At 39.6% G+C, this 72,089-nt stretch overlaps 1 protein-coding gene across 1 annotated transcript; it reads left to right on the top strand.

The window, feature by feature from the left end:
• The first annotated feature begins 26,709 nt into the window (after nt 1-26,709).
• Nucleotides 26,710-46,206, top strand: cdc42ep3 (CDC42 effector protein 3). Its single transcript, NM_001045727.1, has 2 exons — nt 26,710-27,133; nt 44,423-46,206. Exon 2 carries the CDS (start codon nt 44,641-44,643, stop codon nt 45,403-45,405), a length of 765 nt encoding a protein of 254 aa, NP_001039192.1. The 5' UTR covers nt 26,710-27,133; nt 44,423-44,640; the 3' UTR covers nt 45,406-46,206.
• The last annotated feature ends 25,883 nt before the right edge of the window (nt 46,207-72,089 follow it).

The following is a 72,089-nucleotide window of genomic DNA, read 5'->3' on the forward strand; positions in this document are numbered from 1 at the left end:
GTTTTTTTCGTAATGATTGGTAATTTTGCGATTTTTTCGGCGTCTTTACGATTTTTGCGTAAAAACGCGAGTTTTTCGGCGTCTTTACGATTTTTGTGTAAAAACGCGAGTTTTTCGTAGCCGTTACGAAAGTTGCGCAAAGTCGCGATTTTTTCGTAGCGTTAAAACTTGCGCGAAAAGTCGCGCCTTTTAAGTTTTAACGCTACGAAAAAGGCGCGACTTTGCGCGCAAGTGTTAACACTACGAAAAAATCGTGACTTTGCGCAACTTTCATAATGGCTACAAAAAACTCGCGTTTTTACGCAAAAATCGTAAAGACGCCGAAAAACTCGCGTTTTTACGCAAAAATCGTAAAGACGCCGAAAAAAATCGCAAAAAATGCGAAAAAGTCGCAAAATGTTCGTTTCCAATCGGAATTTTTCCAATTCGGATTCGAAATCGTGTCTTAGTAAATCAGCCCCTAAGTCTGTGACCCTGACAACCAGGCAACAATTTTATCTGCATTTACTTCTACAACATGTCACTTCACACGTCACTACTACACACCTGGCAAGTGAATTTAGCGATTTCCCCCTAGCTCAACATAACTGCAAATTCCAGGTGCAATTATTTGTTAAAGTCTCCAGGCTTCTAGATTAAAACAAAATAAAAAGAATGGTTCGATAAGGGACATGATGGCAAAGCAGAGTTTTACAAATACTGTACACAGTTTTATATTCATATTAAAAATAATGGAAAATTATTTACTGGATTCAGAAAACATCTGACTTTTTAAAAAAATGTATGGGATCTGTAATCCAGAAGGCTCTTAAATACAGCAATGAAATCTCACATTGCATCCCATTTAAACAAACCATCTCCTGTTGGGTTTTGTAATATTTTAATGTTTATTAGAAATCGCAAGGCACAGTGCTGTTCTTTTTCAAAAGACCCATTATCCAAAAAGGCCCCATATGCCATCCCAGTATTTACAACAATGGATCAACTAATAGAAAATATTGTGGCTTATATTATTTTAGCCAATATAACCCATTAAAAATCATTTAACATGTCAAGGCTGATTTACTTATTTTCCAATCGGGTCTTAATTTTCTAACTGGTTGGGCAACTACAACTTGGTAATTTAGCTCCTGTACAAGTAACTGTGTCTTTTTTTTAAATAAATATACCCACAGCCCACTGCCAGACACTTGGGGCTAGATTCAGCAACAGAGATGAGATGGAGTGGATGACCCCCACTCTAACATGATTGGCGCAGGCACAGACTGTCTTCTACATGCACCAATCAGCAAGTAGAAAGGGTTTGTCATGGTTCATTGCCTAGGCCAGCACTGGAACGAAATACAGCCCTGTCTGAGATCCAAGTTAATCCATGTGTTTAAAGCTGTCGGGATGGTTGCTCAGAGAGTGACTATATGTTTCAACGAGTGCAAATACAAATGAATGGGGAGCAATTCTGGGTTTTTGTTCCCTACCGATGGAGTTACTAATCACTTGGTATTGCTATGTGTGCCTTTGCCCTTAAGTATCTCCAGGGATAACGTCAGGGAATTGTGCCCTATATTAAAGATACAATATGGGTGAAAGCTGCCATTTAATATCAATATTTAATTATATCATGGTTTTTCCGAAGGTTGCTTTGGCCCTCACACTGCGTTTCTGGTTGGAAGTTTCCCCATAAAAAGAAACCACTGGAAGCAAACAGTTCAGGGAATTGGCATCCCATAAGCCAGATACACACAGTCATTATAATATCATAAAGCTTCATTTCTGTTATAAAATTGAAACATGATTATCTATCTTTTATTTATCTTTTATCTAAGGAAAGAATAGAATCTGTTTTATGCAAACACAAAATAATGTTCTTGTTATTTCTTGCTAATAAACATGTTTACAAAACTGACTGCTGATTCTTACATTAACCTTCCACACCATGAATGTAGCCCACCCCATCTGTTATGCATTAAAAGGGCACATATGCTTGCACAGGCTATTCATTATGTATGACCTTCTTGTTTAGCCAGAGGCCAAGTAAAATACAGCCTAAAAATCATTAGTGCACCTTTAACATTCTACATGGCTGAAGAGGAGATTTGTCTCCAGTTAGGTATTACATTACTTAAAATAATATAAAAATAATCATTTGCAATCAAATACACAAGTGGCTCATTTATCAGCAGCACCAATCACCTCAACTGATTCAGAACGAATCAGTGGCTTCTGTATTACCTTTAAATGTAAAACCTCACACTTCGCTGGACAAATCACAACTCCCTTCAACTCCTGGTACAGCATCTATTACATAGGAATCTTTTTCTCAGATGGACCCATGCTGTACTAGAGGAGAAAGGGTTATCCACACTGAATCACAAACATCTTTAAAATCTGATCTTTAAAATATCTTAGGTGCCAGTGGTCTCTTTATTTTATGGATGCTACACAGTCTCTTAGGAGGTACTGTTCAGATGGTACAATCATCAATCACTTTATAGATACTTCAGACAATGTAATTTGTCATTGCTAGGGGCTTATTTACCTTAGCAACCAGGCAATTGTTTTGACAAGAGACAGGAATATGAATAGAGGAGGGACCGAATCAGAAGATAAGTAATAAAAAGTAACAATGACAATAAAACTGTAGCCTCACGGAACAATATTTTTGACTACCAGGGTCAGTGACCCCCAATTGAACACTAAAAATAAGTAAAGAGGAAGGCAAATAATTCTTAAACTATAAAAAATAAACAATGAAGACCAGCTGCAAAGTTGCTACGATAACATATTATGTTAAGCGTTAACTTAAAGGTGAATGTAAAGACGTTACACAGACATTAGTGTTGCCAACAACCCATATAGTACTAAGTTAAAGGTGAACTAGTCCCCAGCTCTAGTGGATTCTCACAGTGGTGCCTTGCATTGATGCAAAACTTGGTACTTTTATTAGTGCAAACACTCCTAGAGCAAGCTATTACAGGTCTTTCCCAACACTGACTCCACCTTGGACAGGGATGCTGCTGCTATGAGGTGATATGCTCCCCCACTGGACTCTCTCCAGCACAGGAAAGGTAAGCACTGTGGCTGAGGATGGGGGGGGGGGGGGGTGGCAGAGGACATAAACAAGCAGCCCTTGGGACACATATAAAAGCTTTTCTATTCATGCCTGTAAGTGAATATTGCTTCCCTAAATACCATAGTTTGGGGAATCAGTCTACAAGCATGACTCCCGTCCTGGCTCTCTGAAACATTTCAGGGTTGCTATGGTGCAATCTGGCACACTTTATAATGTGCAAACATCCGAACATTTACACCAAGCGTGCAGAAACATTTCCTAATTAGGCACTAGCCAACTTTTTATTATGTAAGAATAATAAATGTACTGATAGAAAGTTGTCTTTCTGAAGTTGTTCTTTTGGCAGGAATGCACAGCCAAGCTCCTTGTACAGGAAAACAATTGACATACTTATAATAACTGATCTAGCTGCCTTGCTTTCCCAAGTCTTTTTAGTTCTAAATGTGTTTAGGCAAAGTGTCATGGCAGGTAAACGCATAAGAAAAATGTGAGAAGCAAGAAGAATTTTGCATCCTGCTGAGCGGCAGAACAAAGGTCACTTCCAAAAGGCTCTGCCATTTAATGAAATACTTGCGCAGTATGTGCCTGTTAAGTGAAGGCACGCACAATATCTGTGGTGGTGCTATGTCATATAGATAAACCCAAGAGATCTATTATTTCATTTCACTAAACAGTCTTATCTATAGAAGAACATAAGACACTCTTTAATAACCCTGTCTACACAGAGGTCACTGTCTAGTTTTCAACAGAGCTATTGAATTAAATAGCTATTGTAATTACAGTATTTTCCAACAGAAAATTGCAGACCTGTGGTATAAAATAAATGTATGTTTACCTGTACATAAATGGCTAATGGAATGGTCAATAGGATATCACTTATGAGGACTCATTTATGAGCCTAACCGGACACATTGTGCAGTGTGCAGCATGTTTTGTACCCACAATGCAGTGTTTTTACCCACAATTCCAGTATAATAGTGGTTCTGTCATACCTGGTGCAATTGCATTAAAATGCATTTAACTGAGCTTGCACTTTGATACAAATTGGATGCAGTTGTTGTGAATATATGGTATTTAAATTTTGTCACGTCCGGAGCTTAGATTCAAAATGATGTCTGTGCCAAATTCTTTAGATGAAAGTCACTGTAGTGATTGAAGGAGGCCACTGTTGGAACCCTGCAGGCCTGGACTAGGGTTCAAAATAAGCCCTGGCATTACACAGAGGCCCAAACAGCCCCCCACCTGCCCACTAAATAGTGACTATCTATGGCATCTTACAGCAGCCCCTCTGGTATTTGCCAGAATCCACAGATTGCCAGTCTGGGCCTGGAACCATGGAGCTACCACCTTTGGAGGTGGAGTTAACTCTGGAGTTTCCCTGCATTAATAGGCATGCTGTGTGCAATTCACATAATAGAGAAGGAGGCCTGCCTAGGGCCGAGATGAGATTAGGCAGTGTCCCCTCCCCCGTGTGGATGTGGATTGGAGCAGTTTCGGCTCAGCCCCCCCCCTCCCTCGGGTGGGGGATAGAACAATAGTAAGGGGCCTGACGGCGGGAAAAGAAGGGGCGGGACGGGGGCTGAGCAGTGGGCGGGCAAGGGAGGAAAGGGCTTTTTAAAGGGGAAAAGCAATACCTGCAAACAGATAACTTGTTTTTCTTTCTCCCACCCTCCCAGCCCAGGTGTAAAGAAATATAAGAAAGAAGGTGCTCCAGGGTCCTGCGGACCGATCGCCTGGAAGGGGTCAGGAAGGAATTTTTCATCAGGCTGCTAATTGGCTGAAGGCACCTGATTTTTTCGCCTTCCTCTGGAGTACCATTATCTGTGTAGGTCATGTTGGTGCTCCCATGGCACAGCTGCGGCTCCAAGTATGAGGCAGCAGAGCGGCTCCAGGAAAACGGTGGTTTCTCAGTGAAGTGCAGGCCTACCCTTGGGTAGTCACGAGTGTGGAGCAGACTTTGACTGCACGGTCTTGTCTGAGTCACGCGAGAGGCTGGGTTAGCGCCATTATTGCACATGATGGGGAGCAGGAGGATGGGCTACAGATTGGTCGGTCGGCAGAGGGCGCTCTGCCTGATGATCCCTGCTCCCAAAAAATAGCTGTTTGCTATGGTATGGGCAGCGGGCCCATGGTTTTTATGCTAAGATAGGAGCCGCAGCTGGTGGTCAGGGTGCACCTAGTCTTTTAAGATTTTGTTAAATAAAGAAATGTGACCTCCACAGATTTTGCCAACATAAGAAGCCTCCGTGTCATTTTTGGTTAGACAGCAGAGGGGGTAGGGGGATCCTTTGCCTAAGCGAGGGATGGACCAAGTGGTGCTAAGTACAACAATGCAGAAGTGCAAGGAGCAGCTTTTCCTTCTAAATGAGTCCTTGTGTGTACTTTATTTAGTTATGGTATGGTAATTATTCAATTTGCAAATAATACAGATAATTTAATCCTCCCTCAGCTACACTGTAACTGGCCCAGTTTATTAAAAACTCTTTATCATGGGGGGCATGGCTATGAAGCTGAACCAGTAGGATGCATAGAGAAGAGTTCTGTCCCGAGAACTACGCTCTGCACTAATACAAGTGGCTGCTCTTATCACTGAAAATGCAAATCTCACCTTCCTGATGGCTCCAGTCCTTAAGAAGGATATTAATGAGCTGGAGAGAGTGCAGAGACTGCAACTAAACTGGTTAAGGGGATGGAAGATTTAAACTATGAGGTGAGACTGTTGAGGTTGGGGTTGTTTTCTCTGGAAAAGTGGCGCTTGCGAGGGGACATGATTACTCTGTACAAGTACATTAGAGGGGATTATAGGCAGATGGGGATGTTCTTTTTTCCCATAAAAACGATCAGCGCACCAGAGGTCACCCCTTTAGATTAGAGGAACGGAGCTTCCATTTGAAGCAGCGTAGGTGGTTTTTCACAGTGAGGGCAGTGAGGTTGTAGAATGCCCTTCCTAGTGATGTGGTAATGGCAGATTGTGTTAATGCCTTTAAGAGGGGCCTAGATGAGTTCTTGAACAATCAGAATATCCAAGGCTATTGTGATACTAATATCTACAGTTAGTATTAGTGGTTGTATTTATAGTTTATGTATGTGAGTGTATAGATTGGTAGGTGTGGGTTAGGTGTGCTGGGTTTACTTGGATGGGTTGAACTTGACGGCCACTGGTCTTTTTTCAACCCTATGTAACTATGTAACTATGTAACTATGTCTCCCAAACTGGCAAAGAAAGTCTCACAGATGGAACTCAAAACTTTTTTGATGAAAAACAAGCTGCCTAATGGCAGCATGCAAGCAAATATGGATGGTGCACAAACTTCAGAGAAGAATCTTTTGGTACAGCTTACTGAGGGATCTAAACCAGAATGCCTCTCAGATGGTGAGTCTTCATCCGCACCTATCACTGAAAAAACTATGCGACTGCTGTTAACAGAAATTAAGACTCTTCAGTTAGATATCAGTAGCACTTGTCAGTTCTTAGAACTAAGCATGAGTACATATCTTAGAAACCAAAACAGAGGACATCTCTAACTCATACAACACTCACTTCATTATTCACATTCTGAGCAAATACGTTTAATAAAGGGAAAATTGGCAAACTTAGAGGAACGTGCACAGAGAAACAATCTTAGGATAAGACACATTCCAGAGGAAGTTAAACAAGACCAATTGCTAACCTATGTGCAGACCTTCTTACACTCTTGTCTGGCACAGTTTACTGAGCTGACAGAATACATAGGCTACTGAAGCCAAAAAGTACAGCAGCAGACGCAGAGATACTATAGTCAGGGTCCATTTCTACATTACTAAGGAACTTTTACTCCAAGTTTTTAGTGTGGAAAGAAACATTTCAGAGCAATACACTAATATCCATATTTTTGCAGATCTATCAGCTGATACTATAGCTTTAAGGAGAGAGTTCTCTAAAATAACAGAAATGCTACAGAAACATGGTATTCTGTATCATTGAGGCTTTCTAGTATGCTTAATTATTCATAGAAATGGGGCCTTTAAAGATTTTCAAAAACCAGAAGAAGAACTGCTTTACGTGACTGGAATCTACACTCTGATTAATCGATATGCCCCAAATACACAGCAAGTCAGCTTTATTAACAAAGTTCTTAAAGGGGACCTGTCACCCTAAGAAATAATTTGAAATTCTTTTCTATTGTTATTTGTTAAGCAAAATAAACTTCACTTACACTATATAAATGATATAAAAGATATATAAATCTTATTTCCTTCAGTCCTGGACTTACACAATCACATCAAATAGGCAGGTGCCATTGTGTGGACACTGTTATTAAGGCAAGGTTTGTATCACCCCAAAATCTTGTGTATGTGCCAGAAAGGGGGACCAGTTGCCCAGGCCCATGCACTGGCTACACAATTAGATGGTGAGAAGGGAGGGGGAAAGTGAGAGTAGAATTGAAAGTTAAAGTACTTTTCTGCCACAAATCTATGCCACAAATCAACAAAAATTACAACCAACTGAGGAGCTAGCCCAAAATGTAGCTGCTCTAAAAAAAGAAATTAATATTCTAAATATAGAAAAAAGTGCTTACCAGATCATGTTACTGAAAGAGTTAAACTATACTGAGGATAACAAAGGTAAAGGAAGTTAGAATTTCTGATAGAATTCTCACTATTAAAATTCAGAGTTATATAACCTTAGGAATAACCCATCTATTGTGCAACCCATAAAACCTAAAATTGCTAAATTTTTATTTAAGATAACCCTCCCTTTATTTATAACAGAACAAATCGAGGCTCTCAACTCCCCAATTACCTCAAAAGAGATGGCATCTACTATAAAATTAGGTAAAAACAACAAGGCTCCAGGACCTGACGGGTTTTCTAATTATTTGTACAAAACCTTTTCACCCACTGTAACACCAATTTTAATCTTTTTAATTAGTTATGGCTTCATCAAAATCCTAGACCTGACTATCTTAAAACTCTATAGAAACCCATCGACCTGTATTAGGACTACTGGACAAACTACTTCCTTTTTTTCTTTATCAAATGGCACCTGTCAAGGTTGCCCCTTGTCACCACAAATGTTTGTACTTTTTTCAGAAACTATTAGATGTCATCCACATATCAATATTTGCCAATTACATTATTTTATCTCCTACTAAACCATCTCTTTCACTTCCAACTGTATTTTATGTTCTCAACCAAATTTCTGAAATCTCATATTATAAAATTAACACAACCTATATCCTATATGGAAACCTCAAAACATTCTAAACCAATTAAAATTTACCAGACTACTGATAGCTCAACAGTAGAAAAGCGACTCTATCCCAACAATGGCAAAACAAACCTTCTCACCCTTACAGAAAATTCTACAACTCCAGGAACAAGAACTCTTTAAGCAAACACCATAATAAATTGTCATTATACACACTTTACAGAACTGATCACAATGGGTATTCCACATCCCCATCATATTCTTTGCTTTTCCTGTATTTCTGTTTTCTTTTTCCTCTATTTTTTTTATCCCAGCGTTACTGACACCTTGTCATCATTTGTCTCCTTTTCTATTACTCTTTGCTAATATTAAATTTTATTCTCCTGTTTTCCCTTTCTTTTTAAGGTGGCTTAATCAAAGCCATGTCACAACACGATATTAGTGCAATGCATTTAATTTTATGTATCATTTATTTTTAGTTTTGTGAAAAATTTAAAAATATCAATAAAGTAATTAAAAACTCTTTATTATATCTATATATACCAATTTAGTAACTATGAAGGCACCATTTGCACATATTTCCTTCTATATGTAGGAAATATGGATTAGAAATAACTTTGGCCACTGTTCATGCTTCTTGTTGATCTATTGAAGATTAAGGCAAGTTGCCCCTAAATTTACCATCAGTAGATAAAGCAATGAGTGATATTCTATGTTCAAATACCAAACTTATAGAAAAGCCCCATATAAAGTAGCTGACAGTACTGATTTCAAAGGAATAACAAGAAAGACAAGAGGCCCTGCTGCTCAGTGCCCTGGAGAGAAGATGCTTACAATTTGTGGAATGTTTTCTTACAGGTCCACTCTTTTGCACAATCAGATCTAATTCTTTTCCAAATAGTTTGTCAGAAGCCCCTGAATACTCAATTTCTAGAAATAATCAATGAAAAAATAATATTCATAAAAAGATTTGATTTGCATCTGTATTTACCCTATGTTTTCTTACCCATGCTCCATTAATGTTACAAGCCAACCAAGAGGCTTTTGTAGATTTTAAGAGTAGATTGGATAAATTGTGTGTTATGTGGTTTAATATATTCCATCTATTTTATGGTGGGTTATTATATTTTGTTCTTATTAATGATTCTGTGAGTGTCCGGCCCCTCCCCCATCACCATATAGTTACAGCAGAAGTGCTAAAACAGAACTTGCACAAATTGTATGTAATGTCACTGTGATTTATGGAATCTGTGTTAGAAGACCACAAATTCTCAGGTGTGAATTTTTATGTGAACAATTTCTTTTCTCTTGCTGCCTTTTTTCCTTTTTTTAAGTATGTAAAATTAAAAGGAGTGTAATTTAACTTAGGCATAAACTAATAGAGGAGTCATTTACAATGACCCCAGATGCAAGAGCTAGAATACTAAGAGGCATATTTAAGAAAAATTTCAGGTCTGGGTTTTTGCTGCACTTTTGCCAGATGAAAAGGCAGGTGGTAAGTACAGGTCTCCTTTCCACCCTGCCAATACCATTAATCCCTAACTTGTGCATCAAATTAATGTTCAAATTAGGGGACAGGTAGGGGAGAGTGCCTTCATGCTTCCCCCACCCCCTCATGAATACAGCGCTGATGGCAGGGCAGGTGCAAAGTGCAAAAGAAATAGAGGTTTTTGTGCACTTTGTTCCCCATCAGTAAATGACCCCCTACAATGTTTGCAAACATAATAAATATGTATAATAATAATGCTAAAGTATCCCAAATGGTATTCACAATAATACTCTCCGATAGGAAAAAAATCAAACCAGAAAAACATTTAGGAATTAGGAGGAAAAAAGAATAACAATTTCTATAGACAATCCTGCTTCAAATGCAAAATATCAAATAAACATTTGTCGACAAAGATCATAGCAATATTAAGGCACCTTTATGTTAAGTGTCATATCAGATTTAATGGGGGTAACCATCAAAAAGCCTAAATAATTGTTGCATTACACACAAGAATGTACATTGCCCAGTGGTGTATACATGCATTACGTGCATTATATTCAATGCTTTGCAGTGTTAGAGTTTAATAGATTATTCTGCATTGTTACATGGTTTCAGTGTAGAAAAGCTAAACAACGCATTTTCGTGCTAAAACCTTTTTAGCCTTAGGAAACAGCAAAAGGGAATGAATTCCTTGCTTCCTTACTGATCAAATCTACTTGAAACCTCTAGGGACACTTTTTGTCGTTTTTGGCTTTTGTTAATCTTCATACACTGGTTGACGGGATGAAACAGTCCCTGGAGTATTTTTCCTATTGACCTTGAATATATTTGCTGATAGTAATCAGATCCCTTAGAAGGAGTCACTTTAAAGGAACTGAGCATTCTAAATAGATGGGGTTTTTTTGTTACGGAAAAAATTGACTTTGGCTCCAGATATCATTGTGTACGTTATCAAACTGTATTTCTCTTAGCTGAATAAATCAAGAGTTAACATGGCAGAGCAGCTTGAAAAGAAAGTGCTGATGTTTTGGACATCTTTTTAGTGAATTGTACATGTTCTATTTGTCATTGAAACACTAAGCAAATCTCACATCTCTTGTTCATTGTTTAAAGGTGGCCATACACGTGGCGATCCGACGATGTTTCGTACGACCATCGGTCGCACGAAACATCGTAAGATCCGCCACACACCATTCAGGGCTGAATCGGCAGGTAAGGAGGTAGAAACAATAGGATTTCTACCTCCTTCTGCCGATTCGCCTTCTATGGCGCCCGATCAAAATTTTCAAACTTGTCCGATCGGCGAGTCGTCCGATATCGGCAGCTTCCTGCGATATCGGTCGACTCGCCGACATGCCATACACGCACCGATTATCGTACGAAACGAGGTTTCGTACGATAATATCGGTGCGTGTATGGCCACCTTAAGTCACTGTATTGTTTATAATTTTTTTCTTATCCTTGTGCAGGCAGCATGCTTCTTTATCATCCGTATACAGGTAGCATGCCTTGCTATAGGCATGTTGTTTTTATGTATACAACGCTGACATGTTTCTCAGTGTTTTACAGAGTTTCATACATTCACACACTAAAGTCAGTTTTCACAGGAGCCAATAACTTGCCTGTATGTTTTTGGAGAATGGGAAGAAATCAAGGTGAGAGGAAACTCATACAAGCGCAGGGAAAATATACAAACTCCTGACAGATAGGATACGCCATGCAAATAAGTAGAAGAGCCATACACAGTGGTGTAATTATAGAGGAAGCAGACACCACGGTTGCAGTGGGGTCCGGTGGACAGGGGGGCCCAGACCGCAGTGTTTATGTGGGCATAAAATTATTATATTTTACAGTTCACAATACTAAAATCCCAAAGAAATAAGGTATTCAGGGTTAAAAACAGAAAGCCCCTCTTTAATGGATGGAGGCATAAAATCACTATATTTTACAGTTCACAATACTAAAATCCCAAAGAAATACGGTATTCAGAGATACACATAGGAGTGCCACCTCTGCCAGCTTTTTTTGCCAGGTAGGGGGTGGATGGTGACCATGAGGGTTGTGATGTTACTGGGGCAGAGAAGAGGCGGGGCAGTGATGTCACTGGGCGGGGATATGACACATCAATCTCAGTGAGTCTTACCCCATTTTCCTAATTTGGAAACCCTTCCAAAAACAGACAGGTGGCAACCCTAGATACACATCTATTAAGATATTCATTGGTATGTGTATATTAATATATATTTTCTGTTTGAGAGCATATTTAAAACTTGCAGCATAAAAACAAGCCTCAAATATAAAACACAGTGCAAAGTTAAGAAACAGAAAACCCCTCTTGCACGGATGGGTTGATGTAAAGCTTGTGTGTAGACCAAATGAAATAAATCTGCAATATAAACTCATTAAAAACTCTGTACCATTTCTTAACTAGAAGCCCATGTATTTTGCATCTTATCCCCTATTCCCCTGACATCAACTCTGCTTACAGCTCCTGTAAACCTACACAGCCAGCTGTGGTGTCTCTCTGTCCTGATGTGAAAAAAAAGCAGAGAACTGCATTGCCATGTGATTTTTTTACAACAACATCTCTTATAGTGCTTTCCTATCTTCGTGCTATAAATAAACACTGGGTTTAAATTTTGATTTTACATCCCCAATAATTCTCATCCACATATTTGTAAGTTAACAGGATTCTAATGACTGCTGTTGTATTATCTTATGCTTGCCACATGCAATCTGCTTATGTGGACATCTCACCTCAACCCTCTTCCATCCACAATTCCTCAGTGCACCCCTGTCCATTCGTGTATGGTGCAGCATGGTAAAGATGATAAGTGCTCATGGGAATGGAATAGGTGTAGGAACAGAGATCTAGGAATGAAATATATATAGTAGGGATGCACCAAATCCAGGTTTCGGTTCGGTATTCGGCCAAGATTCAGCCTTTTTCAGCAGGATTCGGATTCGGCTGAATCCGCAGTCCTAGCCAAACCAAATTCGAATCCAAAAAATCTGACAAAAATGACTTGTCATGTAAACACGGACGTTGGAAATTTTTCTTCATGAGTACAGCACATGGCGACATTTAACCCTTTCAAACCCATTCAGATTCAGTTAGGTATTTGTCCGAATCCTTTACGAAGGATTCAGGGGTTCGGCAGAATCCAAAAAACTGGATTTGGTGCATCCCTAATACAGGTATATAGCCAAAATATAGACCCATGAGCCAAACAACCAAAGCTTTAGGCTTGACACACTGTAAGTTACACTGCAGGAATGGACAATCATAATGTGAGTTTCATGGGTTAACTGTGTCTCTCTGGCCAGGAATGGTATGTCTGTAGATGGGGGTGGCAAAATTATACCTGGAAGTGTATTAAATGTACCTCATGTGGTCAGCTTGCTTATCTTTTTTATCTTTTTGGTGCATGCCTATAAAAAGATCACACTCTAAGGGGCTGATTTACTAACCCACGAATCCGACCCGAATTGGAAAAGTTTCGACTTGAAAACGAACATTTTGCAACTTTTTCGTATGTTTTGCGATTTTTTCGGATTCTGTACGAATTTTTCGTTACCAATACGATTTTTGCGTAAAAACGCGAGTTTTTCGTATCCATTACGAAAGTTGCGTAAAAAGTTGCGCATTTTGCGTAGCGTTAAAACTTACGCGAAAAGTTGCGCATTTTTCGTAGCGTTAAAACTTAACGCTACGAAAAATGCGCAACTTTTCGCGTAAGTTTTAACGCTACGCAAAATGCGCAACTTTTTACGCAACTTTCGTAATGGATAGGAAAACTCGCGTTTTTACGCAAAAATCGTATTGGATCCGAAAAAATCGCAAAACATACGAAAAAATCGCAAAGTACCGATCATTACGAAAAAAACGCAATCGGACTCCATTCGACCCGTTCGTGGGTAAGTAAATCAGCCCCTAAGTAGTGGGATTTTAATTTTAAAACTGCCTTTGAAATGTTGAACTGTGTATCCACTGTGGTTCTGCCACAATTCTGCCAATTTGAGTGTTTCAATTCCCCTTTCTACATCCTGCGGAATGTTTTATAGGCAGCAATTCTAGTGTTTGGCTGAAACCCCATTGCAACTGGAAATAGAAATTAGAATATCAAAGCCTAGAGGAGTCAAAAACATCTTTTTCCACTTCAATGAGGAAACTTTTGTTTGGTGGTAACATTTGGTAAATATATTTTGGCTGCATTTTCAAGAGTCAACACATTTGGTTTTAAACTTGTTATGTATTAAAGTGTTGGCAGCAGCATACACATTTTCCAGACGTATTTCATACTGAGTACAAATTAAAACATTATTTTGTCCAGTTCCTGTTTATTTTGGGTTTACATATTTTTTTCTAGATTTTTTTTAAAGCAAATTAGTAGTTATTACAAGACCTTTACCCTTTATCCTTCCCATTATCACAACCCACATGTTATCGTTTAATAGAGAACCCTAAAAATGAATATGGCTAGAAATGGCATGTTTTATATACTGAACTTACTGCACTAACCTATAGGTTCAGAATCTCTATAGCATTAATGATCCAGGTCTTTGCAGTTTTTCCCTGGAGCTCCCCATCTTTGAATTTGTTAGTAGTGTCAGTGCACATGCTCAGTGGGCTCTGGGTAGCTGTTAAGAAGCTAAGCTTGGGGGTTGTCACAAATTATCAAGCTGAAAATGAGACAGGCCTTTCACATAAGCTGATGCTACAGGACTAATTATTAAATACTCATGTTAATTGAACTGGTTTCTGAGCTGCCATGTAATGAGAATTTAAATAAATTATTAATAATCAGCCTTATATTGTGACATTTATATTCTATATATACAGTATATTGTGTCGGCCCCTAAGCTCAGTAACCAGCAGCAGCACAGAACATGGGCAGTGATTCAGCAGAAAAGAAGATGGGGAGCTACTGGGGCATCTTTGGGGGCACAGATCTTCCTGCTAAAGGGCTGTGGTTGCCCAAAACATAATGGGCGACTAATCTTCCCGATATGCCATCCCACCAGCTAAAATGTAACTCACCGGTGGGATGGCAATCGCGTCACCGCGTATGCCATTCGTACGGCGATTTACATTTTCGCCTGTGGGATGGCATTTCAAGGAGATTAGTCGCCCGCGACAAGAGAGATTTGTCGCACAGTTTAGATAAGCTTTAGGGTAATGCCCCACAAGGAGATTAGTTGCCGCAATAAATCTCTGCCACCACAGGTGACTAATCTTCCCGAAAATTCTTTCCTCTGGCAATAAAGGGAATCACCAGTGGAAAGGGCTATGCATCGTTTTGGCTTTCCAAAGTCATGTAAAGTTTCCCTCTGCAGGCAACTTTGTGCGAAAACCGAAGCAATGCAAATCCCTTTATTGCCGGTGGAAAGGCTTTTCAAGCAGGTTATTTAACCGTGGTAGAAGAGATTTATCATGGGATACTAATCTCCCCGTGGGACATTACCCTTAGTTGTTATTTAAAAATCATGTTTATCATAAATAAATGCACATAAAGGTCCAAAACCAAGAAAGCAAGAGAAATGTTATTCCTTTGCATTCCCAGTTCCTCCCACAAGGATATTGCATGCATACAAGTTAATTTCTCCTATTTGCTTACAAGTAAAGAACGGGCTCATGTTTGTAATACCACAATCATTGCCCCAGCAACATAGTGTGCTATTTAGGCACTGGTCATTACAGACCCACAATAAACACAAACAGTCGAATGATATCTGCATGCCAGAAAGGACTTATTAAGGATTTTTTTTTTTTTTTGCAGTTAAATGGATTCAATAAGGTGGTGCTAGAATACATAAATTCTAGGTATTCCAACTGTACCCTAAACATTTTGTTTACTCACAGTAAGTTCAGAGAGAATAAGTAGTGGTCAGGAAAATGAGGATATAAGGATATCTTGCTTACATGCAACTGACTCATTAATTCATGACAACCATCCAAATATTTAGTTTGAGTCAGAAATTGCAGTTGTCCTGCTGATTTATACAACTCTGTTGTGTTTAACTGGACTAATGCTATGGCATACAACATACACTTTTCCATTACACGTGAAATAATCATATGCATTACATGGAGGTAATACATGAATTAATCTACTTCAATTAGTTTGAGTTATTTCCATTAAGAGTTTTCTTTCAAGGCCATGATGAGTGGATGCTGAGATATTTAGACTAATGCACTTTGTACTACGGGGCACAGATTGTTATCCTCCAGCATGGAGCCCAAACCCTTGCTCTCCCCACATAAATACTGTAACATAAGGGTGCATTCACTCACCTAGACACTGTGGGGCATGAGATAGGATCAATATGGACCTGAAACGTTACTGTACTGGTCTATGCCAATTAAATAAATAAAAACATTTCACTTATAGGAAGATTAGAGTTTGGAGTGCTGTCCAGAATCCAAAAACTGTGGGGCTCATTTACCAACACTGGGCAAATTTGCCAGGTGTTGGTAAATCAGTGATTGGATTTGGTAAGCAATCAGTGATTGGATTTTTCAGCCAGCTGTTGGTAGAACAATGTATGCATTTGATTGGTTGCTATGGGTTACTGTCCATGAGTACATTTGCCCCTTCAGTGTTCAGTGCAATTTCAAATACAATTTTGTGTTAATGTGTGCTTTAGCACCTGATTTGCAATGTAAGGCAGGAAGAAACTATACGGAAGTGCAAAGAGCGCATTTTAATGCAAGTACCTTTAATGAAAGTGGTTTTAGCCTCAAGTAACTGCAGGGAAAAGAACAAGTTGCCCCCTGCATTTGAGGTTGTAAATGAGCCCTATAGTCCTGCAGTCCTGTTTTGCAGTGTGCGACTCTCTTATTTTAATATATGAACTATTTGTATTTTTTATTATTGTACCAAGCTCATGGAGCCAACCTAGATAATCAACTTTACTAAATGGTTTCTTGCCATCTACGTCCTGGAAGTGAGAAAATAGATGTGTTAAAAATATCCCTGAATGTCAAATAAATGATAGCTTTGAATATAGCACTGTAACATTATGGCTTTTTATAGTATTTGCCACAGTTCAACTGTAATCTCTAGATATGTATTTTAAGAATGTGGACATTAAAATAACATTTGGTCACATTGCACTGAAACCCATTATTTAAATGGACAGCCTATGATACTAGTGGGCACATGTGTAATTGTATGCCAGATTCAAGGAGATAGCTAGGTCATGCATTTAAATGGTTCTATTTTCCGACAAAATAAATAGTTCAGCTATAGAGGCTTGTGTATGCACCTTTCCAACCAATGTCTGTGCGAAAATTCATTGGTCAAGATCCGCATCGACTTGTTGACCCGGGTGCCAATATGATCTGGGCTGGTAAAATATAAGCCAGGTGGCAACCCTGTGTTTAGGTAAGTGTGATAGCTTTAGAGAAAGAGTGTGTAAGATAGATTTTGCATGTGTGTGTCACAGTATGTGACAGCATAGTAGACAGTCTGTGAGCTCAGTGAGAATAAAAGCCGCCAGCCTGTGTGCAAGTATTTATATGTGAGACAGTCCATGTGTATGTGGGATGAGCAATCCATTGGTGAGATTACAGACCAGCTTCATCTAAGTTAAACATCAGTTTTTTTCAGTTTAATTCTTGGGAACTCTATGATACTGTATGTGAGGAATACTGTCTTGAAGCATAATATTTGTAACTGGATAGAGAACTGGCTGAAGGATAGATTACAAAGAGTGGTGGTAAATGGAACATTTTCTAATTGGGAGAGTATTGTTAGTGGAGTACCACAGGGGTCAGTCCTTGGTCCTTTGCTATTTAACTTGTTTATTAATGACCTGGAAGAGGGCATAGAGAGTACTGTTTCTGTTTTTGCTGATGATACTAAATTATACAAAACTATAAGTTCCGTGCAGGAAGCTGCCACTTTGCAGAGCAATTTGACAAAATTGTAAAACTGGGCAGTGAAATGGAAAATGAGGTTCAGTGTTGAAAAGTGCAAAGTTATCCACTTTGGTAGAAATAGCACAAATGCAAGTTATAAACTAGGGGGCAGATTTATTAAGACACTAATTTGAATCCCGAATGGGAAAAATTCGGATTGGATACGATAATTCCTGAAGATCGCAAATATCACGAATATGCTTACGAAAAAATCGCATTAGTCACGATAATATCATATTGGCGATCCGAAAGTCACAAAATTTTCATATCTGAACGATCGTAAAATGCAGGAAAACCTTTCCGACTTTGATCCTTCTGTGCATGATTTGGAAGCCTCCCATAGGAATCAATGGCACTCTGCAACTCCAACCTGGCCCAAGGAAAGTCATGATACCGAAGCTTGAATAAATCCCAAACCTTCGTACCCGTTGCGACAATACGATTTTGTCACTTTTTTTACGCACAGTACAAAAAAATTGCGTTAAAATACGCAAGGAATGAAAAAGTCGCAGAAAACACGAACGGTCCAATCGAACAAACGATCGGACCGTTCATGGATTGATAAATCTCTCCTTAGATGTGTGTTGGGGGTATCCTTAATTTTTGTAGATAACAAGTTGTCTAATTCCAGGGAATGTCATTCGGTGGCTACTAAAGCAAATAAAGTGCTTTCTTGTATAAAAAAGGGCAGTGACTCAAGGGATGAAAACAAAATTTTGCCTCTTTATAGGTCCCTGGTAAGGCCTCACCTTGAGTATGCAGTGCAGTTTTGGGCTCCAGTCCTTAAGAAGGATATTAATGAGCTGGAGAAAGTGCAGAGACATGCAACTAAACTGGTAAAGGGGATGGAAGATTAACTATGAGGTTAGGCTGACAATATAAGCAAATCTTACGCCTTATTATCATCCCATCTTTCCATAATGTCACTTCTAATTTGAGTTCTAGTTCCTTAGTTGCTTGTAGGCAGTGGATAAAGCATTACCAGGTCGAGTAATCAGTCCATGCCGATAAAAATGCCTCCCTAGAGGGGTCTGAAGCACTGGCAGGGGGGTCCTGCCTCAAGGCTTGCTGGGAAAATATTTTCGGATAATGTCTGTTTTCCTTGCTTTCCTTTGAAGCCTAGCTTGAAGGTCATTAAGGGTAAAATTTGGTGTACAGACCTATTTTTTGTCCTACATATCGGTGGAACAATGTCTAAATGGTTAACACAGTGATTATTTTCTTTTACATGTAAGCTTGTTATGAGCTATGGGGGGGTAAAATTGTTCTCAGCAAGCCAATTTTTGCCTTTTATGTACACAACAGTCAATGCAGATCCACACTAGTAACAGTGCGTTTAAATATAGTACATCTGGGTTACACTTTCAAACTAAACAAGAGTATATTATCCTCTACGGCTGTAGTCTGATTTCAACAAAAACAAAAAAAAACTGCATATTTCCCAAAAAGGTATAAGGTCAGTAACACATTGGGTGGATGAGAGTAGATTGGCCTTCGCCAATGGAGAAGAGCTTGATCTGCTCTTGTCACCTCTTGTTGTGTACAGCATTGGCCTGTCAGTGTGCATTGGCCTGTAAGAAGACTTTGGCCTTTGTCCACTGGCATAACTGTGTGTGCTGTGTGTACCACTGGCCCAATTATTGTTGAACTTGGAATTAAGAGAAGGGAAGTAACCAGCCATGGCCCACCCTTCAATTTTGGCTTGGAACCCTGTGAATTTTAGTTACAGTGAAGGATGATGTTTCAAGATGAGCAATGTAAAATGATTACATAACAAAAGCAAAGTATAATGTGTTGTACTGGCTGTCCTACCCACACATTTCTTTGTGCTGAACACTAGGATACTTTGCAAAACAAGAATGGGTTCATGTAAGTATATTCTGTTCTCTGTAATGATGGGCTGCCTGCAGTGATTGCTAAGTATATTGTAATTAGAACAAAGTTACAATGAAGCACATTGGAAAAAATTCTCCAGTGTTAAATGACTTGTATTAATGGATTTCTTCATTGTATTGGCCCAGTTTCTCACCTGCAATTTGTGCAATACATTTCATCTCTATTGCTGATCCAATGATTGAATTAAAACTGCAAAAGCCAAACAAATAAAATATAAAGCATAGGTTAAGTTTGTACAGTGGCAACCAGCAACACAACTCGTATCTGTAAATATCTGATGCAATGCAGGGAAGGTCTACTGTGAAATAAGACACTGTACCATGACAGAAATTGCAACTGGTATAAGAATGTCAGGTTACAATGTATACAGCTGTAATACCACGCATGGACGTCATACTGTCTTACCGAGACCAAGAACTTAATCAGAAATTATTTAGCCTATAAATAAACAGAAGGGTGTATAGTGCTTAACTGAAAAGCAAATTGATTTCAGATGTGTTTTTAAGGGATGGGAAAATAATGGCACTGGTATAGAATGTGCAGGTTTATAAACCACTTAAGATCTGTAAAACGATAAAGCAAGCTGATCATTAGAGAGTAGCAGGAATGGAAATTGTATGTTTCTAATGACTACTATAAAATAATCTTTTCAGTAATGAACAAGTCATCACAATCTCTTTAGGTAGGTAATTGCGTATCTGGAAGTCTTCTTGCCAACTGCACTATCCAAGGAGTTAAAATGACATAATCCAATTCTGTGTATGGATCTTGCATGTTTTTTAACATGTTAAAACACAAAGAGTGAATTAGAAGGGTTATTTGCAAAGCTGACAGAAGTGTGCAAAGTGCAAAAAAAGGCTGCATCCAGATTGCCGCAGGTCTCCACTCCATTTCAGAGCACAGAGACTGCGTAAGGGGACAAGCGGGGGAAAGCCACATAGGTCTGGACTGGGATTGAAAATAGGCACTGGCATTCCAAGTACACAGAGGCTCAAACAGACCTCAACCAGCCCAGTAAATCCTGACTGTCTATGGCATTTTATAGGAGCCCCTCTGGCATTTGCCAGAATCCACAGATTGCCTGACTGGGCCTAAACCACATCGTTGTTCAACCTCCCACCCCTACCTGTTCCCTAACTTGTGTGTCTTTCAGACAGGGCTCAGACAAGGACTGGGCTCTGCTGCACCTCTTGATGCTGCTCTCAGCATTCCCTGGTGCACAAGTGCTTGGTAAGTGAGCATTAAAGTGAACCTGTCACCCAGACATAAAAAGCTGTATAATAAAAGTCCTTTTCAAATTATATATAAAACCAAAATTATTTTTTCTATGAACACATTCAAACCCATTATAAATGCAGTTAAAGATCCCAGCTATCACTCATACACTGCCTGCCCTGCCTCTATGCCTTAGGCCTAGAGGCGGGGCAGACAGTTACTTAAACTTTCCATTCAGCATTTACATTCCCCCTACCTTTTCACCATCTAATTGTGTAGCCAATGCATGGGCAAGGGCATCTGGTCCCCCATTCTGACACATACACAAGATTTTGGGATGATACAAAGCTTGCCTTAATAACAGTGCCCACAAAATGGCAGCTGCCTGCTTGTTGTGATTGTATATTTCCAAGACTGAAGGAAACAAGCTTTATATCATTTATAAAGTATGTGAAGTTAGTAGAAATTGGAATTATTTCTTAGGGTGACAGGTCCCCTTTAAGGGTCTCTCAAAACCCTTAATGCTCAAAAGTAAAGAGGGTCAGTGGCCACACTACAATCCCAATAACCTTTCCAATTTGTTGTACTGGAGAAAAAGTAGAGCATAATAATGTTCCATGTAAGTATATGGCCAACTAGTATATGATCTGATATGCTAATTAATAGTTAAAGAAGTAGCATGTGTGCCATTTAAGCTACTGTTATTCTTATATTGTACTAATAAATGTATAATTGCTAACTGCTCTATGTTTCTCTGGTGCCAAGAGAAATATTTTTTTGCATGGTGTGTGAGCTCAGAAGCAGAGTGTGTAGTGTGCATTGCCTGCTGTGTATAGCTATCTTCTGGAACGACTGCTTAGCACATCATGTCTGAGCCTTAATCCTTAGGTGCAAGAAAATCTCTGCACTGCTAAATCCCTGCTCAAGGAACGCTTCAATTATCCGTGACTAGGAAAAGGTAGTAGTTATAGGGCCCTTTCCACAACATGATAAACCTGGAAAATAGCCCACTGTTTACAAATTCTGTGTGCATAGGGTTCATTTGTGATTGTGCTGCAATGTACAAAATTCAGATGCACAATGCAGTGGTTTTACCAGAATTCCCACATAATAGCGGGAGAAGTATTATCTGCTGCAATTTATTGATGCAAATTAGTGTTCATTTTTGCTGCGACATTTAACCCTTAAAAAACTCATTTGCATATGCTAATTAGGATTCGGTTCGTTATCCAGCCAAATCCTTTACAAAGGATTGGGCAGATATTAAAAAAGTGGATTCGGTGCATCCCTAACTAGTATCACTTGACACAAGTCAGTTACAGTTATGCACCCAACCTGGACAACAATACCAGGCCTTGGGTTTTTCTAGGATTCCATTTTATCCTTGCACACAATTGCACCCAATTTAACAGAGGGCTGTGACAGAGCAGCGACTCTAAACAATTTGTATGTTTGGATGCAAATACTGTTGTGAACAGTGTCAAAGTTTGCAATTATAAATATTACCCTCATGTCTGGTCCTATAGACCTTAAGTAGGTGGGTAATTTACAGGAATTTATAGAAAGTGAACATCTGCAGTTAATCCCAACGATTGGTGGAATGGGCCCTAAGTTCCAAGACGGTCTCACATACCGGTCTCGCAGGCCTGGACTGGGATTCCAAATAGCCCCTGCCATTCCAAGTACACAAAGGCCTAAACAGGGCCCCCACCAGCCCACTAAATTGTGACTGGCATCTTACTGCAATCCCTCTGGCATTTGCCAGAATCCACAGATTGCCAGTCCAGGCCTGGGAAGGACATTCTTGCCCAGACATAAACATGAGGATATTAAGGCAGCACAATACCAATAACTGTGTAAAAAAATATACAATGCAGTGGTGCAAGATTACTTAAGGTAAGATGAAGGCAAGGGGGGGGCGGAGCGGAGATCCCCCAAAGACTGTGTCTTTGCATGCTATACCTTCTTTCTCAATGACCTCACACAGTCAATTCCACATGATTGGGCAAGTCTCAGGCATTAAAGTTTGGGTTACAGGCTCTGCAGACACAGGACTGTGATTGAAACATGGTGTCTGTAAATAACTAAGTATACATTTTGCAAGCTAAGGATTTCAAATTATATTTGTGTGCAGTCTAATTACTATGTATCCTAAAAGGAAATAGAGAGGTCTCAGTGAGGGGCTTATCAGAGCTCAGGATATCTAAAGTTGGCCATAAATAGTAAGATATAGTTGTTGGCTTCAGCACATGGAGCAATGGCCTGTTGCATTTGGCCATGCATATCTAAAGAAGTACAGCCAACTTTTATCTTGGACATTTCCCTTTGATTATCAGACTTCCTGGCACTGATCCTTCTGGCAGACACTAAGGAAGTTGGCCATTCTGAGCCCAACTCTTATGCACAATACTCGATTCTGACATCTTTTCCTGGGAAAGTTACAGTAACATTGCTTGGGGCACACAAACCAAGGTGCTAAGATGCACAAGTGAAATTGTCACTAACAACCAGTCAAGTCTTTGCTTTCACTTTCTAACACATAGTAGACTGTTTAAAAGTAACTACTCAATGGCTGCTATTGGCAACACAGTGGTACAACTAAGCACTTTATAACCAGCCACATTGTGATTGGGCAAGTGGAAAATGTATTTGGCTGATGAATATATTGTCCTTGCATGCAATTTGTGTTGAGACAAGAGAGCTCAGGACCCTGCATGTCCCAACCAATAAGATGTGTCAGTATACATGTGAGAAAGTTCTTCTTGGAGTTTTTGATGATTATTTACACCCCTGCACACACTTTCTGAATAAACATAGAATTAACTGGTTTTGGATACCAGTACAGTGTGCATACATGCTGCTTAGTCAAGGAATGATGAGCAATCTCTACAAAGTAAAGGTGGCCATACACGTTAAGGTTCACTCGTTTGGCGCGGTCTTTCTCCTGATACGCCCACCTAAGGTGGACAATATCAAGCTAATTTGATCAAATTATCAAATAACGAGTTTAGGAACCATTGGAGCAAGGATGGCATCAATAAGCTGTTGCAGCCCCAATCTGACGGGAAAATCAAACCTGAAGAATTTAAATTGGCAGCTTAAATCAGCCTGTGTATGGCCACCTTAAGGTGGAATATACCCCTGCAGTACCACTGAAAAATTTTATAATAATACCTACATTTCCTTGCAGTGTTTTCTTCTGCCTGCCCATATGTACCAAAAAATGTCTGACATGTTGCAGTAAAGTAGACACCTACAGTTGTGTATATGATGAAATTTATGGCAGTTCATGGGTACCGTTTAAGTGCCCTTTTCACTATCACCTAAATACATTTTAAAATACTCTAATATACCTTCTTTGTAATTAGGATCAATATCCTATATATTCCACACATACAGTAGAGTAGCAGGCTGCTGGGCAGTGAGGTTGCCATGCTGGATGATTACCACACAGACAGTAGAGTAGCAGGCTGCTGAGCAGTGAGGTTGCCATACTGGATGATTACCACACAGACAGTAGAGAGTAGCAGGCTGCTGGGCAGTGAGGTTGCCATGCTGGATGATTACCACACAGACAGTAGAGTAGCAGGCTGCTGAGCAGTGAGGTTGCCATACTGGATGATTACCACACAGACAGTAGAGAGTAGCAGGCTGCTGAGCAGTGAGTTTGCCATGCTGGATGATTACCACACAGACAGTAGAGAGTAGCAGGCTGCTGAGCAGTGAGGTTGCCATGCTGGATGATTACCACACAGACAGTAGAGAGTAGCAGGCTGCTGGGCAGTGAGGTTGCCATATTGGATGATTACCCCACAGACAGTAGAGAGTAGCAGGCTGCTGAGCAGTAAGGTTGCCATACTGGATGATTACCACACAGACAGTAGAGTAGCAGGCTGCTGAGCAGTGAGGTTGCCATACTGGATGATTACCACACAGACAGTAGAGAGTAGCAGGCTGCTGAGCAGTGAGGTTGCCATGCTGGATGATTACCACACAGACAGTTGAGAGTAGCAGGCTGCTGAGCAGTGAGGTTGCCATACTGGATGATTACCACACAGACAGTAGAGAGTAGCAGGCTGCTGAGCAGTGAGGTTGCCATACTGGATGATTACCACACAGACAGTAGAGAGTAGCAGGCTGCTGAGCAGTGAGTTTGCCATGCTGGATGATTACCACACAGACAGTAGAGAGTAGCAGGCTGCTGAGCAGTGAGGTTGCCATGCTGGATGATTACCACACAGACAGTAGAGAGTAGCAGGCTGCTGGGCAGTGAGGTTGCCATATTGGATGATTACCCCACAGACAGTAGAGAGTAGCAGGCTGCTGAGCAGTAAGGTTGCCATACTGGATGATTACCACACAGACAGTAGAGTAGCAGGCTGCTGAGCAGTGAGGTTGCCATACTGGATGATTACCACACAGACAGTAGAGAGTAGCAGGCTGCTGAGCAGTGAGGTTGCCATGCTGGATGATTACCACACAGACAGTTGAGAGTAGCAGGCTGCTGAGCAGTGAGGTTGCCATACTGGATGATTACCACACAGACAGTAGAGAGTAGCAGGCTGCTGAGCAGTGAGGTTGCCATACTGGATGATTACCACACAGACAGTAGAGAGTAGCAGGCTGCTGAGCAGTGAGGTTGCCATGCTGGATGATTACCACACAGACAGTAGAGAGTAGCAGGCTGCTGAGCAGTGAGGTTGCCATGCTGGATGATTACCACACAGACAGTAGAGAGTAGCAGGCTGCTGAGCAGTGAGGTTGCCATACTGTATGATTACCAGACACACAGTAGAGAGTAGCAGGCTGCTGAGCAGTGAGGTTGCCATACTGGATGATTACCAGACACACAGTAGAGAGTAGCAGGCTGCTGAGCAGTGAGGTTGCCATACTGGATGATTACCAAACAGACAGTAGAGAGTAGCAGGCTGCCGAGCAGTGAGGTTGCCATACTGGATGATTACCACACAGACAGTAGCCAGTAGCAGGCTGCTGAGCAGTGAGGTTGCCATACAGGATGATAACCACACAGACAGTAGAGAGTAGCAGGCTGCTGGGCAGTGAGGTTGCCATACTGGATGATTACCACACAGACAGTAGAGTAGCAGGCTGCTGAGCAGTGAGGTTGCCATACTGGATGATTACCACACACACAGTAGAGAGTAGCAGGCTGCTGGGCAGTGAGGTTGCCATACTGTATGATTACCACACAGACAGTAGAGAGTAGCAGGCTGCTGAGCAGTGAGGTTGCCATGCTGGATGATTACCACACAGACAGTAGCCAGTAGCAGGCTGCTGAGCAGTGAGGTTGCCATACTGGATGATTACCACACAGACAGTAGAGTAGCAGGCTGCTGAGCAGTGAGGTTGCCATACTGGATGATTACCACACAGACAGTTGAGAGTAGCAGGCTGCTGGGCAGTGAGGTTGCCATACTGGATGATTACCACACAGACAGTAGAGTAGCAGGCTGCTGAGCAGTGAGGTTGCCATACTGGATGATTACCACACACACAGTAGAGAGTAGCAGGCTGCTGGGCAGTGAGGTTGCCATACTGTATGATTACCACACAGACAGTAGAGAGTAGCAGGCTGCTGGGCAGTGAGGTTGCCATACTGTATGATTACCACACAGACAGTAGAGAGTAGCAGGCTGCTGGGCAGTGAGGTTGCCATACTGAATGATTACCACACAGACAGTAGAGAGTAGCAGGCTGCTGAGCAGTGAGGTTGCCATGCTGGATGATTACCACACACACAGTAGAGAGTAGCAGGCTGCTGAGCAGTGAGGTTGCCATGCTGGATGATTACCAGAGAATGTAGCCACTAGCTGCTATGGCCCCGCCCCTATCCCACAGCCGAGCCACTGACTAAAGCAGCCAGAGCCGGGAGAGCTTCATTAGCTGCTTTTCCACTGCAGCAGCGAGCGATTCATTCACAACCGGCATCTAATTCAGATTCCTTCCACTCCGACTGCCTGCGCTGCCACCCTTTTGCCTTAAACAGCCCCCATAGTGCCGAATACAGAGAACTTTGCAGGGTGAATGGGCAAATGCGGACCCTGCTTTCTTTTCTGACAGACCAAGGAGGCATCTGGTAGCCGGGTCTGGGCGACTGAAGGACTGGCACAGGTGTAAATGGTGCCGCGTCTCGGCTGGTGTAGAAGGGAGGTGTCTGGGAGCAGCTGCCCTTGTTCTGCTCCTTTTAACGCTGGGGTCTCTTTAATCGCTGCCAGACAGAAGGAAGCTGCCGGCAAACTGAGCGATCCATCCCCACATTGTATTGGGAGAATCGGGATCGGGGAAGCGATCTGAGCTGAGAGAGAAGCATTTCCCTGGCACAGAGCGGTAAGTCAGTAGGCTTGGTCGCTGGCATCGTTCATATACCCCCTATTGAATACCAATCAATCTCATATTGGAATTATGTAGAATGATGATATCTGTAATATAGGGCTCTGCACAGTCACACTGCTTCTCTGGGCTGCCCTAATCATACAGCAATGGAACCATAGTACCGAAAAAAATAATTAAACCCCCTGGGAATCCGGTGTTCCATTAAGAGAATGGGTGCTGGATTTATTGCCCTCCTAGATTTCTGGGGAAAACAGTATTTACCTCATATATGGCTGCATTTGAGACATATATGCCTAAAATGAATAAAATATACACTATATAAATGTAAATGTAAAATGAATAAAATATACACTATAGGTATCTATCATCTCAAGCTCCTATAGGTTGTAAAGGGTTAAGTCTGTGGTACTCAGGAGTCAGACCTGCACTTTAACTGTGATGGTTCTTTGTGACCTGGGGCAAGTCACTTAATCTCTGTATGTCTCAGCCCACCCCCCTCCTTAAAAATAGATAAATACATCAGATTGTAACCTATTAGTGACTGGGATCTACTGAACAGTTCTGCATTAACTTAAATATGGCATCTAAACTGTGTATAAATGAAGGGTAATAAATAATAATACATGGGATTTAAGGCACCTATAGGTCTGCCAGACAAGGGTTAAGACAAGGGTGGGCTAGGGGTCTGTGCCTGCATGACCCTGAAGATGTGGCTGATATGTTAAAGCATTCATGTATTGCATATGTGCCCCCTGTTTGAGTAGAGAGTCAGGACAGAAATAGCACGTTGTTGGCAGAATGTCAGCTAATCTGTGCTACTGGCCAGTTCACTTATGAGCACAATTATATTTTGTCATCAGTGAAATCTAATTACTAGGATTTTGAATGAAACCAATAGCTGAACAGGATTTAATGAAATATAACATAAAAAAAAAGATAGAGTGGTGCAAGGTCAGAAGAGTGAAGGACAGCAGGTCTTTGATTCGTGAGTAATGCATGTAATGCCACTGTTGCCCAACCTTATGTTGCTGTTAAAGTACAACTCCCAGCACTGTCCAACAGCCCGACATGGAAATTGTAGTTAAGACCATAGGTTAGACTCTTGCCATGGGCCCCACCACTAAAGGCAGCGCTGATGGAGATGTCCTTATTATCCATGCACTTAGTACTTTATTCTAACCATATGGACAGAGGCCAAGCATGTCATGTTTGAGATGCTAGCAGAGGAATGTGTACAGATATGCATGCTCCTCATTCCAGCCCAGCGACTCGTCTGTTTCTCTAATAACTACATGGGTGTCTGATTGCAGCTCAGCATAAAAGCCTTTGTTTAATGAATGTGGGTGTGTGTTGCTCTATTATATTTCCACTGAACAAACAATATTTCTCCTGCTTGTGTGAAAATTAATTACACATCTTTAATTGCTGTGGAAGACATTCATTAATAACGTGCATAGCGAATCAACCCTGTGGATGCTTACATTATGGTTTTATAGTGCAGAATTAATGCGCTTAATTATTTCTTCATTGTAGGCACAGAGATATAGGTGTGCCCTGATTGCGGTGATATGAATATTATTCACCAGTTCAACCCAATACAGGGAGGACAGTGGCTGCTATTTCAGAAATGTCTCCTAGCAGGGCAATTTGCCTGTGCCTGCCCATTATTAGAATACTTTGTGTTTTATGGACTGAGAATTAGGGACGAGTCATTAGTGAGACATGTTGATTATATTATGTGTAACCACCTTAGGGTGAAAGACATGGATTTGTGACTACTGTTTCCTACGGGGGACAACTGGATTCTCCTAAAGTATTGCACAGCTGCTCAGTTATCATCAGAAAACATAGCTGTCTATGGAGGTAATATGGATGTCCTACTTCAGCAGAAATGTCAGAATGTATCAACCCCCCATATTAGACAACTGACGCAACATTTTTTGTGCTACAAAATGCCACCCCTTCCAGTGCCCCCCTAACTAATACCTAAGAGCCAAAAGCAATTTCATTGCTGCTCTGCAGGCCTCAAGGGAGGGTGGGGGATGAGTGGGACTTGCGAACAGTCACTTTTTGCAGTTTTCTGCTATACTAACCTGATTGGCCAGTTACTTGATGATCAGTTAGCCAATTAGGTTGTTGACTGACATGGATTTTGCAGCTGCATGATTTTAACCCTTACAGCTTGGGCAGGTCTGAAAGCATGACTGGCACACTAATTGCATAATACTTGGCAGAACTGCTTCAGCCAATTCCAGATGTGTATAGAAGGAACCAATAGGCAACAAGTCCATATATATATATATATATATATATATGCCAATCCATGGAAAAGTAGTGACATCAAAATGCTCACATATCTCCTTGTGTGCCCTTAGACTTAGAAGGAAGTGTATGGAGAGATGGTAGGAAGTGAGTATATATTTTATTGCACGTAGCAGGATATGTCTGTGTGCATGCTCAGGATTCTGCAGGAAGAATAGGAATTCTTACAGCTGTGTGTGTATTGGTACATTGTGGGGCCTTGGTGATGTATTAGTGTAATTCATTTTTGTAATGTATATGAATTTTTGGTGACTGACCATTTTTTTACTCTAATAAAAACAAATTTCTAGGCTACAGAATAAGGCCTCAATTAGTCAACCATCAGATAGAAAAAAAGTTGCTGGGCTGTCAGAGGCTCAAGTGCTCACACTCAATTCCCTCCTGCCAACATGTCACAGTACAAGTGGCACTTCCAAGCTGTGTGGTTGGATATCAGTTGAACAAACCGGTAGTTGTATATTGTATATGTGACTAGTTCTTAATTCTACTGAAATTATTGCCAAGGGAGGTTACTACAATGCCACTGGGTGGAGAAAGCCACCACCTCGGGCAAACAGAGCAAAAACACTGCAACAGCCAGACAACTTTCTGCTCTCTCATACTTATTGGTAGGTTTCAGTGTTCTATAAAGGCTCAGCCAGACAAATATATCAGTGTAGAATACAGAATTATGTGTCTTGCTTTATCCCTTTTGGAAAAGGGCCAAACATGTGTGCCGTTAAAACAGTCTGGCAGCAGCTAGCAAGTATACAGTAACCTAGGATGCAAGGGAAATAAATGCATTCAGATTATACTAAGAGATAGAAAGAAATACTATTTGCCGTCGGTTTTGTGTTATATGCTATAAAAGGGCCTTTGAATACCCGCTTAAGGGTATGTGCCACTGAGTACATGTTCCCAAATCACTTGGGGGCTTTTTTACATGTTATGTTGACATATGGTGATGCCACTTTTCCAAAGCCCCACAGTTTTTGTCTTGGTTCTGTGCCAACATAGCTGCTTTACAGCATAGAACAAACCACATATCAAATATGTAACGTCTTATTCAGCAAATATACTGCCATTCAAACCAGAACCCAAAGTCATGGTGCAGTTGAAACAAATCCTTCTGGTTTGCCCAATATTTACAGTTCTACCCAAGGCTGGACCTTTGTAGTGTAAATCAGACCTGTGTTTGTTGTTAAGTCTTTAGGGAGCCTTTAACTGTTGCTGCTCCTCAGGTATTATGCCATTTATTGTAGTCAGTCTAATCCTGATCCTATAAATCAAATGAAGAATATATGTCTACGTTGCTTTTTAGCTGTATATATGATAAGTAGGGGTTACAAACCTTTTTTCCTTGCTAAATTTTTATTTTTCTGCTCTATTAATGAAATTGGCATCAAACATAATTTGTAGTGGTAAAATACTGGACAGGTGGTCACCCTAATTCTGGAGTGCACTGGCTAGCCTGTAAGCCTATAGGAATAAAAAGAACAGAATGTTTTATTTATGTATGTACTGTGTACTTTGTATGTACCCTGTCCCTATCAATGGGAAAATAACACAGGCATATTAAGACATGGCCTTTGATGTGTCTGTATTGCTGTATCAAGCTTACAAGACATCATTATATTTATGGACAGCCAACTATGAAATCATTTTTTAACAAACATTTTGTTTAATGCAGATACAACAGGATTTCCTAAAGGATGTTGTTTAAATAAAACAGCATCCTGAAGGAATGCTGAGAAGGGAAGGCAAAGCTGACGCACCTAACCAGGCTATTGTCACTGCTCTTACTTATACATCCTTCCTGATGTAAAATGCGCCGTGCAGTGCTCATGTTTTCTATGTGTTTCCATGTATTGTGAAATTGGAAAGTGGTGTTGAATGTTACATATGAAACATTTTGGACCAAAGGATGTCACTGATGGCAAATTGTAGTGCATTAGGGAACAAGAGTATAAATTCCCCTTTTGGTGTCCCCTTGCGGTGTTTCCTACATTTCTAAAATACACTGTTGGAATGCGGAATGCTGAAAGCCACATATAAATACAAAGTGGACAGGCCTTTGACTCAGGAATATTTGTGTTTGATATGGCCAGCAACCCTTATGTTTGTCACCCCTGCACTTGAGTGTCACTTTAAGGTCATGAATTCGAGAAATCTTTCCTTCATCACAGGTGGCAGATTGGCCATCATGGTTTGATGGATATGCAGGGCTGCAGAATAGGTTGCTGTAATGTACACTAATGATACCAATAATAATATTCACTTATGACCAAATAAAGATCTAGGCTAGTGTTGCCTTCAGTTAACCAATAAAGGACATGCACAGCTCTTCTGCAGGTGCATTTCTATACTGATTTTTTTTCAAAAGAGAAAAAAATAACAAATATTCTCTTTGATTATTTTTTTCTCGCTGATTGGGCATGCAGGCAACAGTTGTTTACCAGCTAAAATTCCCTATCCCAAAAATTCTGGAGTACCAAGTTGTTTGTACTTTTAGTTCTGCTCAAGAGAAGAAAAACAAGACACCTTCTCATTGGATTAAATAATGAATACATTTACAGGTATGGGACCTGTTATTCAGAATGCTCATAATTCAGATCCTTAAGTCTACTAAATAATCATTTAAACAGTAATTAACCCACTAGGATTGTTTTGGCTTCAATAAGGATTACCTATAGTTTAGCTGGGATTAAGTACAAGCTACTGTCTATTTATAGCATAGAAAATGAAATCATTTTCAAAAATGTACTTCTCCGTGATTTGGAACTTTCTGGATAATGGGTTTCTGGATTACAGCTCCCATAGCTGTATTGTATTTTATGATTAAGTGCAAAAAGGAAATAATTTATTAAAAATGTAAATTATTTGATTATAATAAAGTCTTTAGGGGATAGCTTTCCTCTTTTTCTTCTACATAAGGGGTTTCTGGATAACAAATCCCATACCTGTACTGAGATTTTAGCTAAGGATAAGAAGATATAGATTGGGCGTGCAGGCAGGAGAAATAATGAAAGAAAGAATAATGTAATTTCATGTATCTCAAAAATGTGAAGTAACAAGTTTATAATTAGCCTTCATCTGGCAATTGATAACATTCTTATTAGTCATATGCTATACTTGCAAAGCACCTCACCTAATTCTTCTGTGACAATTGCATTCCCAGTTAGTTTTATTAATTTTTTTTTTTTTTTTTTTAAATGGCTGTAAGTGTGTAAATACTGTTTTTTAAAGGAGGAAGGTAATTTCACAATTTCATCCCCACTCATAAATAATTGGTTGTTAAATGTAGAGATGGGGACTTCACTTCTGCTATCATATACAGTATGTTATCCAAGGCACGCTGTCATTAAGAAGAGAGGCAGGAAGAGAACATTCAAGGGTATTAATGAAAGATAATCTTACTGCATTCCATGCCATACAAAGAGCATATTCTTTTTTTTTTATTTGAACCCAACTCTAAGCTTTCTAGAGACTTTCTATTCCGATTATTATACAATTAACACTCTAGAGAAAAAGAACAATAAAGGCACTCTGTGCTGTAAAAAAATGATACCTTTTCACTAGGTTAAATAATGATGATTAAGCTGGAACTATGGAGATGTCAGTCTGACCATAAAGTATAGCAGATGGCATTAATGACTGCAAATGATCTCTCTTCCAACAAGTCAGGCTTAACATGTTGCTTATAACTTTATGGTAGGCCCACACCTGGCATTTGTTAGCATTTCAAACCCAAAGAGTGAAGGAACAAGGTAAATCATTCCATGTAGTGATACTATATATGGAGATTTTACTGGTTGTGCTGCAGATCAAACACACTATAACATGTCCTGGCTGCATATTGCCTATTTTCTGTTTTTTGGGGGGTTTTTGTTATAGGTTTGCTCATAAATGACATTTGGACCACATTTTGTAGTATTTTACAAACTACATTATATATCAAAAGAATTGCATTCCTGCAGAATATTGTGGCTGTTTTTCAGCTCCATGGGAACAGCTAAGCTAAACTGCTGGGAGAATGCTGTGATTGGTTGCACTGCAATAAATGTAGCATCAGTGGTTGCCTGTGTCACATTTAGCAAATTTAAATAAAATATCTGATTACTTTTTATGATGAGGGCAGTGATGCCTTTAAGAGCGGCTTGGATGATTTTGCGAACAAGCATAATATCCAAGGCTATTGTGATACAAAATCTGTAATAAAGAAATTAATAATAAAAAAAATAGTATAGATAGGTGTATATATAGTTTATATATGTGAATGTACAAATAGGTCACTTGGGTTCCTTTAGGGAGGTTGAACTTGTAGGACTTTTCAACCCAATTTAAATACATAACTATGAATGAACAGGGTCAAACATTTTATTTATATTACTTGACAGCCTTACCCTAGGCACAAGGAGATAAAAGATAAACAGTCAAAGGGATAAACCCCAGGCCACCATGACTCAGAGTCTAGCAACTTAACCAGTGAGCCAACCTTTCCCTACTCTTGACAGAGATAAAATTTAAAATTTAGCTCTAGTTGAATGACCTACAAGAATAACATTTTTATAATATGATACTCTGCAGATGTCAATATCTTCCTATCCCTAGAGTGGGAGTTTGGTTTTTAAATATGTACTAGTACTTCAAGCTTGACCCAATTAGAAAATGTGATCCATCATGCTACCAGTGTGTTCTAATTTGGGGGCAGGTGTCATTTTTATTATAATGTCTGTTTCCATGTTCTGTAATGACATGAATGGCAAAACGCTTGCCAAACAAGCCGATCTGTTGGCCATAGTCAATGATCTGATCATATAGTTGGGCCTATAAAGGGCCATTGTAAGAGGGCTGTATTAATGTGAGAATGTAATCCTCATCTGAAAGCATCTTCAAACCTGCCCAATAGATTTATTTTGTCAGATATTTTTGGACATCAGGAAAGGCTCATACACGGGCGCATAAGCTAGTGAATAATCCACAGCTTAAATCTGTTATGTATGGTGACTTTTAGGGGTAATTTTAAAAAGTAGCAAAGTAAACTTTAAAAAGTAGCAAAGTTTGTTCCAGGTCTAGTAACCCATAGTAACCAATAAAATGTGTATTTCTAAAAAAAAAAAACAAATACGCCAAAATGTCAACTGAAGAAAGAGTAGGAGTATACAGGTTATGAAATATTCAGGAAGAGGGAAGCTATGATAAAAGATGGCTGATAGCAGAGTAGTTAGTTAAAGCACACTTCACTGGGGCCCGATAATCTCTGGCACAAAGGTACTGCTTCATTTAGGGTTGGATTCCATTTTTTTGCTTTTTTCCACCACTTCTGGCTTTGCCCTAGGAATGCTGAGTGGCTTCTTCTTAGATGAGGTTTAGATACTTGTTATCTAAATACTACAGGATTTCCTGCTGCTCTTCATGTTCCACATATGCTTGCTATTTCCCATACTATGTATGTAAGTTAATACTTTGTTTGTTTGTTACCCTACAATGATACATGGCAATCTTAACTAGTCTCGCCACTTCTGTCTGGTGTAAATGACATATCTGTTGACATATCTAATGCCTAAAACTGATATTACAACTAAAATATATGTCTCTCTATTCAGCATCTGCATAATAAAATATCTTAATATAGAAACAACAAATATATATGTAATATTACCCATATATACAGCTCAGCCACTGATCACTTTCATTTGTCCATGTCATAATAACGTGTAAGATTTAAAGATGGGAATAAGATGGGACAATTGTTGCGTGTCCCTATTTTGCAACTTGCAGAGTTAGTGTATCATGTATCACATTGCATTGATCTGGCCTTTTGCCTCTGGGCGGAATGATCATATAGCGTGAGAAGGTGGAAATAGGAACACACAAGGATTTGTGGACAAGTGTGGCTGCTCATAGGGATGCACGCACATCAAGAAGTGAGATTCAATGTGGCCTGATGTGAAGAAACAGAGATCCAACATTTCAGGCAACTAACCCTCCCTCTGTCAATGGTGCTTTGTGGTAACTGAAGCCAGGTATAAAGAGTCCCTTTCCATTTAGACACTGCCGCATCTATCCATTTAGTGGTGGATAGGATTGATTGTGATTGCTTGGATATGGGCATCTGTTTAGTACAATTGTGTAGGGGTATTTTACATGAAAGGTGTGTGGTTGCTTAAAAAAGAACTAAAACCTAAAAATGAATATGGCTGGAAAATTTGTATATTATATTATGAACCTAGTATACCAGCAGAGAGTATCAGCAGTAATAACACTAATGATATAGCCCTTCATATTTGTTCACAGCAGCTTGCCATCTTTGATCTTGTTAGGCCAGCGTCAGTGTTAGTGTCAGTGACTCTGCACAAGCTCAGTATGCTCTGGGCAGCTGTTGAGAAGTTAAGCTAATGGATCTTTGGAAATCAGAAAATCATTAATAAGGCTGGCTTGTCATAGATTTAGTATACTGTAAGTCATCACTAAACAGCTTCCCTAAACATCAGCAAATAGTAATGCTGTGAAAAATAAGATGGGGACCTATTGGGGGCATCTTCTGAGGCACAAATGCTCACTGCTTAAGGTCTTTGGTCCCCTGGGTAAAAAAGAAGACCAAAACTAAATATGCAGCACTTCTTTCTTTAGATGTAGTGTAGACTAAAGCAACAACCCTGAACCCAAACCACTGGCTGGTAAGCATCCTATTACTCACAATTTTAGTGATGGCCATACAGCAGGAATTTATGTTTAAAAACCTAGCAGCTTAGGAACTATTTATTCTGGAAAATACGAGTGAAGGGTACAGCCAATCCAAAACTGCTGAGGTACACCTTAGCGACACAATATGTACACTACACTAAAAAACATTGATATGAAAACCCCCTTTTTTACTCGGTTATTATTTGTCTTGGGTTTACTTTTTACGTTTTCAGAAAGCATTTTTTCACTTTATCATCTTTAGAATGTAAATTTAGCCCATGCCTGAAAAGGAATGAGAATGCAAGCAACGAATACAAAATGTTATCTTTTTTAGAACATGCACACTAGATTTGCTTTTATCTCTAGAAATACTGATTCATTGCTCCAGACCTTTCCTTGGCCAGACATTGTGCAATAGGTGTTCATACATCTGGGCTTTGGCAGGCAGCATTTTGCTTGCAATCTATCGGAGTAGGTGGGGTGTGCATTTAAAGTAATACTTTAGGTAAATGTACCATTTAAGAAAAACAGTTGTGCTAAAGTTTTGTTTTGAGCATTTTTTCCACAATTTAATCTGGACATACACAGACAGACCTGCTTGTTTGGGCAAGGTCAACAGTTGAGCAGATCTTTGCCTGATTTGGCCAATGTTGATATCATATAGGGACACATGGATATCTGTGGGCAGAGGCCAGCTATTGATATTGGTTGGCAGACTGATTGACAGACACCATAAACATGCCTATTAAAGTGGCCTATATGTTGCCAAGTCTGGAGGGGCAGAGTAGGCAGCTTTTGTGTGTATAGCCAGCTTTAAAGACATTCCATAAAACATGTGCCATTACCCCAATACAGCGTATTCTCGCTTGCTATTAGTAAGTGGCTTGGGCAGCCTGACTGGGTTTCAGCTAATTGATAAAAGCTGGGATATGAGTTAAAGGATACACAAGGACAATACACAGGATTTAACTTACAGGCTAAAGTCGACTTTATATTGACTTGCATTTACCTTTTTTTGTTTAGAGATTTAATACTAAATTAATTGCTGGGACTCACACCAAATATCATAGTTTCCAGAAGCAGGCATGCTAAATAATGACCCCCTCCAAACTGGGCCTTTAGAGCTGCCTATGCAAATGACTATGCTCCCCATCTGTGCCCCTCCATCTCTTCATCTGAACCAAACAGATGCCAGCAAATGTATTCGAATTGCGCTTACAGTAGAACATTGGTGATTGATAAGAGCCTTATGCTCACATTAACCCCCTCCCCCTTAGTAATTTCTAATGCAACTGTTAGATGTGCGCACTTTAGCTTTCTCCATTTGTAACCAATTGACTGACTTTTTGGGGTGCGGAAAAAAAACATTACATTAGTGGGAACCAAATCACTGTATGTATGTTTGCTTTAAACACTAACCCCCCATATGTAATAAAAGAAACTAAGTTTGCCCAGGTGCAGTAACCCATAGCAACCAATAAGATATTAGCTTTTAAACAGCTGCATGCTGATTGGTTTCTTTGGGTAACTGCTCCTGGGCAAACTTTGCCCAGGAGCAGGACATAACCCCAGGAGTTAAAGGTATTTGATTTGGTATCAGAGGCCTATTACTTTCTAGTGATAAAACCATTGGAGCAGATTACACTATCTCTTCTAATCACAATGGGTGTTTTCCTGTCACACCTCTCTTGTAAATACCTTCAATCCTATTAGGTTTGCAGGTTTGTATGCCATTTCTGTGCCCTCCAGGAGGATGAAATAGAATCCAGCAAGTGTAGTGCTTTCTGGTGAACAAATAAGTGATGAGTTTGATCACTGAGCAGTAATCCCTTCCACTTAAATTCATTATGGGATTTATTCACTAAAGTGTGTTGCAGAGAGGATACAAATTTTAGGCACATTCCTCCAAAGGTTTAGCACTTATTTTTAATTTATCAACCCCTCTGTATGCAATAGAAGGAGAGAGTATACTGTACATACCTCCATTAGCATCTCCCCACTCTTACTCACTCTTACTCATAAATTACAGCATGAATGGTACAAGCTTAACAGGGTTTATATACACATGACTAAGTGAGCTGAGCTGATAAAACAAGCCAGGCCTGTGTGGTGGGTCATGGCACTGCACCCGAGTGCTGCAAATTCCATTGTTGATCAACACATTTAATAGTATGTTATTTTAATCTATTTAGAGAGAACATTTTTTGCAAGAATTTGTTTCTTCTAAGCCATTGACCTCCCTATCACCTATCCTGTGTGTGCAACATGGTGGCTCAGTGGTTACCACTTCTACCTTGAAGTGCTGGGACACAGCCCATAAGGAGTTTGTAGGGGTCATTTACTCCAAGCAAAAAAGCAAACTGAGTGTATCGAGGGTCTGTAGTGAGCACAGGGAAGCTCTCTCCTCACTGTCTGCCATAGAGCCATACAGGACTCCTTTGCAGTCTATCCTGCCAATTCTCCCTTACCTGCAGGTCTGAATTGCACACACAAGTTAGGGTGAGGGTGGGGGGACACCTCCATTAATTTCTCCTCCCACCCCATATGAGTACTGTTCTGCTGAATGCAGGCAGCACTGTATTCATGGAACACATACACTGTTCATTACTCTTTATTGTGAAGCGCAGAGACCTGTGGTAATTCAGGCTAGTGCAGGGCAGGGTTGCATTTTGTTGCGATCCTTGCACTTTGCACCCTGGCCCGAACTTAGTAAATGACCCCTAGTATGTTTTCAATGCAGCAAGGGTTTGCTCTCATTTATATATTGTAAGCTCTTTTGGACAGGGCCCTTTTTATCTCTTCCATTGGTTATGAGTTGTATTTTTATATGTAATCTGCATACTCAGCATTTATAGCCATTTATTGTACTGTCTGTGGAATACATTGTTGTTTCTTCAATACACATTATTAATTGTAAGAATAATACTCCAAAACCATACAGGCAGGTTAATTGGCTTTTGGTGTAATTGACACTTGAGTGTGGAAATGTATTCATTGCTTAGCACAGAGCACAGCAGCCGAGGGGGAGCAGGTGCTTAGGAAATGAACACTAAGGGACGTGCACTTGCACCACTTAGACCCCTAATAAGTGTGGGGGCATGGTGCACCAAAACATAATTTATTGGTGGCTTACTGCAACACTTTTGCTGATCTTATTTAAATATACCTTAAAGGACAAGGAAAGAGTATGAAAGAGTTAATGTTGTTGATGTCAATCTAAAGCCATAGCAATGCCATCTGCCCTTGCCATTCCACTCTGTATAAACCCTGTTTTCAGTACAGTCCCTGCAATTTCTGCAAAGCCGCTAACTTCGGTAACCAAAATTCCCACGATGCATCTCGTTTTTGTCAAGACCAAGACCGTCAGTAATGCGCAGAATGGTGAGGGATCTCGCGACGCATGCACATTACATAACTTCAGGAGCGCGCCTACTGCTTCAGGAGAATGACAGCAGCTAGTAAAGTCGGCAAGTCATTATTACTGGGTCCAGCCTTGAGCCAATCGATGCGTCTATTACTGCAGCTCCCGCCTCGTACAATCTAGCACGTAAGATTCACATATATGCTCGGGTCTAGGGGAAGGCACAAATTGACATGCACATTTTGTTGGTGGGCACCATGTCAGTGAACTCATTCACATGAAGATAGCAGCCATGACTAAGGGAGACAGATGATATGTTTAAAACTGCGCTACTCGAGACAAAAGCTGTATTTTTTTAAAAAAAGGTAAACAATCAGGTACAAAGGACCTCTTTCATATAGTAATAAATTGATTAGCAGCCTTACCTTGTTATTTAAAGGGGTTGTTCACCTCTAAATTAACTATTAGTATGCTGTAAAGATTGCTATTTTGGGACAATTTCCAATTGGTCTTCATTTTTTATTCAGCAGCACTGTAGTTATCTGGTTGCTATGGTCTAAATTATTTTAGCAACCAGGCATTTGTTTGAATGAAAGACTGGAATATACATAGGAGATGGCCTTTAGAAAGAAAAGTTATACAGAGTAACCTCCATTTAAAAGCTGAGAGCAAGGCAAATAATTCAAAAATTTAGAGTCGGCCATTCTATAACATACTAAAAGTTAATTTAAAGGTGAGCCACCCCTTTTATAAAGAAAAATGATAATGAGTTCAAAGCTCATAATAATGAGTTCATAAGGATCATGGCAAGATGAATCAGGGAAAAGGCACCTTCTTTAAACCCGGCGTGTCGTTTGTGCAGCCAAACACATCCTGGGGGAAGGAAGCTATTTGGCGGTACTTTTAATTATGTCATGCAAAGGGGAAAGGATGGCAAATAGGGGCACTGGTCATTTCCTGCCTTCTGCAAAGTCTTTAGAAGTGTCATGTCCGTTCCCTATTATTCACATGCAGAGGAGGTCTGTGAGGTGGCAGTTGTCACCCTGTAAATACATGCGAGGTAACATTTCTTTGTGCTCCTTTTGGAGCAGTGAAAAGCAAACAGACCCTCAGCATTCGCTTTGTATGGCCAGGGCTTAAAAACAGAAGGGACAGTTTAGGAGCTTTTCTGCCACAAATTGAAAGCTAGCCCCTGACATTCGCTCTAAAGGATATCAAAAGTGGACAGGCATGACCCAATTCAATATATGCAAAGTATTTTATATTTAAAATATAAAGCCGGGCAGTTAAATAGAAATTACATCCTCACCTACAGAAGATTAATGCTGCAATGAAATATTTGTTTTAATTACCCAATGCTGGTTAAGTGATTCAGACAATAAAATGCTTTTAATAACTGCAGTTGGCAAATGCACCATAGCTTATAGCAGTTACGGGAAGAAATATGTAGCGGTATCTGGCAAGCACGCATCATTGTATCACTGCAAGGAAGTGACTCATGAACAGATTTCTTCTTCACAGTCAATGGCAGTGACAATGAATGGGTTCCTCATTGTTCTATTCTAGAAAGTGAAATCTCATTATTATATGGGGACAATAATCGGGTTCATTCTGTGACTCCATATAGTGAAAGATATCTTAATTTACAATCACTTTGTGGGTTAGTGATACAAGATTCCCCAGCATTTGGTATGTTGTATATGGGCAGAGTAATTGTATCAACATGGAATGAAAGACAACATATTTTTTTCACAAATCTCATCTAGTCACCAGATGGCTCATTTTAAATCAAAACATGGCAGGATTGCCCCTAGATATAAGGGGATACAGAAGGCACTCTTGCCTCAGTTGAAGCTGGGAAGTGATTGGATGAGAACCTGTCCTGTTAGATATACTAATACTTTTTTGTACCACCTTGCTTTCTGCTCCATGTTGACCAGGAACTGGAAGGAGGTAGAAGCTGTAATTCTAAAACGACCACCCAATTGGTTGTGTTAAAATAGATTTTAGCACAGTGATCCTAATTCCAGGCAAACCCCGTGTTTTTTTAAAACTTTATTTAAAGAATCTGTGTGTTCTTGTAAGTGATGCAAAGTTTTGGACTTTCACTAAGGCTCTTCTGCAGTCAGTGTCACATGATGATATTGCTTTCTCCAGTATCCTGTAAATGTATGTTTGGTGAATTGTCCTTAAAAAAAAACATTAAAATGCCTCATTATGAAATGGAGAGGGATTAATAAGGGTAAGAGAAATATCTCATTTTATGGAACGAATAATTCATTCTGAGCATGCATAGAGATATTCATTAGCTTGATTTCTGTTTTCTACATATGCTTTCTGCCTGCAGAAACTGCCAAGGGAAAAAACAATCCTCAGTCCTCAAGTTCTATTAGTGATAAATGAGGGTTTTTAAAGGGATATATCACATTTCCAAAGGTTTTGTTTTCATGGATATCCTTAATGCCAAAACCTAGACCTACATATAGACCTACAGTATGTAAGCTTCATATCAAAGCAGTTCTGGCTGGCTCCTGTGATGTATCTTCAGGATTGATGAAAAAGGTCTGGTTTGAAAACAAAAAGGTAGCAGAAAGAAAATCTCTGGTTTCAATTTAAATCTCTTGTCTTTATTAAAACAATTAAGAAATACATTTTTCTCTTAATACTGACTTCAGGGTCCAAGGAAATGCATCTTCTCACATCCCCGAGCATCTGATTCTCATTGTTCAAACCCATGCAGGTCTTCCATTAAAGTGAAGGAAGATTCAGATGTCAGCTCATAGTTAAATTGTCTGTTAATATTCGGCTGGAATTGTTTTTCAAATACTTTTTTAAGGCTTTCTTGGTACTCAAACATGGAACTATGTGATGTAAACACTAAAGGGACAGTTAGCACTAATACACTGATAGATTGTGTTTCCTAACAGGGGCTATGATTTACAACATCCTTGTAATCCATTAGGAACTATTGGCTTTGGCTTCGGTGAGACTTGTTCTTTGACATGGTGAAATTCTTTCTTTTTGAAAATGCTTTCTATTGTTAGAAACTAGCCAGACATCTGATATTTAATTGTTGCCAGAAGTATCCATAGCAGAGAGTGTGTTTCTGTAACCCTTCCTTCTGTTTAGTTTGCTTCATACAGAGGCTCAATGGATGAGCAGGATGGTGGCACTTTGGATAGGCATTTACAGCTGGGGAATTAAAGTGGGCATAGACCAGTGTGTGGGGACTGGATGTTCTCTGTCTCTGGGGGCTTTATCCCACAGTCTAAACACAATACAGTATGGAAAGGTTGGCTTTGATTGAAATAGCCTTAAGGGCAGATAAATTAAAAATGTGAGATTAGAGCTGTTTATCTTACTTTCACCCATTGATACATGCACTTTTAAAAATCCCATAGGATTAGAGTGGGTGCTTTTTTGTGGTGAGCTCTAATTTCACATTTTGATAAATCTGCCTTCAAGTGTATTGTGCGCCTAGGGAATGGAAATTAGAATGTAAGTTTCAATGGGACAGGGACTGATATGATCATAAAACAAGCTTTGTAATATTATAGTAAATTAACATTTAATGTATCTCACTTATTCTTTAAAGCATATTTCATGTGCATATACCATTGCAAATACTGTGGAAGTGAATAAGGGATGCAGCAAATCCAGGTGATACAGGGAATCCAGGATTCGCCCAAATAAGAGCGTTTTTTGCAGGATTTGGATTTGGACAAATCTTAAGCTGAACCACCTCCCAACCCTTAGGGGCAGATTTACTAATCCACGAACGGGACAAAAGCGTCCGAACACGTTTTTTTTCGTAATTATCGGTATTTTTGCGACTTTTTCGCCGCTGTCATGACTTTTTCGTATGTCCCGCGATTTTATCGTATATTTTCCACAACTTTTTAGTTGCCATCGTGAAAAAATCAGATTGGTTTTTTCCGCCGTTTACAATTGCTCAATACGAAAAAATCACGTAGACGACGAAAAAGTCGAGCAAAATACGATAAAGTCGTGATGGCGATGAAAAAATCGCACAAAATACGAAAAAAACGCGACGGTGACGAAAAAATTTTCGTTTCCAATCCGATTTTTTCCCATTTGTGGATTAGTAAATGTGCCCCTTAGTCTTGACATCAAAGCTTTAGACAACTGAATGCAACAATCTTTTGTTAATAATTGATGCAATTTTTTACTTTTCTCAAATCTGAGCTTGCAAATTGGGGTTTAGATTTGGTTTGTTATCCTGCTGAATCTATGAAGAATTTGGTATTCACCTGGATACCAGATGCTCTACAATACTGGCTAGGAAAGGGTTAAATTATGATTTATTATGGAGTAGCTGAGTCTGTGCTTTAGTTGCGGGACTTAATGTCATTTCTGAGATTTCTGGATAAATGTTTTCTAATTAATAAATCCCATGCCTGTGCTATGATTTACTCTATCATATTAATGAATACTTTAATCTAGACCACCAGATAAATGTCTCCTTGTTGATAACAGTATAAATACTTTCAGTGTAAAAGGAAAATAAATGAAAACTGAGACCTGACTTATTTTTGTTGTTGTAATGTATTTTCCTTGTAATACACCGCCTGTGCAATTTTCCTTGTTGATATTAACAGTGCCCAGCTCTTATTAATATCTGTGAAGCATTAAGGAGACCAAAAAAAAATAATGTCTTAGACATTGCCAATAAAAATGTGCTCAGTGAGTTGTAAATAAGGGGCACAGGCATAAAAATATAGGAAAGTCACAGAAAGGCCACAGTGGCCTTGTGAATCTGGTCACTTTTATGCTGTTTAATGGAGGGAAACCACATCACAAAGCGAATCTGTAGACTGGAACTGTCAGCACCATAACTGATTGTTGTGTGAAAACAAGAATGAATGAGCCATGAAAAAACTGGTTAATGATAACTTGCTTTCTTTCCTCTCCAGGTTTGCGGAAAGAAGCGAAACTTTATGGATGTGCTGCCTGCAGACGAAGTACGAGCTTGCACTTGCCACTAAGTGAGTTTCAGCCAACGTGTTGGGAGAAGTTTTTCTGCGTGACTTTAAGAGCAAACCAGAGGCTGGGATAGTAAAGTGAATGATGTAATCTAACAGAGATATAAAGCTGATTTTATTCAACATCTACACGTTTAATACCTTTCAAGATGCCAGCGAAGACACCCATTTATCTTAAAACTGCCAACAGCAAAAAGGGGAAAAAATTCAAACTAAGGGATATATTGTCCCCTGACCTGATCAGCCCACCTTTAGGGGATTTCCGTCACACAATACACATTGGGAAAGATGGGCAACATGATGTGTTTGGTGACATTTCTTTCCTTCAAGGAAATTTTGAGTTGTTGCCTGGCAACCAAGGGAAACCCAGAAACGGACATTATCATGGACACGGTGAATTTCTGAGGGCAAACAGCACGTGTGAGTCTGTGTTTTCTGAGACATCCTCGCCTGTACTTAAAAATGCAATTTCTCTCCCTACAATTGGAGGATCGCAGGCCTTGGTTCTGCCTTTATTATCCACAGTGACTTTCAACTCTAAAAGGGATTCCTTTAGCCCTTCAAGGTTACCCCGGCTGAGCTGTGAGCCTGTGCTAGAGGAAAAACTACTTGAGCAGAGCCAACCATATGAAAATGGACACCAGTTTGATCATGAGTGGAAAGTAAGCAATTCAGCTTCGTGTTCTACAAATGGAAGGTCAAGCCATTCTTCCAGCCTCTCAGAACCATATAATGACTGGCAAGCTAGTGACTTGTTTGAAGATAGCCATATTGCATGTGAAATAGAGAGCCCAGACATGAAGCCAGAAGAGCCTCTTTCTGACCTGGCAAGTTCACTCCTCACCCTCCAACTTGACCTTGGCCCATCTTTGTTGGATGAGGTGCTTCATGTAATGGACAAAGGCAAGGCTTAGACAATCAGGCCTTCCACACCTTACAGACATGGTACATATATAAAGTCTGTTACCCATAGATTTGAATAATTCAAATATTTTATTGTTTACATATCTGCACCGCCGTATTTCTTTCATCATCAGTATATATACTAAAGATTTCCTTTTCAATCTTGGTATTTGTGAGACACTTTAGATACTTGTCTACTCTTTCATAGTTTTTTTTTATGTACGGAAAGAATGAACTCTGAAGAAGAAATGTATAGTAATATATTCCTTTGTTTGCAAGAAGGGAAGAGAATGTAGACAGATAAATATATAGACCCATGGTCCTCTCACTGTTGTTGAATTACAGCACTAAGTATCATTACTTATACATTACGTGTGCCATATCATCAGCTTCTGCTGCATGCATCAGAAAGTCTTTGGATGGACCAGGAATCACCATGCTGCCATGTTACAGCTCACAGAGTTTGCCTGGAGCCCCATAGACTTTATGTCCTGGTCCCAGTATATATATTTTAGCCATTAAAGTTCTGCTACGCAGCACATAACTAAATTATTTTCATTTAAATATCCTTTATGTGCCTTTGTATTTTTACAACAAAGCTTGTATTTTATAGATATCCCATCACCATTTTTTTATCGCTTTCACATTTTTCATCGCAGGTTCAATGTATATTTTTGTGACAGTTTGAGAAAATATGTATTATACTTTTTTTCTTATCTATGTCCTACAGATGTATGAGGCAATATATGTTTCATATGTAAGCAAAGCACTGGTTTCTCATATTGTTAAATAAAATAATTGATGCTAAAGCATCTGCTTCAACAGGTTTGTTTTCCTACTAGTATTTATGGGTTTGTGCAAGAAGAAGAGGAATGAAACAATCTTTCTTGCATTCAGGAAGTACAAGTGTGGATTATATAGAATATTTGGGAGCTGGAGTTTTCTTAATGTGGAACACTAGGCCACTAGAAACATAGGAATACTATACCTCTAGAATCAATACTTAAATAATAGTTTACATCAAATATTGCCTTTTTACATCTTTTCCCTTGAGCCACCATTTAGTGATGGGCTGTGTGCTCCCTCTGAGACCACCTGACAGGAAATAATGCAGCTGTAACTGCATTTTGGGAGCAAAAGACATAACTTTGCCCATTAATTGGCTGATGTAAAATGGCAATTTTCTATTTAGAATAACTCAATTGCAAGTATATTTTTATGAAAATGTTTTATTTAGCTGAAGCAGGCTTTAACATATGAGCTGTTATGTTTATAGAGACCTACATTGTTCAGGGGTATAGTATGTGCGTTGGCCTCCCGCCATTCGTCCTTCATCATTCAGGCACATAGTTTAGGGAGTGCTTTGTGTCCACCAGAGCTACGCACTGCACCTTGAACTGGATTTTTTTTATGAAGCATGAGGTGCTGAGTGCAACCAGAGAGTACTCTTTAAAAAGGGACTTGCTTTTGGGCCCCTTAGTGCTTCTGCACATGCATCAGTGGTTTTATTAAATGATCCCTAGCTCTCAAGAAAATCATCATCATCATCATTTTTATAGCCCTAGCACTAAGTTTCTGTATAATAAAACCCATCCACTTGTAGATATTATCCTGCCACTTCAGAATGAAGGCATTTACTGTTTATTGTTTGCTTGAAGTATGGCTCTAATATATTTGGGAAATGTAAGAATAAGTACATAAATAAATGTATTTGAACAGTTAAAGATAAAACCCTCAATGTTGTTTTATATCTATCTATGACTCTTGCCATATTTTCACACACTTTGTTACAATAATTTTAGCTACAAAAGTCCTGTGGTTGCACCTCATATGGGCAGCCACAAATCACTTACTCCCATATTACATTAGACTGCATTGTATACCAAAAAAATTACTTCTGCCTTTATATTCTTTGAGCTTAAGTTGCTGTAGCATATTTACCAGATTTTTTTATTTTCCAATATTTTATGCCATTTTTTTTTCTGGTTCCGTGAAAATAAAATTGGTTTATATTGATATATATATATATAGCTTTGTAACTATTAAAACGCTTTTTGCCATTCTTCAAACTCTATAAGCACAGTTGCTAAAACACTGACACTTTAATATCTATGACATAAGAAGTATTGTTCATTAGGCAAACTGGAGATGCATGTACAGCCTATTTACTCAAGAGAAAAACACAAACTTTGAACATTTTCACTTACTTTCCTGGGAAGAAATGTATTGTTTTTGCAAGAGGTTTCTCTCCATGTTGTTATGTCCATACACCTTCTGTCACAGTTTGTCCTTTCCCCGTGTTTAATGGCCTGAGCATAAATCCCCACTCACCTGTCTTTATAATAGTTATGCATTAACACCGCTTTTTGGTGATTTCCATGTTTTTAGCGCTGTTTGTGCTCATAAGTGATAGGGAAAATGCTTACAGCTTGTAATGACTTTAAGCTTTTTTAGTTAATCTAATGGAAACAGTTAATTGGCTCAGGGTATTTGACTCTGATTAAAACATTCTCTATAAATGTTCACATGCACAGCTACAGTAACTCTGTAAGCAGTGAAATATACTCCCAACTACAACTGAAAACAGAAAAATAAAACTTTAAAAAAAAAAAAATCACAACTATAGGGCTCATTGATGACTGCTACATGCAGTTGCTTTTGTCAAAGCAACTTTGCACTTCCATGCACTTCCACATAATTCATATAAAGAATTTGGGCATATATGTCTGAAATGACAAAAATCATGGGGGAAAGCACTGTATTGTGGTTAAAAAAACATGCTGAAATTGCATGCGCACACTGCACAATACACAGGTTTTCTAACATAAATGAGCCCTTATATGCATGACTTAGCTTCCTGACACTGCTCTATACAGCAGCTCTTCACATTATTGAGGGGGCTAAAGTGCAGTAACCCACCAATGAGCACAATTCTCATCACTAATTTCCAGTCTGAGAATCAATTTACTGTAGATGCAGTCAGGAGCACAATATGGTGGTAGAAAAGTGCTAGTAAACATAATACTGTAGTTTTCCTTAAAAAAAAACATGTAGCTGATTTTAGAAAACAATATTCAATATGGAGCACTTTCAATATAGTGTTCCTGGGTTGTTCCGAACAACTGAATGTGCCAAAGGTGTTCCTGGGTTGCTCCATACAACTGAATGTGCCAAAGGTGGTCACAGTTCACTTTCCTTTTTTAGCAGATTTCGGAGCCAAAACACATAATTAAGCATTGCAGTGCCGAAATCTGCTCCATATACCTGCACCCAGGCAGACACAATGGCTCTGGGTGCAGGCACAAGTTCAGGCTAATGCCAGTGTCTGCCAATAGCCCATAATTATAAAGGTATGGTCACTTGTTCCAAGGGTGCACACTCCTTAAAACGTGTGTAGTGCCAATGTACAAAGTACATGATGCATTGCTCCAGGGGAGCCCTGGCATTAACTCATGAAAAAATAACACAAAGGCTGCCTAGATTCAGCTACAGTTACTCAGGGTACCCTTACCACCATGGCAACAAACTTTCTATTCTCCTATATAACCTTTATCTATGCCAACTCAGCCAAGCATGCCCATAGTCCTGAACTGCAGCAGCATTATACCTAATGTGACATGCTGCCTGTACACGCAATTTTGGAGGAATTAGCAATGGTAGGCAGGCATGCAGAGGATCTGGAGCATAAGAGACAGGGACACCACTTCTTCTGGCAAAACAGGTTTATTTGGGCAAATTCTTCCCAACAGAAACATAAGTCAGTTCATAAACAGTTCAGGGTTGTGATTTGTCCCTTCTTCAGGGTTCTCACCTTCCAGGGTTAGTTCCACACTCTGGAACACTCAGGCTTCACATTAAGCCTTGTTGACTCCTCTCAGCACTCATCTCTCTGGTCATAACTCCCTCTGCTCCCTGCAGTGACAGGAGGCACCCCCAGCTCCTCTGGGAGTTCCTAACACAGGCAGCCCTCCGGCTCTGTGCCCTGCTCTGAGAGTGACCTTCGGAGTCAAAATCAACCTCCTCTCTCCTGTGTAATCACACAGCCCTTTTATTGGCTGCTCACCTGCAGCCTAATGAGGCAGCTCCCTACAGCTGGCCAAATGAAAACCTTAAAGGGAGTTTGGAATGGAGGACCTAACCATTTACTCCAGGGGCTTTTCTAAGCCAGTAACATAAACCCAGCATCACCTGCTGCAAAACCAGGCATTTTATCTGGTGCCATCTGTATCCCACCATTAACACTGGTGGAAAACATACCAAACAATGATCTTTTCCATTGCATCTCTCACACTAAATACTGAAGGGCTCTATATTTTGACATTGCAAGGCACAGAAGAAAGCCTTATTGAGCCGTTCTACCTTAGGACACACATACCAAATCATTCTGAGTTGCTGAGTAACTGAAAATTTGTTTTTCTTGTGCTTTAGTGGCCCTATAAAGGTTTAAAGCCCATAAGGCTGCTATACCTAAAAAGAACACATTTCATGTGCTGAAGTAGCCTCCAACTGGAGGCCAGATGCAATGCTTAAAGTGACATCATCATTTTAATAGGATCTGGCCTGCAAGCACAGTGATGTGAAACATAATTGTCTCACTACAAAAAGAGTTTTAATAATGCTATAAAGCAGTAAGAAGTAGAATTGCTGATTTATCATTCAGCCAATGTATTGATGCTATGGTTTCATTATAAAAGTACATTCTCCAGGAGAATTACCAGCAGTATGCTATTTTCCACATTTATGGAGACTTTCTACATAAATCGTAATTCTTCCACAACTTTTCCTTCATTTCCAGAATTGTCAAGTCCAGATGAGGACTATACGCAAAATACTTAGGAGAATCATAATGAGCGTACATTTCTAAGCTGGCCATTAACTGGCCAGTCTTATTTGCTAACTCCGCTACTTGATAAAGTCTGCAGTTTATTAGCCTATGTTTGGGGCTAAAATGCTTGGCCTCAAGTCTCAGATGGTATGGATGGAAGATCATGCTGGGAAAAGACTATTGAGCTATGAAAGCAGTTTTCTCCCAACAAGTCTCCACAGGTCACACCATGTGGTCCAGGCTGTTCTGAGCAGAGAGGAATGGGAGTGGTCCAACCAATCTTGACTGACATCTGAACTTCAACCCCCACCTGCCTATCTTTCCTATGTGATAGAAAACCTGGAAAAGACTTTGAAGAAGATCTAAAAATTCAACACAATTCCCCCTTACATTGTCTGTCACTTTCCGTCTCACCCAGCTGAGTTACTAATAAGAACCTAGAACTTTATCACTTACTTTTTTAAGCAGCAGCCATCGAGTTATTTAGCACAATGGCGCAACAATTTGAAACATACATGCCAAGCGGGCTGGCGGGTGATGTGGGAGTTGTAATTAAACAATAACTTTACATCTACTTGCACATTTCCATAAAACTACAATTTGCATATTGTATGCATACAATAGTAGACTATGTGCCTGTACACACACAGTTACCTGTGCAGAGGTCTGTAACATTGCTGCAGTTGATGTGTCGCTCTCATTGGTATGGAGGAGGTCTCTTTTATACCTTTTATCCCTACCTCTTCACTCACATTCCCTTGTTACTGGGCAGAAGCCTTTGTAACAGTTTATAGTCATGCTCTATGCCCATTGGGTTAGTTAGGTTGACCACTCCCCTTGCAGACTGATAAAGTGTCTAGCAAGGAGGAGTGGCTTCCTCTTTGGCTGCCTGTCAGCAACTTAACAACAGCTCCACTGAGCCTGGGTGCAGCAACAGGCCCCAGTAAGCAAAGGATACCCCAGATACAATACTTGATCTGGAGAAGCTGGGGACAGGGCCCTGTGAATTAGGTTTATATAGAAGTAGCAGCTCTGTTATAGCACCCTCTAGAAGTGGTGAGAGTAGAGAGGTTAGATAGTAAGGGCAGCTGAGGCCCCAACTAGAAGACAGACGGAAGTATTTCTTCCACTAGGCAATGTTTCCTTAGCTTAGAGCCACGGACTAGTGACAGGATACAGGCAGGATAACCCCTGATCTAAGCCCAGCTGTAGGACCCACAAGAGTTAAAGGTTATCAACCTGGGGATTGACTTCACTATCTGATCTACCTACCCAAGTGGTACCCTGCTGACAGGTACTTTACCCTGCCCAGACTCCAAAAGAGGTGGGATGAACCGGTGGTACCCTCCTTTGCTATCCTAAGTGGGTTCTGCTATTTCTATCTTGTTCATGTGAGTACTGATCCTCTGTGAAGCAATATCATCTGTCTTGGACGAATAAAGCCTTGTATTATAGTTTACTACTGAACCTTCTGGCGTCCTATTTAATACATCTGCATCACACAGCCTTTGTGAGTTGTAGTTAAACCACAACCTCAGCTCCATTATCTGCTATCTTTCACACAAACTATACCCTTCCTTTGAAAGATAGTCCCAATGTGCCCCATGCTCTATCCATAGCCTGGGATAAAAGTGCTTTTTAGCCAAAAAGGGGTTGCAGGAGGTTGCTTCAACAATAAGACATACTGCAACTTTGTAAAGGTGCTTCAGTATAAATGTTAAGATAGCTTGGCAAGAAATTTAACAGCATTCACAAACAAACTGACATGTTGTATGTATTATATATGGTCTCAATAACCTATGGATTTGCAATGTGTATAATATAGTAAATGTATTATGTGCAGGCAAACAGGCACTGAGGAAGATCTACTGTAGGGTTGCATGCAATCTATTAGAATCACATTATAGATGAGATGAGAATAATATTACAATATGTCTTTCATGCTTAAAGATATCACAAGAGGAATGGATATTCTATTCTATTCTATTTGTAAAGCCTAGAAAACTAGGTCAAAACCATATGAATTTTTAAAGAGTGTTAGATATGGAAGGCTTACTCATTATGTGTGCCCCCATAATCTGGCATAATAGTAAAACAGGTTTTCTATTCTGCTTAAAGATACAAGGGGCCCATATGTTGGGGCTTTTTTTATTATAATGTGAATTTTCTCCTCATCTAACTTCACCAAAGGTCAAATCAATACATCAGGTGTAAAAACATAATTGTGAGTTCAGTGTGCCAAAATGTGCTGGAGTAAATGGCCACATTATGCCTGTATATCCCCATACAACTGTAACAGGAAAACTATGCTGGAGAATTAATGCCAAGTGATAACATATGTGGGATATTAGCATGGAGGATATGACGTAGATAATAAGTAGCTGCCATATCGTTATACTGGTAGCTCACAAGCCTGGACCTGGCACAATGGCTTCTCTTGATAAACTTACATACTTTTGTAGTTTCGCCATAGCTAAATTATGTCTTGTAAAAAGATGTGACTATTCAACCTTGCAAACTTAATAGGACAGAATTGGTAGCTCTAATGCCTTCATAAATTGGCAATGTATGAGTTTTAATTTATGGTAATAATATGACAAATTTGCCATTTTGTGGGAATCCACACAAATGGCAGAAGTGGGACAGGTACGGAATTTTTTATCCAGAAACCCCTTATCCAGAAAGTTCCAAATTACAGGAGGGCCATCTCCCATTGACTCCATTTTTAATAAAATAATTCAAAATGTTTAAAACTGTTTCCATTTACTCTGTAATAATAAAACGGTACTATATACTTGATCCCAACTAAGATATAATTATTCCTTACTGAAGGCAAAACAATCCTATTGGGTTCAGTGGCGTAGCGTGGGCTTTCGTCGCCTGGGGCCGACCGGAAATTTTCCGCCCCTCTATTTAGTTATTCTTAAAAAGTTCCCCCAATAGAAAGTGCCCCCATACACAGTGCCCCCATAAACAGTGCCCCCAATTGCCCCATACAAAGTGCCCCCAATAGGAAGTGCCCCCATACACAGTGCCCCAATTGCCCCATAGACAATACCCCCCAAAGACCTTGCCCCCCAATAGAAAGTGCCCTCATACACAGAGCCCCAATTGCCCCATACACAGTGCCCCCAATAGGAAGTGCCCCCATACACAATACCCCACAAAGACCTGGCCCCCCCATGGAAAGTGCCCCAATTTCCCCATAGACAGTAGCCCCCACACAGTGCCCCCAATTTCCCCCATAGTACATACCCCCAACAGACCATCGGCGGCGGCTCCTTCTCTCTTACAGGCAACAAGCGCTTCTATAAGGTTGCGCCTCGTCGCTGACGTGTGACGTCATACGCACGGGCGCAACCTTATAAAAGCGCCTGTTGCCGCGCCATAAGAGAGAAGGAACCGCCGCCGATGGTCTGTTGGGGGTACGTTAAATATCATGGTGATTGCCGCCGCCCCTTCTGATACGCCGCCCGGGGCCATGGCCCCCTCGGCACCCCCCTGGCTACGCCACTGATTGGGTTAATTTAATATTGAAAACATTTTTTATCAGACTTAAAATATAGAGATATCCAGAGTATGGAAAGATTCCTTATCCGAAAACCCCCAGGTCCCAAGCATTCTGGATAACAGGTCTCATACCTGTAATCACTTTTTTTAAAGTAGGACACAATGATAGACAGGGTAACTTCAAGCAGGTAATCCCAGGGGCGGGCCAAGCCGTCCGGGCACCCTAGGCAACCCGGTCGGCCACCTCGCCCGCCCGGCCCCCTCCGTTGGCGCGCATGCGCAGTTCGGGGGGGGGTGCGATGCCGTGGGTCATTGCCCCCGCCGCTTGTCATTAGCGGCGGAGGCAATGGCAAAGAAGGGGAACTAGGGGTAGGCAGCAGAGGCTTCTGCCTGGCGACCCCTAATCATTGTGCCCTAGGCAGCTGCCTCTTCTGCCTACCCCTAGTTCTGGCCCTGGGTAATCCCTTAGTTTAATTCACAGCAGGGATTCCACAAAACAAGTCACATTTCCGTTTTGCACAGCATATGCACTATTGAAACCAGAACAGACTGGTCCATGAGATAGTGCCTCAGCCACTGTTAGAGCAAAGTAATCCAGGAAATATACAAATGTTCAACTCACATTCTTAGCTTTTCTGTTTATCGCTCTCACATGCATCTGCTCACTTCTTGGTTCTGTCTTCCTGAACCAAGACCTTATTCCCAGCACCTTATTCGCCCCGTGACTAATCTCCCTGCAGTGCCATCCCACTGGCAAGAATGTATATCGCCGGTGGGATGGCATACGTGCCGCTACGATTTCTTCAGGCGACTTCGGGAAATCGTAGCGATGCATATGCCATCCCACCAGCGATTTACATTCTTGCCAGTCAGGGGCTTGCCCCCCCCCCCGCTCCCCAGCGCTTACCTTCTGAGCGCAGGAGCGGGTCCGGGGGCGGTGAGATCGCTAGTGCAGAGAGCACAATTGCGCTCTCTGCACTAGAAGAGCCGAATTTCCGGAAATTCGGCTCTTAAAGTTACCAGGAGCGGCTTTTTGCCGCCCCTGGTAACTGGCGCGCTTCTGCCACCTGAGGCGAGTTTCTCAACTCGCCTAATGGCAGAAGCGCCCCTGTTGCCAGTGAGATGGCACTGCATTGGTCAGTATTTGTATGTAATTTATATGTGTGATGTATACATCTTTCTATTGTACAGCACTCATGAATTCATGTTAATAATAACTATAATATTAGTATTATTATATTATAAGCTCAAACTGAAGACACAACGTTGAAATGTATATAATGATAAATCTTATAAAAGAGACCAACTTTTCTTAACTTCTCAAAACCTAAAACAGTTCAGAACAAGCAACCCAAACTGAATCAAATCATGTCTGAGAACAGTATAGAATTGTATTAAGTTAGTGGATGTTTTTCCCAGCCAAAAACCAAAGTTACCTTTTTTTTGCAGATTTTTTCCACTGAGTATAATTTCTCTCAGCCCAATAGTGAAAGCCCTGTTTTGTGCACAAAGACAGTCTTAATGCCTGCTGAAATGGTTCTGGAAAGCATAAAATTTCTGTAAATTTCCATTAATCTTTCCACATTTTTTCTTTTTCACCTGAAATACTAATTTATTCTGCAAGCATCGAGGCTGTAACAATCAGCCCATTCTTTTCCAACTTAAGTATTTAAATTCTAATAGAAAAGCTGAGATACAGCCTGCAGTGTTGGAACAGAATCACACGTTTCAGAACCAAGCACCAATTTCCAAAGGGACTTCTAGACAATTAATTTAAATTTATAATAAAATGTCTTTTCCTGACTTTCTGTTTAAAATTGCTATTGGCTACAAGTTTCTTTTCAAATTAGATGGAGATAAACAGTGTACTGAAGAACAACGCATACCACATTGCTCACTGCCAGTTTATACCTATTTGCAATTTCTGTAATGTAAGGCTTGCCAACATGCAGAACAGCACGATATTAAATGTAACTTTTAAGGATACATTAAATTAATGGATATGTGATACTGTGTTCTTTTAAACCCTTTCAAACTTGAAGCAAAATCATTGCTTAAAGAGCAACCAGTCATTATGTACATATTATTATGTATGTGTGTATTATGTATACATGTATGTATATTGGTATTTATATAGCACTGTACAGGGGGTCAATTTCAGTGTGACTTGGGCAGCATGCTACCCCCTACATTTGTGCCGCCCTAGGCCTGGGCACTTGTGGCCTCGTGACAGATCCGGGCATGGGGAGGGTAACATACAGACACAAATAGGAGGAAACACAATATTGTGTATTATTATTATTTAATTCCTTTTATGGAGTAGGGAGAGTGTGTTGTATCCCACAACCAGCAGCCTAGTGCCCTAGAACAGAGCTGGCCAACTTCTTACATGTACTGGGAAGTCTGTGGAGCCTTAGAGCAGACTGGGGTCATAAACATCCTTTGCGTTGGTTGGAGGTAACACATGAAGAGGTTGGGCTTTGTTGAGTCCACAGAAGTCGCAAACAAGAGGATTGACTAAATAAACACACCAAGTTTCTCTCACCAGTTTATTTCACCTTTCTTTGTGTGTATGTTTAGATTGTTTATATGTTGCAGTCTGTTGTCACTAGTGTCCCCTTAATGGGTCTGGAGCAACACTATTTCCCAGGAGCTCAAATCCAAAAACTGGCAGGCTGTATGAGTTAGCTTTCAACCTTCCATCAGCACAACAATTGCTTTATCCAATGAAGAATTTCTGCAGTAATTCATCTTCCCTATCTCCACTGCAGCCTGACTGGCAATTATCAAGGGCTAAATCAGATATTCTGCTTAAAGGGCAATGAAAGGTTAATATAAATTAAAAGTAAGTCTAAAGGCATTCTTTTTAAGTACTTACTGCATATCTAAATTCCCAGATCCCTGCTTGCTTCTCTGAGATATGGGGCTGGCAGCCTACAGCAGTGTGAAGCCTACAGTGACATCACTGAAATCTCTCTCCCCTTCCTGTAGGTGCCAGCGGCAGCCTTCCTATTCTCTGAGCATGTGTGTAACTTGATCCTGTCTCCTGTTCTGAGCTACACATGCCCACCAGCCAATCAGAAGCGGATCTGCCAGAGGGGAGGGGGGGGAGGGAATGAAACACATGTGCAGTATGCAGCAAGGAGGGAAAGGAAGGGAGAATACCTTTTTAGAGATGGCTGCCTGTTCTAGAAAATGTGAAGTAAGTGTGACTGAGTAAATATTTGATTAGGTGAGCCAAAAGTGTGGCGTTTTTACTTAAAAATAGGAGGATTATAGGCAGTATGATTTTTAAATTTTAACTTGCATTCTCCTTTAAGACAGGTTCCTATGCATTTGAGCTGACCCATGTTTAGCTCTGGGACTGTTCAGTTTCTCACAGTAATATTATAGTGTCCATCCACATGTAGAAAGCAACCCCTTGTTAAAAATACCTGCCATAGGGGGCACAGTAAAATAAACATGCATAAAATATATCAAAAACATGCATAAAGTATACAGAGATTCTAAATTGTAAATGCATTTCTATTAAAATTAAATTAGAATTTTAAACAATTAAATTACAGAATAGTAGGTTTAAATATAGATATTCAGCCAGCCAGCAAAAAAACTCATTACTTGTAAGATTTCATTGAAAATTAGCTGCAAATGACTCCAAACCTACAAATGGAAGCCTCCCCAATGTGAAAACAGCACATAGAATAAAACTTGAATTTTTTTAAAGGAAATTAAAAAGTTACATTAATTTATATTGCAAAATACTGTTACCCACAGGACTAGTATTTAAGCTAGCAATTCTTTTATAATAGAATTGTTTTTATTACGTACTGCCTAAACTTGTTGATAGGGGTCATTTACTAATGCAAGTAAGGGTGCTCTAAAATAGACACAATGGAGAATTAATTCATTAATGCAGTTGTGCCCAGACACACTCCTTCATTTACACATGTGTCTATCCTGCTTCTTCTGATGAGTGGCGCACAACTGCACCTATTGACACTGGGGAATCCTGGAGCTACTGCCACCCTGTACCTGTAGGTATCTCTATGGTTCCCACACCAGACTTGCGGTCAGGGAATCTGATGCAAATGCCTTTTTTAATACATTCTCCAGAAGTGACTACACCCCAACTTTGAAGATGCTCAATGCAAGTTTCGTCCATTCTGATGCACAATTGTAGCTGCTGCAACTCAGAGCACAGCTGCAATTATTCTAGAATTAAGGCAAAGAACACTGTATTGTAAAACAACAAGGTGATTTGCATCAAATACAGCATATTGCACTTGTGTTCATAAATGTAGGGTCAGACTGGGCTGGCGGGACACCGGGAAAAAAACCGATGGGCCTTGGCCCTCATGGGCCCTGCAGATCCAGAACCCGATCCAAAGCACTGGCGCTTCCCCCTGCTGACCTCCCTCCCCCGATGGCGGTGAAGTTAAGTATAAAATATGCAGTCAGATAGTGTGGCCCCATGGGGTGTGTGGGGGCCCCTGGGGTGGCAGCCCCGGTGAGACATGCACATCCCAGTCTTACATTGCATAAATGACCCCTAATATGTTTTAAATTACATAAATGCATGTTAAAGAGAGATATTAAAGGCAGCGTTTGCTCAAAGACCAAAGAATATTTCTGAAGGTGAAGTGGTCTGTAAAAAATAACTAACGATAAATGTTGCCTAAAATTTTTAGAACAAGTAACAGAAAAGACTGCACAGTGAAAAAGATACCCCATGCCGCAACATTTACAGCAGGATCCAACTTACCATTGTAAAATATGTGCACTGCACATGCTGTATTGTATGCAACAGAAAGGCACTTACTCCATAAGATACTCACTAGTAAAATGTACATTGCAACATCAGTAGTAGTACTACTATAAACCAATTCTTCACTCAGTATGAAGCATCCCTTTACGTTAACTTTTAGTAAGGTATAGAATGTTCTATTCCTAGCAACTTTGCAATTGGTCTTCATTATTTATTTTTAATAGTTTTTAAATTATTAGCCTTCATCTTCTACATCTTTCCAGTAGGGGTTACTGACCCTGGCAGCCAAAAAAAAATATTGCTCTGTTTGCTCTGTGAGCTTACAATTGTATTTATTATTACAGTATTATTATTATTGTTGTTACTTTTTATATTTCCTATCTTTTTATTCAGTGCCTCTCCTATTTGTATTCCACTCTCTCATTCAAACCACTTTCCGGTTGCTAAGGGAAACACGACCCTAACAACCAGATAGCTGCTGAAATTCCAAACTGCAGAGCTGCTGAACAAAAAGCTAAATGACTAAAAAAACCACAAAAAATACAAAATAAAAACAAATTGTCTCAGAATATCAATGTCTATGTAATACTAAAGCTTAATTTAAAGGTGACGTCCCCTTTAATGTTTCTGAACTTAGATAATGACCAAAAGTTGGTGCTGACAGTCTGTTATTTTTTATTCCTCTAGTTCAAACCTTTGCCTTCAGACGGGTCTGTTTATAATATGTGAGAAGGGCTGGCTGTTCTGGATAAGCCGACCCATGGCAGGTGATAATTTTATTATAAACTCTGACATTGCATTGTTAATAAACTGAACTGAAATTCAACAATCAGGTGGAAGGAAGGAGAAGCACCTCTGCTTGGCTCTTTGCTAATGGCTTAGTGCACTGTACATTTCTTTTATTGCCCTAAAAGGACACTGTTTGCAAAACCCAACAATTAACCGTAGAGAAAAGGAATTTCACTTACAAATCACTGTTTGACAGCGGCTTTTTCTAGTCAGTGGAGGTAGAGAATTTTTTATTAGACATTTCCAAAAAAGGATGAGAAGGCGAGCAAGAGGAATGTAAAAAGGAGCATGTTCACATTAGTGTGATATTCCTACAGATATCATACCGCCAGGGTTGGACATCATGGGGGGTATAACAAGGTAGCACAATGCACAGCTAGGAATCTTACAAACCTTCAGCATGGCCTCTCCATCATTCATTTACAGGTTTCAGAATCTTTTATGTTATATCAACAAAGTCTCACTATTTAAAATGTGACCTTGCATTTAGAGGACCAGGCATTTGAAGGTATTAACCTATGGAAAGAAATTGCATTTTTGTATTGTGAATATGACTAATTGTCTTCAGCTTGCTGGAAGTGGACTAGGAGTTTGGGAATCTAATAAAGGATTCTTGTTACATTTAGGCGTGTACTAAAGTAAGTATAGTACACTGTGTATTCTCTTGACGTGGCAAACAATGCAGGAAATGGCTAAATTCCCATAGCAATGGATAGCTCCTTGGAGAAATGTTACTGCCAGTTCAAGGATAGGTGCTGGGAAATGAAGTGTGGCATTTTGAACCAGCCAATTATTCCTAGAAGACATTCCCTTGTTACCACACTGAGCCAGCCACAGGCACTTTTACAGGATACTTTATGATTTACATGATACATTAGATGCTTTACTAGAAGAAAATGTAATGTGTCTCCACTGGATATTAATTTGCATTTGAAGTTATGAAACATTTCTATGTTTTATGTTTCAAAAAATACCCTGCTTTTAAATGGATTAACATAAACTTTATTTTGCTATATATATTGTTGTCACATTACATGGATTCACTCTTATTTACCTACATATTTGGATTTAACATTTTTTAAACAGGAATTTGTAACTTTGGCACACAGCACTGGCCCCACTACTGACATGGTCCTGACTCCCAGTTCACAAGTTTCTGGTTATCAATCACCACCAGGGAGAACAGGACTGGATGTGAGACAGATGAATATGGTAGCCTCCAACCCTTTGCAAATCCATTACAAAGCTCTGTGTCTGAAGACCAGGTATGGGCGGAGCAGTGAAGGATTACCATAGGGACACTCTGGTCACTTAGGGTCCATAGTTTCCATTGGGGCCCAGTGGCATGGAAAGGGGTGGGGTGGGGGAGGTGCTGGGATGGGTTGAAGCAGGGGCAGTTGGGTTGGGTGGACTTGGGTGAATTGGGTTTGGAGGGCCAGTGGTTAAAAATCCACAAAGGTGTTTAGTTTCAATTTATTATATACCTGTAGGGAGAAGGAAGGGACTGGCACCCAGACACAACTACAAAAAAGTGCAAGGAGCACATTTTGATGCAAGTACCTTTAATAAACATAATTTTTTCTGCACAACTGACCCCTGCCTATTTAGTGACACCGCAACTGCACTTAGTCATAAATGATCCCTATAGTGTTGTTTTAAATCTTCATTAATCAGGTGTTTCACAGACTTGTACTTGCCAAATCAGATGCCCTAATTGCTTTGATGGTAAAAGGTTTCTCCCTCTCTCTAAATATACAGCGCACACATTTATATCATAGATTGAATACGTTTTCTGTAAAATGGCTAATGGCTTTATGGCACCATTATTTTCTTACTGCATAAATGTGCTTTATAAAATGTTTATTAGTTTGTCCTTTCTTTATATGATCTTTTCTTTAAGTGTCAAATACTTTGTTTCCTACAGAAATGAGTGCCAGGGGCATATTTAGCGTTGGCCCTAATGTGCTGACTAATGCCCAGCAGCCTTCTCCTCTGTTGTTTCCTTTTCTTTATGACTCAGACAGGGACTTAATCATTTCCAGAAGGAAATAATAGATTACAACATTGTAAAAGCATTATACCTTTGACGCCAGTTCATAGCACAGTATTATTTCAGCAGGTACACAGTCCCAAATTGTCCATGGTTATACCTTCAGCAAATGGAAGTAATCATTGAGCTGTCTTTTTCTGGCAATGACTTTCTTAGTTAATATAACATTTATGTTTGAATGCTTTTTGCCAAAAAGTACAACCACTAATGAGCTGTAAATACCGTCTGAGAACACAGCTAGTAAAGATCTCATATTTTGTGCTCTTAGAAGTCTTAACACAGATGGAGCATATAGCTGCTTGTGAGCCATGAAACTCCTGCTCTGTCTGCCCTTTGCCCGGAGGAGGGCAGATAAATAAATAAAGAGTCCAACAAGCATTTCATTTTATATAAATTTTCATTTTATATTATTTTATAGCAAATGTAGATACAAAAGTGACATTTCTATAGAAATTTGGCAAAACATCAGTCTTGTAGTAGTTTTAGCCCTTGGCCTAAGAAAAACAATTGCATTTATAGGCCATTCAAGAGCTGTCTTCAGAAATCATGGCCATGTCCTAAACTTTAGGCCATGTTTTGGAAACCCCTGCCCCATGTGGGGCTCCTGAGAGGGCTTTTGTCTGACCCCTTCCCCCCAGTGGTGACTCTGGGCCTGTTAGATTTGTGAGGATTAAATTAGAACAATTCTTGGGAGATACCCAATTCGGTCTCTGACAGATCTTCTCCTATAAGTAGTGATGAGCGAATTTTTTCGCCAGGTTAGCTATCTAAAGCTAACATTCAGACTGAAATTGTAGCCCTAAAAATAACAAATTGGGGGATGTTCTGAACATGAAATAGTCGGCAGACACCAATCGTAGGAAAGTGACTTCCTGGAAATGCATTGTAGGTCCCCCAAGGATATCTCCTAACCTGTCCGATCAACTAAACAACCATTCACCATACTATGAAAATGATTGAGATGATAATTTGAAGCCAACACAAGGTCCAAAAATTGTGTAAAAAATTATACTGGTGCGTGTATGGCCAGCTTAAATCTAGCAGCACATCTGGGGGGGAGGTTATCCTTCTTTAGCAATCAGCACAGTAATAATTTGCCTTTTTTGTCCTTATCTCTCAACCATGGACTAGTACCAGGATGTTTTTGCTCTGTAGAAGTTAAGCTGAGCACACAACGCAATGCAAACCAAAGCAACAGCCTGCTTATTCATTGCCATAAATGTCCTGGGCAGATTGTGCTTCAGTACTGCTCCATGAGTGGAACTCCTCTGAGCTACTGGCTCATGTACCTAGACCTTTTTGGAGGCCTGCCCCTAAGCAGTTTAAACTGAACACTATATTGCAATCAGTCTGTCCATTATAAAACATACTTTTCTGATTCTTCCTTTGAGCCCTTTGGGAGATATTCAGGCAACTTAGAATGCCAACAGCATCCCCGGATCTTTAACCATGAATTCAACAAGAGAATCAAGATAATATGACCATCTGTGTGTGTCTGTGTATAGGAAAATGCATGGGCATAACAAATCTTGTCTGTCTTAACTGTGAGTTCTCAGACTTCACTTTTACAGGATTAGTTTTTGTGTACATAAAAAGGGGAAAACTTGTATTACTAAAAACCTATATTATGGAACACAGAATAACATTAATTTTAAATAAGTTTAGAAATGTCCATTTAATATATACATTTTCCTTACACTGTACTTCACTTCTTCATTCAGTCATGTCTCCCTTTGGGGCAGTCAGGCAGTATCTATTCATTAGAAGGAGACATCTGTGTATTTATTCATAGTGAGTTATGTCTGTGGAATACAATACAGGGTTCCTGTCAGGATCTATACAGCCAATCTCCAAAGTCTATTATGCTAAATGGAAGTTAATTAGCTAAAATGCAACATGCTTCACTTGCTCCTGTAGGCACCGTACCCGTGTCTAATGTCATAATAAAGCTGAGTGACCATGACAGGAGGCCAGGCACTCTCTGGCTGCTGTGAAATCTTATTTATAAGGCGTTCAGTATGAGAGTGTATATATGTATGTAATGGCCGGAAACCTGATAAACATTTTAGGGTTTTTTTAAACAAGTATTATATGTTGTAAACCTCATGACTGTCTAATATGAAGCATCCAAAAAATAAAAGGGAATCTATATATCTCAGGGGACAATATTGTTATTTATTTATGTCCATGGGTGATCAGGTTTTTCGCAGGAAAGTTTCTTTGGGCTACTAGAACTGGAGCAATATTATGATGGGAAGGTTTGAAGCCAAATTTATGCAGCAGTATTTCCTGCTGGTAAACGAAAATGATTTAATAACATATAAAATATATAACATCTATAATTAAAGTGAATGTAAAATTTTTTTGAAAGTGTTCACTTTGAGCCCTAGCTTTCTACAGTAGGTGCCACAAACTTGAATACTTATATAAGTGGATTAAGCAATAAGAATCCTGCTTGCCTATGCCACCCATCTTGCTGTTATCTTACATATATCAGCAAGGAAACATACAAGCCATCTTTTATGCTTCTAGTTTTAGTTAAAGATTGGGCATACCCATACAAAACCTTTCCTATGATGTATGGCGGTTTGATATTCCTGACCAATATCCATACACTATAGATAGCAGTCATTTCTTGGCCTATGTTTGAAAGCCTAATCTGTAATGCACTATGTTGGCTAGTTTTTTGTGCATTAACAGAGGAGAAGTGATGAAATCCCACAGTTTCTTGTCACTCACTGCCCTTTTGATCATTCGGCTGCTTACTCAAATAATCAAAAAATAAAATGTGGCCTTCCCGTGATCTGTTCTTTTTGTCTGTGGTTGAAAACCTAAGCATTGACTCAAAAGGCTCATATTCAGTGCAAAAGGCTCATATCTCCACTCCATTAAATAGATAACAATCAAAATGGAAAATCTGGTGGTCATGACCTTATCTTTATGGGTTTATGGCATGCTCTCAACTTCCCTGGCCAGGGCCCTTGTAATCTGGTTATCAGGCAAATGGCCAGATGGCTTTTCCAGTGCTCAGGTCAAAAGAACACATACAGTCTATGTATTACAATTCAAAAATGCATTTTCTCAAATTCAGAAAGAGCCATCTTAAATTTTTTCGAATGTAAGTTTTCCCGAACTCAAATTTTTGCAATTTATCAATTGAAGAAAATCTAGAAACAATTTGCCAGCTAAAACCTGCCAAGTTTCTAATAAGTTAATGGGAGGTATATTTTAAACATGAAGTTTGTGGAAACAAATGGAACTAGATTATTTTGGTGTTCATGTTCTATCCATGAATTCAGATTTTTCTGATTGAAGTTTTTCCTGCTGGGGATAAGGTAAAAATGACATTTGCAAAAAAAAACCCATAAATCTACAGGGCCCATTCATGAAACCACGATTTTTATAGTACGACATTTTTGTACTAAAGTCGTATTTTTTCGCAAAGACTATGACCATTCTGGAATTCATTCAAGCTTTGGTATTGTGACTATCTTTTGGCCAGGTTAGAGCTGTAGAGTGCCTTTGAGTCCTGTGGAAGACTTCCAAAATCATGCATTGAAGTTTCAGAAAGGTTTTCGCACTGTTTGCGATCTTCGGATCTGAAAATTTAGTGACTTTCGGATCGCAGCTACGATATTTTCATACAACCAATTTGTGGTTTCATGAATGGGCCCCTATGTATAATCTTGAGTATGCAAAAGAGGAGAAATTAAAATTCACCTTGAATTGGATGACCTGTAAAAAGCCCTTGGACCACAGATGTAAAGTTGGCCATATGCGTTAACATCCTAATGTTATTGTTTGTAGTGTATAGATCAGGTCAGTCTTTTTTTGTGTATGCTGGGTTTACTTGGAAAGGTTGAACTTTGTGGACTCTTTTTTCAACCTTATGTAACTATGTTTGGCTCTAGGGTGAATTAAAACAGTGGGTATATGGGCCTGTCCCCCAGGACCACATCAATGAGCCAATGCAGTCCCCGATCTGATGGGAAAATCAAACCTGTCCAATCGAATTCTGGTCAATTTTAGGCCAGATATCGGTCAGGTAGACCCATCAGGGGTGCCCATACACGGGCAGATAAGCTGCTAAATCAGTCTGAAGGACGTGAATCAGCAGCTCGAATCTGTCTGTGTATGGCCACCTTTATACTTATGGCACATTATGCCATATGTAATTTAGCTCATTAAATGCAAAATGGATACAGTTCTAGGATCCATTATTCAGAAAGCTAATTATGGGAAGGCCATCTCCCATAGACTCCATTTTAATTAATTTTTTTTTTTAAATAATTGTTCTTCTCTCTGTAATAATAAAACAGCAACTTGTACTTGATGGTAACTAAGCTACATGAATCTGTATTGGTTGCAAAACAATCCTATTGGTCTTATTTAATGTTTAAATTATTCTTTAGTAGACTTAACGTATCAATATCTAAATTACAGAACGACCCCTTTATTGAGAAAACCCAGATCCCGTGCATTCTGAATAACAAATCCCATACCTCTATCAGCTGGTAAACACACAAGAAGAAAGTTTCTTGTGTCAGTTTTGGTTTGCCACAAATGTAATCATTTTAACAAAAATAAATATTGACTGAAAATACACCTTAATAATAAAAGATGCTAGAAATCAAAGCAAGAAACCGTGATTTACCACTTAACTTTTACCACTTACCAAGAATGTAGAATTTTAGTTACAGTCTTGTGTTTCTTTTTAAAATTTCTCCAATTCCTGGATGTCCTGGAAGGCAGCTTCATTACATTCTCCATTTCTGTCTCGTAAAACAGTATTTACTTTGACTGTTGGTAAGGTAAACAAGCCATTACTAGCTCATGCAATCAATTAAACCAAACGACTATTGCTCCTCTAGCCAAGCAATTAACAAACATTTGGAATACTGAGCCTAATAAATTGGGATTGTGGCCTTAAGGAGTAACAAATACAAGCCATGGAATGTGCTTAAACCCTTGCCATGAATTTAAGGTAAGACAATATCACTGATTTTCTGTGTATCTAGAACTGAAATTCTTCAGACAGCACACAAAGAGATAGCTCAGACAACAATGACTGAATGCCATGTTTGCTACAGACCTTATGATTTGCCAAAGAAAATATGTTTGGAATGTTGTTTTGTATAGGATACACATTTTAGTGAGTCTGGGTCTTTTTTCTTGTAGATCGTATTGTTTATTTAATTGGGATGTTCATGAACATAACATTCTCCAGTCACAAAAGGAGAATCAATTCTGAACAGCTGCCTGGGGGCCAAGCTAACTTGGGTTAAGCTGAAAGAATGAGTGGAATCTAGTAGAGATGTATAACTTGGTGTTAGTATATAAAAAGAAATCAATGTTAAATATAGGATATATATACATAAGCAGAAAGTGATCTTTATTGTTACTAAATGACTTACAGATAACTAAACTAAAAACCACTCAGATACATTTCTCTTTTACCTTCTATTAATCTTGCTCCACCTAACTCCACTGGCTCATTCCATGGCTTCATTTCTATCTCTTACTCTTTCACCTCCACTCTCCTATTCTTTATATCTTTCTGATGTAATACATTATGGCACAAAAGATGTATTGTTGTTAGCAGTTGAAAAGCAGATTTAAAAAATCTGCTGATCAAGTTTTGATGTACATTTGGTTCAGCCCCGTGAGATCTCTTCTACATAGGTGTCAGTGTACTGGGGTGGGGGGGGGTTGTGATTACTAAAGCTCATGTAGGAGAGTCCAAGATGTAATTTCAGTCTTTCATTTTGGTCATTGTTCTGCAGTTACATGCCACACTCATGTCTTGCTCCAGCTTTGTATTGTGTCACACAAATTAGGTCAATCTAATTGTTTATTGAGGGACCCACACATAGACCAACCATCATACAGTTTGCACCATGCACAATGTCACTTGCCATGCCAATTGTGCTCTGAGACTCAATCCTTTTGGATCAGTTGTGCCTGACAGAACTGTGTCCCGCATCATAGGAAGAATTTTTATTTTGGCTTAAGGTGCTACATGTACCACCAATACAACAGGTCCAAGTTCTCTATGGATAGACCCTGAAGGTGCAGTCAGGTTTCAGCACTTGTGAACATGGTATTGTTGAAGAAGCCCCTTTACTGTGAAGCTAGTGCAAGTGTATTTATGCAGGTCTCACTAAATCATCTACTGATATTAACACTTGCAATTCATAATTGGTAAAAAAGTGGATCTAAACATTTTGTCTGCAATTATATTTTTGATGTTTGAGTTTTGATTAGATCATGCTTTTTAAACGGATAAAAAGGCAGTAAGACAACACAAACTGAAGTGAAGCTGGACACTTCCTCCAGGTGTTGGGCAGACAATACCATGGCAAAGTAAACAATCTAAAGCAACAAGTTGCACACACAAATATCTGCAAAGACATTTATTAAAACCATAAGTGCATTTCAGCCTTTCGGGATTATGCATCCATGGCAGAATGTGTCTCCAATATAAAGGCTAGAAGTGTCCAACCAACAGCCCTCGTAACTGAATGCATTTCTTCATTGCCTAGGAAACCCATTACTTTACCTTTTACACATAGAGCCTTAATATGCACAAATTAGCAATTTTTGTTGTTTCATGCATAGTATTATGGGCTAAATCACAGGGAGGTTATTATTATTACAACAAAACTGTGACGCCTTGATAGCAAAGGGTACATAGTGCTACAAAGCAAAGGGGGTCTGTACCCACATTACCACCCATTCTCTGCAGCCCAATGCTGTTTCATTCAGCCGCTTTCTCCCACACAGGTGAGTTAGCAGGATAATAAAAATGTTTTTACATGGTGGCTCAGTTGAGTTAACTTACTCCACTGATATTTTGGCTTGTTTATTTATAGACTATGAAAACGAACACACTTGCTGGAGTGTACAATGCTATTTATATAATTTTCTAGAGTAAAAGGGAACTGAAAGAGGAAGGTACTGAAGAAAAATACCTTTGTTTTGTTTTACACCAGTTGCTAGTTATTTAGCTGTTACCTACTATGTAGTAATCATAATGTTGGCCATTCTGCACTGAATGAACACCCAGCACATAACCATAGGTACACAGTGCAACCACCTAAGAAACATTTAGAACTATTCAGGACAAACACCTCTTACCCTTACATTGTTTCTAACATATGTTGATCCTATAGTGCTGCACTTGTATAACTGTAATCCCCCAGTAAATACATTAGCAATCCTTCACCCACCCTGAACTAAAAACTTGTGCTGGAAAATCAATGATCTTAAGTATATACTAACCCCCATAAGTAGTAAAAGGCACTAAGTTTGCCAGGGAGCAATAAGCCATAGCATCCAATAAGAGTGCAGTGTGTACAGTGGTGTAACTTGGCCCCCCTGCAAACAAATCTTCTAAGGGGGCCCAGCATGATCAGTTCCTCCTCTTTCGCCATGCTGGCCCCTACCAGCCCACCCGAGTTGCACCTCCCTGGTCACAACATGTCATGCAGGTCTAGGTCCCTCTTTCGCCGAGCCCTCCTGCAGGGTCTGCTGTATAGCTAGTTTCACCACTGGCAGAGCATTAAGTGGCACACTATATCATATGTCCATTATGTAATTTACTACTGCTAGTATATTGAATATATGTATGGCATGTAGTAATGACAGGTCTGGCCTGGGCTAGCAAGGGCAATCTCTACACTAGAAGGGCCAAAATTCCAATTTAACAATCCCACTGGGTGCTGACACTTGAGGTAAGAATCTCAACTTGACTTATGACAGCTGTTCCCCTGAGTCTGGCAAGAGGTGCAGAATGCAGCCAGACCCCAGGTAGAAGTGGTCTCTGCAGGAGCACTAAGGGATTTACCATTGCACTTTTGCCTGGGGTCTAAATAAATTACCTTTATTATTTTAAATCCATCCTGTAATATATAGATGGATAAAAAAGTTGTTTGTCCATGATTTATTCTATTGGTATTCAGTGAATGATTACAAAAAAGCATGAACCTTTTTTATTTAATCATTTATTTGGATTTAGATTACAAATGAATTTATTACAAAAAATAAAGCATAAAAACAGCATTAAAATGTTGCTTTCTCGCTACTGTTCTGCTTTTTTTGCAGCAGGTTAGCAGGAAAGGATAGTCTAGTAGGACAGGGAGACAATCACCTTCCAAAACTTAGTTCCTTTCACTGACGATATTTCATGACAACTACCTTCATGGCACAGAAGATCACAATAACGTTTTTATGGTTTTTTAACTAGAGAACTAATTATTTTGCTGTGTTCTTTTGGTAAATAACCTACATAGGCTTCACATCTGTGAACAAATATCTATGCTTGGGTAGAGTTGTGTAGGCTTGCAAAAATATTTAGCACAGCAAATTTGAGTTCATCCCATATCTAACCCAAACTGACCATAGGGCTGGGCTTCATGGAATACAAAGAAATAATATAAGCATTTACATCAACTTTCAGCCTACTTTACCTTCAGGCTAATGTGTTGCAGATGTTCACAGTCTCTCGTACATGATTTCCTTGTAGCCCTGCCTATACACTGAGGGACATAAGGGCATTGTAACAAATAGACCACATTCTTCATATAGCATGTCATGAATCTATTAATATCACATTCCTTACATGAATGATCTAAACATCATGGTTTTCTTCTATTTTCCAATTATCTTGCATACACTGCACTAGTTACACTTACAAAATCATTTAGCTGCTTATAATATGCCTCGAGATTTGGAGACCACCAGAAAATTAGTTTCTATTGCACACTCGAGGTCTCTGTAGAAGTAATATGAGAATAATCACCCAATATTGCTTTTAGTTCTTCCCATGCTACTTTTTAAAAGGGTAAACAAAAGCAGTTTATTGCTTAATAAATGAAACTGTAATTGGGGGGGATTTATCAATGTTTGAGTTTGATTTTTTTGAGTTATGGTTAAAACAAATCTAAAATATTGCGAGTTTCTATAGACGTCAGTGGTAGTTGTCCTAGGCAAAGCCAAGCCATATTATCAAACTCAAGTTTTTTAAATTTTTCACACCAGACACTGGAAATGAAGCCAACTGGACTTGAAAGGCTTTCAGTACAATTCAATAGTGTCGAAATTACAGCAAAGTACCAGGGCAATTGCATTAATATTGATGCACTGCCCACTCCCCCTGAAAAGCATAACAACTCTGAAAATCATGGAACTTGGTGATTGCACTCCAAATGTAAATGACCCTAATAATGAATATTTATTGGAAAGTTGATTAGAAATTCATTTTCTTACATAATGCAAGAAATTCCTTTAATTTATAGGGGCTGGTTTATTAAAATTGAATCCATCCAAATCTCGTCAAAAACATACAATGACATTTTTTGCTGTGCCTTTTTAAAATGTATCAAATGGTAAACTTTAAGAAATGAAAAATTAAAATGTCCTAAAACGAGTGCAGATGCTATAGAAGTCAATGGGAAGGGGAAATTCAACATTCGGTCAAGTTTGTTATTTGAATATTATTTTTTTTTTCCGTTGTGTTTCTTTTCCATGATCTATGCTGGTTTTATGCTATAGAAAATTCTATGAAAATGGAAAAGATTGGAGAAAAGTTTGGCTTGCTTCCCAGGATTCCCACTGTTTGATAGAAATGAGGAGAGAGGTTTCTCAATCCTCAAATGTGCCATTTTTGTGGAATAACATAAGGAGACAAACAGTATAATGTAAGCTTTAAGAAAGATGCAGCAATAGATGTTTTAGCTCATGGTTGAATGGCTGCTGTTGAATCCCTTTATTGCAAGACAAGCAATGAAAACCATGCTGACTGGACTCTGAAGCAGCATAATAACATGCAGTGCGCTCATTGATGGATCTACATGAATAATAATAAGATGGGGTAATGTTTCACCTGGGAAATCAATTGTTAACTTATGCCCCCCGAGTGTAACAGATTTAACATCATGCAGTGGTCTCATGACTGTCTGGCAGTCACTCTCAGCATGAACTGTTTGATTGCACCTCGAATAAAATCGCCACGATGAGAAGTGCAATAATAAATCAGCAAGTATCCCTATGCTAAAGGTAGAAAACAAATGATATAGGAAAGCAATGTATTACCAGTACACTAACTAGGTGGATTTTTATGTTTCTGAGAGTGAATGAAAGGCTATTGTTAGAAAATTGGATATTGTGATTACATATATTTTCATTTTGTTTTAATAAGTGTTTAATGAGAGTATCTTGAGGAAATGATGTCAGTTGTAAAAGGAGACATAAACATTCTATAGCAATGCTGCTCCACCCAAATGTTGCTGGACTGCAATTCTGTAACAGATAATTAAAGGGGTCATTCACCTTTAAGATAACTTTTAGTATGTTATAAAAAAAGCCAATTCTAAGCAACTTTTCAATTGGTCTTCATTATTTATTATTTTATAGTGTTTGAATGTTCCTTCTTCTTCTGACTCTTTACAATTTTCAAATGGGGGTCACTGACCCCAGCAGACAAAAATCTAAGGCTCTGTGAGGCTACAAATTATTAGTTATTGTTACTTTTTATTTCTTATCTTTTTATTTAGCTCCTCTCCTATTCATATACGAGTGTCTCATTCAGATCACTCCCTGGTTACTAAGCTAATTTGAACCCTAGCTACGAGATAAGTGCTTAAATTTCAAATTGGAGAGTCTCTGAACAAAAACTGAAATAATGGTCTGCTGACCCAGACCTGATCCCTTGCAGGAAAGAGAACTGCAACTGCTTCCCCACCTGACTAGCATGGTC

Source organism: Xenopus tropicalis, chromosome 5 (genome assembly GCF_000004195.4).
Source record: "Xenopus tropicalis strain Nigerian chromosome 5, UCB_Xtro_10.0, whole genome shotgun sequence".
Lineage (NCBI taxonomy): Eukaryota > Metazoa > Chordata > Amphibia > Anura > Pipidae > Xenopus > Xenopus tropicalis.

Excerpts from the sequence above, each read along its gene's own strand:
- cdc42ep3 (NM_001045727.1), top strand. The coding sequence starts at position 44,641 with ATGCCAGCGAAGACACCCATTTATCTTAAAACTGCCAACAGCAAAAAG.